The sequence below is a fragment of the Coregonus lavaretus genome (assembly GCF_964263955.1).
Source record: "Coregonus lavaretus genome assembly, contig: HAP1_SCAFFOLD_2724, whole genome shotgun sequence".
Taxonomy (NCBI): Eukaryota; Metazoa; Chordata; class Actinopteri; order Salmoniformes; family Salmonidae; genus Coregonus; species Coregonus lavaretus.
In genome coordinates, this window is record NW_028157883.1 from 84 (window position 1) to 71,187 (window position 71,104).

The 71,104-nt window shown below is 43.7% G+C and overlaps 5 protein-coding genes across 5 annotated transcripts in view; 1 reads left to right on the top strand and 4 right to left on the bottom strand.

The window, feature by feature from the left end:
* Positions 1–14,491: 14,491 nt before the first annotated feature.
* LOC311124673 (zinc finger C3HC-type protein 1-like) lies at positions 14,492–21,729 on the bottom strand. The gene is made up of 10 exons (XM_084198779.1): positions 21,558–21,729; positions 18,791–18,893; positions 18,383–18,533; positions 18,124–18,207; positions 17,777–17,904; positions 17,390–17,538; positions 16,808–17,069; positions 16,393–16,608; positions 15,870–16,085; positions 14,492–15,544 (listed from the first exon to the last, which is right to left on the bottom strand). Exons 1-10 carry the CDS (start codon positions 21,692–21,694, stop codon positions 15,473–15,475), a joined length of 1,518 nt encoding a protein of 505 aa, XP_084054905.1. The 5' UTR covers positions 21,695–21,729; the 3' UTR covers positions 14,492–15,472.
* Positions 21,730–24,591: 2,862 nt separating this feature from the next.
* Positions 24,592–37,700, top strand: LOC311124678 (kelch domain-containing protein 10-like). The gene is made up of 9 exons (XM_084198783.1): positions 24,592–24,815; positions 28,184–28,405; positions 29,687–29,841; positions 32,927–33,075; positions 33,319–33,403; positions 33,856–33,922; positions 34,017–34,064; positions 34,334–34,473; positions 35,414–37,700. The coding sequence occupies exons 1-9, from the start codon at positions 24,731–24,733 to the stop codon at positions 35,621–35,623; spliced, it is 1,161 nt and encodes a 386-aa protein (XP_084054909.1). The 5' UTR covers positions 24,592–24,730; the 3' UTR covers positions 35,624–37,700.
* Positions 37,701–38,330: 630 nt separating this feature from the next.
* Positions 38,331–50,059, bottom strand: LOC311124676 (uncharacterized protein). Its single transcript, XM_084198781.1, has 20 exons — positions 49,902–50,059; positions 48,112–48,258; positions 47,701–47,816; positions 47,437–47,542; positions 46,981–47,097; positions 46,810–46,871; positions 46,003–46,155; positions 45,473–45,658; positions 45,167–45,266; positions 44,485–44,626; positions 43,868–44,051; positions 41,606–41,705; positions 41,356–41,474; positions 40,973–41,010; positions 40,704–40,870; positions 40,404–40,543; positions 39,947–40,041; positions 39,261–39,339; positions 38,990–39,098; positions 38,331–38,885 (listed from the first exon to the last, which is right to left on the bottom strand). The coding sequence occupies exons 1-20, from the start codon at positions 49,969–49,971 to the stop codon at positions 38,812–38,814; spliced, it is 2,304 nt and encodes a 767-aa protein (XP_084054907.1). The 5' UTR covers positions 49,972–50,059; the 3' UTR covers positions 38,331–38,811.
* Positions 50,060–55,240: 5,181 nt separating this feature from the next.
* Positions 55,241–65,156, bottom strand: LOC311124674 (protein smoothened-like). Its single transcript, XM_084198780.1, has 12 exons — positions 64,493–65,156; positions 62,681–62,889; positions 61,509–61,718; positions 60,840–61,012; positions 60,210–60,429; positions 59,740–59,863; positions 59,540–59,632; positions 59,051–59,159; positions 58,145–58,330; positions 57,453–57,601; positions 56,723–56,860; positions 55,241–56,387 (listed from the first exon to the last, which is right to left on the bottom strand). Exons 1-12 carry the CDS (start codon positions 64,755–64,757, stop codon positions 55,771–55,773), a joined length of 2,493 nt encoding a protein of 830 aa, XP_084054906.1. The 5' UTR covers positions 64,758–65,156; the 3' UTR covers positions 55,241–55,770.
* Positions 65,157–68,084: 2,928 nt separating this feature from the next.
* Positions 68,085–71,104, bottom strand: part of LOC311124677 (tetraspanin-33-like) — a 6,856-nt gene continuing 3,836 nt past the window's right edge. Inside the window, exons 5-6 of the mRNA XM_084198782.1 lie at positions 70,904–71,065; positions 68,085–70,378 (exon numbers count right to left, since the gene is read on the bottom strand). Of these exons, the coding sequence (XP_084054908.1) occupies positions 70,277–70,378; positions 70,904–71,065 (264 nt within the window). The 3' untranslated portion in view covers positions 68,085–70,276. The remainder of the gene's footprint in view (positions 70,379–70,903; positions 71,066–71,104) is intronic.

Genomic DNA, 71,104 nt, shown 5'->3' on the forward strand with positions numbered 1-71,104 from the left:
AAACAGAGCGAGAGCGACACAAACAGAGCAAGAGAGAGCGAGAGCGATACAAACAGAGCGAGAGAGAGCGATACAAACAGAGCGAGAGAGAGAGCGATACAAACAGAGCGAGAGAGAGAGCGATACAAACAGAGCGGAAGAGAGAGAGCGATACAAACAGAGCGAGAGAGAGAGCGATACAAACAGAGCGAGAGAGAGAGCGATACAAACAGAGCGAGAGAGAGAGAGCGATACAAACAGAGCGAGAGAGAGAGAGCGATACAAACAGAGCGAGAGAGAGAGAGCGATACAAACAGAGCGAGAGAGAGAGAGCGATACAAACAGAGCGAGAGAGAGAGAGAGCGATACAAACAGAGCGAGAGAGAGAGAGCGATACAAACAGAGCGAGAGAGAGAGAGCGATACAAACAGAGCGAGCGATACAAACAGAGAGAGCGATACAAACAGAGAGAGCGATACAAACAGAGAGAGAGAGAGAGAGAGAGAGATCCAAACAGAGAGAGAGAGAGAGATCCAAACAGAGAGAGAGAGAGAGATACAAACAGAGAGAGAGAGAGAGATACAAACAGAGAGAGGAGAGAGATACAAACAGAGAGAGAGAGAGAGAGATACAAACAGAGAGAGAGAGATAAACAGAGAGAGAGAGAGAGATACAAACAGAGAGAGAGATACAAACAGAGAGAGAGAGAGAGAGATACAAACAGAGAGAGAGATACAAAGAGAGAGAGATACAAACAGAGAGAGAGAGATACAAACAGAGAGAGAGAGATACAAACAGAGAGAGCGATACAAACAGAGAGAGAGAGAGAGAGAGATCCAAACAGAGAGAGAGAGAGAGATCCAAACAGAGAGAGAGAGAGAGATACAAACAGAGAGAGAGAGAGAGAGATACAAACAGAGAGAGAGAGAGAGAGAGAGATACAAACAGAGAGAGAGAGAGAGATACAAACAGAGAGAGAGAGATACAAACAGAGAGAGAGAGAGATACAAACAGAGAGAGAGAGAGATACAAACAGAGAGAGAGAGAGAGAGATACAAACAGAGAGAGAGATACAAACAGAGAGAGAGAGAGAGATACAAACAGAGAGAGAGATACAAAGAGAGAGAGATACAAACAGAGAGAGAGAGATACAAACAGAGAGAGAGAGAGATACAAACAGAGAGAGAGAGAGAGATACAAACAGAGAGAGAGAGAGAGATACAAACAGAGAGAGAGAGAGAGATACAAACAGAGAGAGAGAGAGATACAAACAGAGAGAGAGAGAGATACAAACAGAGAGAGAGAGAGATACAAACAGAGAGAGAGAGAGATACAAACAGAGAGAGAGAGATACAAACAGAGAGAGAGAGATACAAACAGAGAGAGAGAGATACAAACAGAGAGAGAGAGAGAGAGAGAGAGCGATACAAACAGAGCAAGAGAGAGAGCGATACAAACAGAGAGAGATACAAACAGAGCGAGAGCGACACAAACAGAGCAAGAGAGAGAGAGTGATACAAACAGAGCGAGAGAGCGATACAAACAGAGCGAGAGCGATACAAACAGAGCGAGAGAGAGAGCGATACAAACAGAGCGAGAGAGAGAGCGATACAAACAGAGCGAGAGAGAGAGCGATACAAACAGAGCGAGAGAGAGAGCGATACAAACAGAGCGAGAGAGAGAGAGCGATACAAACAGAGCGAGAGAGAGAGAGCGATACAAACAGAGCGAGAGAGAGAGAGAGCGATACAAACAGAGCGAGAGAGAGAGAGCGATACAAACAGAGCGAGAGAGAGAGAGCGATACAAACAGAGCGAGAGAGAGCGCGATACAAACAGAGAGAGCGATACAAACAGAGAGAGCGATACAAACAGAGAGAGAGAGAGAGAGAGAGATACAAACAGAGAGAGAGAGAGATACAAACAGAGAGAGAGAGAGAGATACAAACAGAGAGAGAGAGAGAGATACAAACAGAGAGAGAGAGAGAGATACAAACACAGAGAGAGAGAGAGATACAAACAGAGAGAGAGAGAGATACAAACAGAGAGAGAGAGAGATACAAACAGAGAGAGAGAGAGATACAAACAGAGAGAGAGAGATACAAACAGAGAGAGAGAGATACAAACAGAGAGAGAGAGAGAGAGAGAGAGCGATACAAACAGAGCAAGAGAGAGAGCGATACAAACAGAGAGAGAGAGATACAAACAGAGAGAGAGAGAGCGATACAAACAGAGCAAGAGAGAGAGCGATACAAACAGAGCGAGAGCGATCATGTTCTGACACAGCAGCAGCTGGCTCTGGAGCCTGACTGGGTATCCCATTAGTGGAGTAGTGACCGACCCCCAAAGGGTTAAATCAAATTGAAAATTATTTTAAGCTCTGCAGAACATGCAAGGGCAGATTGAGTGAGTCCCCAGCTTGCTTCACCCAGGAAGTGTGCGTTCAGTCTATTGCTCTCAGAAAATGAAGTATTGTAGTGTGTTGGGTAGTACTTATCCCTTAACGAGGACACAATGTACAGACTTATGAGTACCCACTATTGACAACAAACCCTTCATGTACCTGTCTATATGAGTCAATTCAAGACAAGGGATCAAAATGGTTGTTCTATCAAAATGGTTAGGCCTACTCTTTGGCTTCATCTCTGTGTTTATCCAGCCTTCATGTAAGGGGAAACTACCAGCAGGGAATTACTAGTGTGTTTACTAGGGGACAAATGTTCCCCTTGAGGATCGGGAAGGGATGTGTTGGAGGGTAGGGAAGAGAAGGGGGGTTAGGGTTATTAATGGGGTTAAGTCAGCAGTCTCCCCACAGACTGACACTGGCCATGTTGAGCACAGCCACTAAACAGGTTACAGGCCTACATCTCCAACAGAGCAGAGCAGAGCAGGCCTGCCAACACTAGACCTGCCTATGCTCAATGACACATGGGAGCACTTTTGGCAGAGGACATCCTGATTTTTCTTTCACATTGTCTTGTCACACACACACACATAATTAAACATAGACAGACACACACACACACACACACACACACACACACACACACGACAGCAAGACATGAACACAAAACACACACAAGAAACCTGCATGCACACAAACAAAAAATACATTCTCAAAGCAAAAAACACACTCTCCCTCTCCACTTCCACACCCGGTGGCCTGTGAAGCGAACCTTCTCCTGAGGAGAACATCCAGGAGATGTTTCTCCAAAAACATCTCCTGATCAAACTCCATCCAACATAAACAGACAAAAGAAAGATGGCCGTCCCATTCCATGTCTCATTATCTCAAGAGCGTCTCAGGCCCACTTCCAAATCCTTGCTGAGCCAAGATATTTAAAAAAGAGAGAGAAAGAGAGGGGGAATAGAACACAAAGACAGGAGAAACAAGAATGCTGAAAGAAAAACCTAGTGAGCGCTGAAACAAGATAAGCTGAAATACTAATTCAGAAAAGAGAAAGTAAAAGAGATGGAGGGAGCACTACACAGATGTAGCAAAGAGAAGGAGAGACGACAGAGACACAGAGGGAGAGAGAGAGAGCTCAGCCTGGTGAATGTTGACCTAGCCTCACGGCAGATCTGGTGATCATAACAAATCCAAATGACCTCATCACAGCAGATTGCAGGGCCGATGGCTACAGTGATGTCACTGTGTGTGAGTGAGAAGATGATGATGAACCATAAAGGTGCTGAGAGAGCAGAGCAGAGCATACTCCTCCCTCTATTATCGCTGGGGGTCCAGTAGGGCTCTGGTGAAAAGTAGTGCACTATGTAGGGAATAGGGTGCCATTTGGAACACAACCACTGTACACCGGCCTTGTGCTGCAGAACAAATATTTACCAAATACCAATGCCATGGTCAGCTCATTAATTACCCCCCGATTACCTGCATTATTTGTGCTTGATTGAGCTTGCCTGGCTTAAAGGACCAAGAGAATAGACCCAAAACTGCAAACCATTCCCATCTTGCACTCCAGGCAGGCTAGAGCAAATTAGTATTTGAAAAGGGTGAAAGTTGTTCACCAACTTTCACTGGTGAATTGTGCTTCTGAACACAGGCACGTTCACACACCCTCTCACTCTGGGCCCCATGTGCAATCAAAGGCCTTGCAGATGAAAGTCAGGAAATAAAGTAGTCCTTAAGGGTGAGGAAGACCGAGAACTAGAGTAGAGGCAAGTTCAAAAAGCACTGCTGATATTAGGACACATGGTGCTGAACTCCACAAAAATAAGCCAGCAACAATGCTGTCCTTTCTCACTGTCTCACATGATGGGCCCACTCTCTGACATAGGGCATTATAGAGAGAAAGAGAAATGGGACTGTTGCTATGTGCCAATGCCAAGCAGGATTACTGTGAGTGACCTCACTACACTGAGTCTGGGAAAACAAAACAGGCTGCCAGTGTAGCACGGCAACAGTCCTCGGCCGAGGCCATGGCAACAGGAGGAAAGGTAGGGCCGCTCCGAGCCTCAGAGCGTGATTAGATCTGCTCGCCGCCGAGCAAACACTCCCCAGAGTACGCCGCCAGGAAACCCCACTGACCTGCTCCTCTCGCTCTACCGCAGCCTCTCTTCATCCCCCTTATTGCTCAATAACTCCTTATTGAATCACGGACACGACTGCAGAGGTTAGCTGGAGAGTTAGCCTAGCATTAGCCTGCACTGACAGAGCTGGGTTCAAAGAGCTAGCATATAGCTAGCAGCCTCTGGAGTATATAGGCCTTGTGCCTTCAAGGGTGGTAGCATTGCCAAACTCCTGAGGTTAGTCATTTTATTTTCATCAATATTTAGAGATGGGCTGTCTTGAATGAATCGCAAAAAACGTGAAAGATGAAGACCACTTACTGAGACAGGCTATTAGGCTTTTGCTTTAAGAGTAGCAAAGCAATTAGCCTAAACAATGTCAATTTAACGAACTTGGAAATCAGGCTAAGGTGAAAAGGCCATATCATTGAAGGGTTGGGTGTTGTTGTCCTCCCTCCTCTACTCCTTCTGAGAGCCCTGGTCTGCAGTGATAAGTGAATGCAGGTGGGGCTCCACGGTAGGAGGGAGTGGGACTGCTGCAGCCTTCCACCAGCTGTTCTCACTTCCCTTTCCTGCCTTCGCCTCAGGGAAGGGTTTGTGTCGACTTTTACTCACTGTCCCAACACTCCTCCAACACTGCTCTGGGGCTTCTCAACTGAAGCCTTAGCCCTGTTGAACAGGACAACTACAGTCTCTCAAACTAGAGCTGCATCCCATGGGGCTCTGGTCAAATGTAGTGCACTATGTAGGGAATAGGGTGCGATTTGGGACGCAGACTAGGGCTTCCACCACCCCTTCTGTAACCCCAAGCCTAAATTGTAACAGATGATCCTATAGCTTTAGGCCAGAATAAACCAAGTTGCCACATTGTTTTTCTCCATTTCCTCCCAATTCAGTATTGAACAGGAGCAGCACTATCTAATCCAAAAGGACCTATAGAAGTCAACAATTTAAAGGTCAACAACATTTTAGGGAATGATTTCCCTACTTCCACTGGTCCTTCCATCTCAAAAGAACTGCATATCACAGAGCTCATCTTTAAGACACTGGGACAGAGATACAATATAATATGGTCTATTTAATTCTGTGCCCTGAGGTGTACAATACACAGACAATCTAGCCTCAGGCATTCCAATTCTATTTCAATCTCATCTATAACCAACTGCTTTTCCCCACTGAGGCTTGGGGAGTGGAGTACAAGCAGTAGAATGCTGCCATGCTACATGCTGGAGATGTACTGGTCACAGACTGTACTATGCTACATGCTAGAGATGTACTGGTCACAGACTGTACTACGCTACATGCTGGAGATGTACTGGTCACAGACTGTACTACGCTACATGCTGGAGATGTACTGGTCACAGACTGTACTATGCTACATGCTAGAGATGTACTGGTCACAGACTGTACTACGCTACATGCTGGAGATGTACTGGTCACAGACTGTACTACGCTACATGCTGGAGATGTACTGGTCACAGACTGTACTACGCTACATGCTGGAGATGTACTGGTCACAGACTGTACTACGCTACATGCTGGAGATGTACTGGTCACAGACTGTACTACGCTACATGCTGGAGATGTACTGGTCACAGACTGTACTACGCTACATGCTGGAGATGTACTGGTCACAGACTGTACTACGCTACATGCTGGAGATGTACTGGTCACAGACTGTACTATGCTACATGGTCACAGAACGGTACTTTGGACGGGTCACACATCTGGATTTGGTTAACAAAACAACATGGAGGAATTAAGGAGAAGTGGATCCCCTTACTTTTGCTCCAGAGGCCCAATTGGCAACATGTTTTCAGCAATATAAGTTTTTTTTTAATCAAAAATCTCAAACTTCTTTCGTGTCCCTCTGCAGCAGACATAGCCTACTATGGTAAAACATGTGTTTGGAACATCAAATCACAATAAAATTACAGTATTGATTCGTAATATAGAATCGTGATGCATCAGATTTTATTGGATCAAATTACATAGCCTATATGATTTGCGACTGCTAGACTAATTGATCCACCCTTTCCCAGGCTCTCTCTAGCAGCCAGGCCCAGAGAGACACACCCTGCCTGGGGGTAGAGGCCTTGTTAGTACCTCCCTGTCCCTGGTGCTACCGTCTACCCCTTGGGGTGGGGCTGCCTGTGACAGAGCTACGTTACAAAACCAAAGTCTAAACCTATGTGACCCAGAAACAACACTGACTAACAGAACATTCCTGGGGCACGCACAACGTTGTGGAACATTCAGATAGAAATATGTTATGTAGAACAAACTGACATGTAGAATAAGGAATCATGTCTGCAACAATCTACTAGTATTTTTCTTTGGATTACCTGCCATTTAGGGGCCTACCTTCTGTAACAATCTAAAATGTTTACCACCTGAATGTGACCCTGCTAGTTTAAAAAGCCTTTATGAACATGGCATTCACAGCTAACCCAGCAGCACAGAGTTCTGTCTGTTCCCAGAGAGAGCTAGCTAGATCAGTGAGCTACACTACAGTACTGGTGGTTTCCAGGGCCTAGCTTTCTCCCTCTCGGTCTCCTCTCTGGTGTGAAATCCCACCCACCGCAATAATAATGACTCCCTCCCTGAGTGAGCACCCCTCTCCTCTCTCCTCCACACTAGCTCAACAATCTATTTACAGAGCATTGTGCCACGTACGATCAAACCACCAAACCAGGCATCCATCCATTAGCAGGCAGGCTTGTGATTGCATTACTTTGAATGGGGAGGACTGAGGAAAACAAAATGCTAGGCAATTGCTTAATGACTGCTGCTCACTGTAGCTAAGAATAAAGAAGATGTGGAAAGAGACAGGACGTCATTGGCAGCTTGTTGTGGGTTGGGGTGGGGGCACGGCTGTACCTAGCAGCAGCCTTTGTCAGAGTGCTGGTAAGTGAGTGAAATTAATCATTGCACACAAACGACAGGGGCTGCTTTTAGTGAGCTGATCCAGGGAGAGCCACAGAGAGAGAGAGAGACCCATCACCAGATACAGTCCAGGGAAGTGGGGTGTGGATAGGACTGATCACTGTACACATTCACTTCACTCTCATTTGCCTTGTATTTAACTAGCTGATCGGCTATGGCGCAGGCTGTAATATGGTTATAATAAGGTAACATTGCTACTCCAGAGTATGATCAACATGTAACCTAGTGTTTCAAACCGTTGGACAGGACAAGCCAGGAACACACAGGCGGCAGCAGCAACAGCCCCAACATGACGGGAGACAAAGACAGGAACTTGGAGTCCTTCTGTTTTTCTGAGACAACTCAGCCATGCATGTAGGAAGCCCTTACTGTTAGTACTGTGGGATTACAGAGGGCCTCAAATCTCCCACTGTCAGAGAAGCCCTGATCCAAGACCCTGGAAAACAAAGCCTGTCACTCAAGTCTGGGCCCCTGCTATAGAACACTGAACGAGATTTACGAATCGTAACACACAACTAAAACCACTGGCTCCTTCCCTACAGTGTGCCAGCAATCTAGTTAGTGCAGCCCTGTAACAAAGGGGCCGGTGCAGTGAAGGACCTGTTCAGTGTGACATCACATGGACTGACACAGCAGCAGAGGGAGGGGGGTCACACGGTTCTTGTAAGGGCAGACAAAGGCGTGCTGATGCGGGCCGGATGGCAGACGAGAGAGCACAATGGGGCCGAACCCAGGACAGATAAAGCCCAGGATTGGTATTCCACTCAGTGACTGCCTGATTGACTCATTGCTTGGGATGTGTGTGTGTGTGGTGGAATGGGGGGGGGGGGGACGCAGTCTAATAAGAAAGGAAGCGTTCCTGCCAGCCACTCCCCCCCCACCGTTCCTGCCAGCCCAACCCTTCACTCCCTTACTTCTGGGGTTGAGTGAGTGACGGACCTTGAGGCAGGCGACTCCTGGAATGATGATGGATAACTCAGCCCAGCAAAGCATGTGAAAACACAGGCCCCCCCGTCTCCCATAGCACAGCCTCCCTGAAGATTCACTGGCTGTCTGACATGCTTCAGAGAACCGCTATCCAATCACTTGTTATGGGGCTTTCACTTGGGGATTCAGGCCCTAACCAGCCCGAGAGAGGTTTAACCGTACAAAACAATGTCTGGATATTAATATCCATAATAATAATAATAATAAGTATCCATATCCTGATTAACTCTCAAGTAATGAAAGTGATGGCCATTCATTGGACACTTCTCAGTACAACACAAAATGTGCAACATCAACAAAATGACATAAGCAAGAAGCTGACTACATTGACGTTCCCTACATGTTTAAGGGCACCTTCAGAGGCCTTGGGAAAAGTCATCTTCCCTTGATGCGACTGCGAGTACAACTTCTCAGTGCTTAGGGTTAAGCCTACTGTACCTTTGGAATACTAGGCTAAGTGTAGGATACACCTACTCTCAATACTAAGTGTATACTTTCAAATACAAACATGTTCAATCTTCTAACAGCTGAAATAGCCAACAATGGCTCACATATTTTTTTAACCATGTGTTTAAGAACAAGAGGAATTTTTGTTCCACTCTCTCCCAGTCTTTTAAACCCTAGTATATAGTCGTTCCGTATAGCGATAGTGCTACAGATAATAGCCCATTGTACTCAGTTGGTTGTGAAGTCCCGGGGGCTTCCAGTTCAATAGCCAGGGTAAATGACAGAATAATGAGGCTCTCTCAGGTCTTCACGAGCACCGCTTCATACACAAGTGCACCTTCACAGATGAATGCAAAGCCTACATGATGTTGTTGAAAAGACGCCTATCCAGTGAAGTACTGCCCAGGCAGGTGAAGGAGTGAGGACACAGGGTTAGGCTTATTCCCACCAGACCAGATGCTGAGAATAAAAAAATACAGTACAATATGTCACCAATGAACTGGAAATATTCAAGCACAGTCAATGTAATTTAGCTATAACAGTCCAATATAAACAGCAGATAAAAGTGGATTAATATAGTAGATTATAGGTATTTCATATTGGGATTACTGATGGAAGATCCACTGCCGCTCAGACTGCAAGCTTTTGATGTGGTGTGAGTGATCAAGAGAGAGACAGAAAGAGGGAAAGGAGGGAGAGAGAGAGAGACGAGAGAGACAGAAGAGAGGGAGAGAGCCTACAGTAGCCTGAAGTGTAACAAGACATTCCATACCTCTACCGGGCCTATTTCATTAAATCTGGCGGACAGATCTGACCTATTACATGTTATCGAGGTATGTGCCGACGTCAATGGCAGGTCACCATGTTGTTTGCTGGCTTAGGAAGAGCTTAAGCCCCTATGCTACATTACCAGGTCATTCTGACATTAATTTCTGACATGAATTCCCTATCGAGCCTGCTCCAGATTTTTCAGCTCTCTTGTGCCGCAGGAAATTAAGCGTATGGTTCGTTCTGAGCGTCAGTCAGCCCATAAGAAGTCCCTCTCCAAAGCTGGTGTTAGTTTCAGGTTTTGGTTACATGGGGGAGGCTGTGGTGATCTGGAGCACAGAGAGATGACTGTGCTGCGCTGTCCACCGCAGGGACACACTCCACACAAAACAGCTGCCCAGTTTCCCCGACCCCAGCCCCCCTAATACACAAGCAAGGACAACAAGCTTAGATGAGGTCCGCACAAGCGTGCCATGCATGCACACAACAAATGTAATGATTTTTTTGAACATATGCCCCACACAAAGGTCCTTGTATGTGACTGCGCAGGTGGCTTCCAGTAAGAGTAAACCTGTTCTGACCCGTCACAGTGAGATCTTCAGAGGCCAGTGGGGGTTCACGGCACAGCGCTACACTGTTGCACGCTCTCAATACACCGCCATGGCTGCCATGCAGGCTACAGACAAGAGCCGAAAACTAGCTGAAGCAAATCCTGTCACTAGCAAGGAGCACTTATACAAAAGCCTTAGGGAGGACGGCACAATAAATAAGCCAGTGAGTAGCAGGCTGGAGAATACCGCATGTCTCAAACTTGTGGAAGTCAATATGAGGATTTGGTTTGAAAACGGTAAAGTAGGCCTAATGACAGTAGTGACTGCTATCCACATTTTACTCCTGTAACTACACCCAAGGAGAAAATAAAATGGCACAAGTAGGCTAATAGCTTAAACTAGAGTTCAACGGTTCAGCAGCAAGTATTGATTAAGAAGTCTTCACCCTACTCAAAACAACTGCCTTTGTTCAACAACTTTTTCCTTGTGGCACTTGCTTTTGAGACTCTCAGTGGAGTTAGGGCTTAATCTTGTTTGTGGATTCCTCCAACCCCCTCCTCCTACCCCATATTTGACCAAGAACTGAGGTCACTCCATCAGCTGTTCCTAGTCCCACCCTCTAGTGGTTTCCGGGTAGTAACAGACCTACCCAATCATTAAACTCGGTTCCACTGCAGGGCACACTGGGGACAAAAACAAAACAGCTTGTTCTTTTTTCCCCCCCACTCCTGCAAGTAACTTCAATAGGCCTAGAATACTTCTCAATAACTTTGCACTGTATTTTGTATACGCTAAAGAAAATAAACTTCAAAAATAATTTTGTAAATGGGAGTCCTGTTGCTTTTATACATCTACAAAGAAAAGAACAAAGGCAGAAAAGGACCTATAACAAAATGGAAACTCGAGCTGTTGGTGAATGCAAAAGTACAGAATTCCACAGCGCACAGCAGATTCATGAAGCCCCACAAACCCAGATGGTTCATCCGTAGTTCTCTAGCCAATGGTTCTTTAGTGGTTATCGAAATATGAGAATTGGCTAGGCTTAATAGAATAACGTCCACTCCACACAATGTTACTATGCAAACTATTCTATAGCGAATTTTTTTTATAGATACAAACCCAATATTTCTGCCTACCTAGCAAAGCATACTTGTCAGCTAATCAAAAACACATTTGTATTTTCGTGATTGACAACAAAACTATTCATATTTTGAAAAGGAAAATTACAAAATAGCTAGCTATATTTCGAAGAGAACCAAATCTCAGATAGGCCGAATGTTAATGTTAATTTTATCGTCGAGACACAATGATAGTCGAAATAAACAAGTTTTATGGCGTAGCGTTATGTAAACAAACGTGATAAGTCAACATGACCGCAGGCTTGGACTTGTCTTAATCGATGATCGTCATTTCGGTTCATAATATATACACGTGATATAAAATTCGTGATGTTTAATTTGCATTTTCCATAACTAGTTAAGTTAGCTAGCTACGTTAAGTCACCTCGAGCAAAACAGGATGTCTGTTTGTGTAACGTTAGCTAGCCAGCCAACATTTTTTTATGGGCTAGCTAGCTACTGTACCACGTCAAGAATAGACTGAGCTTTGTTTATACACCTGGCTGGTTTGAAAAAAGACGAAACAAACTAATTATACTCCTTGTTCCAACATTTTAAAATGGGTTTTACAAAACAAGATAGATAGCTAAAGCTAACTATCAAGCATTAGCAACAAACTTGGCAACAACACATTATATCAGTCTCTGTGCCTGGTCTGGTTAATTAGCTAGGTTGGCTAGGCAGCCTAGCTAACTGTGGCATGCAATTCATCAAGGTAACGTTAGCTAGCTACCTACGCCAAGTTATCCACTGTAGCTAGATAGCATTAGAAATACACTTTTGCTATGGACATAGCTATTGTCATTAAACGTGAGCAATAATCAATACTATTAATTGATTATACATATACAAACTATGCATTTCAAGCAGCTGTCATTACTAGCCATCTTTAGCAAGATGAAAAACCACAGAAACATTTTTGCTAACTGGTGTAAAACGTTAGCAACTAGCTAGAATTATTATCTCTGTTATGTTCTGAAAGGATACAGTTTCACCACGTCAGTATCCATTCGCCTTTTACCCGGACTTGGAGACGACATTTTTATATTCCACTGTAGAATACCAAGCCGTAAACTGATGGCAGCTCGAACGTCTAGATGTAGTATCCCAAAGTTTACATTTGCTTTCGTCGCAAATGCGTACAACGAAATATTTCCACGTCCCCAACTCTATCTGCAGCAATTTATAGCCCGTCTCTCGCTGCCTGCCTAGCTCTCACTGTCCTGAAGCTTCTGCTATCCCTCCGCCGATCGCGTCATATACACGAGACAAAAAACGTCAACATAAATGGCAAAGTTGTGTTAGTAGTCTTTACAGATTTATCAACGTAAAAATGTTTGATTGAGAAGCTGCCACATAGCTAAGCTATTATGCTGCCTATGCCTTTATTTTGACTATAGACTGAGATCTTTTAATATGAAAATAGTATGATTACTTTAAAAAGCATACAATTGGATTTTAAAATGTGGTAATGGCACTTCTTGGGGCTCATGTCTCTCTGAGCACCGTTCTCTCACCGGACTATTCCATTACGTAGCGGCAGACAGCAGGATATATTTCCTATTTATCCCCAGCCCTGCTCAGGCCAGCGCAAGTTGCACACCGTGTAGTCCACCCAACAACCCCAATCCAGCCACACACACACAGCCAACTCATCAATCGCAAGGTCAAAGACGCTGCTAAAGCAAAATAAAATACACAAACAGAGCAGAGGGCCTCATTAATCACTGTGCTGCTCCAGTTTTCAGTGTCGGGGGGCGGGCGATATTGTGTGTAATTGACCAATAAAGTGATCTTAATTAATCTTTATCTTAATTAAATGGATGTTTGAACATAAAAGCTTGCATTAATCCTTGATACAAAAATCTAAAAGGCATGCTTGTCAGATTCCTCCTCCAACAACAAAGCATGAATAACTTATGTATTTTGGTTCCGAGATCGGAAATATTTTATTATTTTCATGGACACGTCCTTCTCCGTGGGATTGCTTCCAGTTCCGACAGATTCACCCCCTACATGTGGCATATTTGCTTGACTCCCCTTCTCTCCCCCAGGGGTGAATGCACAGATGTTGGGTGGCAACTGGCTAGGCAGACCCCAGATGGCTAACATTGACAGTCCATAGGACACAGCCTCTCTCTTCGAAATACAATTACCAGAATGGACATCCCCATTCAAGTCAATGTTCCTTGATAGGATCATTCTATTTCTATGGCCTCTCTCCCCCATAGCAACACTAGAAGGGGAAGCCAGGCCACACAACGGCATCGCTGCCAGGTTTGTTTTAGCTGCACACTTAATACCTTTCCAGAATCCCTTAACATGTATTTGAATTAAAGGATTTCTACCCTCTTTAGCACAGTTGAATTGCCTCATCAAAACAGAAACAGTGCGCTATAACTTGAAACTGGTGCAACAACATAGGATACAGATGGGACCGAATCAAGGAAGTCATTTCTGAGCAAGACCAAGGCTATAAATGCAACGATGTATCTGCTGCTCTCATAACAGCCATGTTTTTCTTCTCTACTAACTTTTTCTAATATATTACCATTGGTTGTGTAAGTCAGACTAATAGGCTACATCATTTATTATGCCTCAACCTGAGTAGCATTACTAGTACTAAACTTGGCTGATTGCTGATTCTGAGAGGTGAAGGAAAACACTGCACATGTTGTATGGTTTTAAATGAGAGCAGACAAAATGGCCACCACGGAGGACCCTGAAATGCAACTCTTCACTGCCACTGTAATTAACAAATGGCCTGACCTTGGGTACCTCAGAGTGTGGAACCACAGGACAGCCCGGGAAGAGTTAGGGCTATTGTGTAGGTCATAGACGCTGCTGTGAGAAAACTAAGGGCCACTCAAAACCAGGGCCTGTATCCACAAAGCATCTCAGAGTAGGAGTGCTGATCTAAGATCAGCTTTGCTTTTTAGATCATATTTGACAAGATTATATGGACAGATCCTAGATCAGCACTCTGAGATGCTATGTGGATACAGGCCCAGATCCAAGCTTTGTTCCCCAAACTACTTATTAAGACCCCATTTATTGGAACAGTGCCAGCGACATGTTCTCTTTTGAAGCCATTCGTTTATCCTTCCAAAACAAATTGGATATGCCGTGTGAACATAGGAAAATAAAATGCAGAGTAAAAATAAACATGTGCAGAAAGAATAACATTTTATTAAATCCTCTTGGGAGAGTTAAAGAGCATGCACAGTAGAAGGGACTGCATTGGCTAAATAGAATGAAAGACTAAATCAATGTTATCCCCAAACATTCTCTGATTTCTATGGCACATCATTTGTTCTACCTGGTTTAACATCTACTATTAAAAGATTTCCCCCGCTCCCTCCCTTTAGCACTTCAGACTTGCAAACAAGCAAAACAAAAAAGCTTTTTCAGAGTTTCAAAAAATATTTGTGTAACAAAATTGCTTTGCAACACAATTTAGTATGTGTAAGGTTTCGTAATCCTATATCTACGTCTTTGTACTCTGAAAAACACAGCACAGAAAAAATGACTTCCTCACAGCTTTTAGGGTAAAACATTTAGTACATGTTTACACTTCTCCACGACGGAGTATACCCTTCGAAGATAATACACTTCACTTTTTCCCCCCCCAGTGTAAGCCAGTTGGCTCTTTCTCACAGAGTAGATTTCAGATTCCTTGTCCCTCATATATTCCATAGACATGACAGGACGAGTGCACAGGATCCCCATGCGGCCTTCATGGGAGGTAAAACAAATGAGGCAAGGTGCTAGTCTGAGATCAGCCAGTGTCCGTGTGCCGTTGCATTCTGTGGTTCTAAGTTTAGTGTAACGTCAACTCACTTTTAAAAGACTGCATTCAGAACATAATTTCCTGGGTGGGCAATGTCTGTGAAGAACTCATCGCTTTCGAACCACGCGGCCAGGCAACATTCCAAAGTTCATTGGCAAAACCATCCTCATCGGTACTTCAATTCATACCAACCCCACTCCGTTCCAACCCCCCATGATTGTAAACCAGACTTAACGGATGGGAGAAATACACTGATATGAAACCACTGTCAGTATAACTAGTACAGTACGGCATACCACAGGAAAGAATATCAATAGAGAATGTCACGATGATCCTGTCTCTGAGGTGGAGAGGAAGACCTTACTGAGATGGGGAAGATACCTGCCACTGACGGAATATAGCAAACACCCTTTTAGACTTGTCATGTGGACCCTGGAGGAAAGAGAGAATAGAAGTGGTAGAAATGGCAGGTTGCTCATACAGCAGCGGCATGACCAAATGCTGAAACTGTAACAACGCAATATATACATTGCTCCATTGTAGAACATAGCTATGTCAACCCTTCATATTGTCATTATAGTATATGCCGTTTTCACAGACGCTTTTATCCAGAGTGACTTACATCATTGAGCGCATACATTTTCCTTTGGGTGGCCCCAACAGGAATCAAACCTACAATGCTGGAATTGTTAGAGCCATGCTCAACCAAGTGAGCCACAGGACCACCATTTTACCACATCCAAGTTTTGATTCTCACCTGTAGGGGACTGGCTGCCTTGTTTGGGCTGAAGCACTTCTTCATGGGGAGGAGGAGAGTGAGTGCAGCCTTCCAACCCTGCTGATGCCCTCCCTCTTGGCCCAGCAGGGGTATACCACCAGTGGGCTGGGTGTTCTCCTTGCCTACATTCACCCAGGGGCACCAGTCTCTGTGCTGGGCTAGTGGGTCAAACAAAGTCCTATTCAGGGGGCCCTCCTGAAACAACAGAATGGAGAATGTCAACAGGTGATTGTAGCATATGTTGTGGCATGCACCGGAGTAGGGTGAAGTTAGATGCTGCTCTTGGGTCAGCTTAGCAGTTTAACTTCACCTTGAAGTGCATTCCCCTCCCCCATGCACCCAGTGACCAAGATCAATTTGATCAAGGCAGACATTTATAGGAAAGGGTGGTGTTAAAACAGATTGTAGATTTGTCTGTATTATATCTGCTACAGAGTATGTACACACATCCCAGGTCTGGACAATCCAGACAAACCTGGTGTGAAAACCTGTAAAGGCTTACAGGGCTACTGGCTGATGAGAGGCACATGCGTTTGGGGTTGCGTTGGGGGCTAGAGCCCCCCGAAGCAGTCCCCTCACTCCCTGTCCCCTCCCCCTGGACTCGGCCTCCAGTCATGGGCCTCTTCCCCCTGGGCAGAGGGCCGGGCTGCTCCTCGCTGGGGCTGGTAGAGTCCCTGCTGCGGGTGCGGACCACCATGGGGGACAGACTCCCCACAGGCTGCAAAGACACAATCAACAGAGACCAACTTTAACAAACAGATCCACGATTAGAGGTATGAGAGTCCATGTTAGAACATTCTAAAAGCTACAAAGAACAGAGAAATTGGAGAAACAGGTTTGCTAGAGCTTCCGACTCATCCAAGTTCCACCTTAACCTATCCGTCCAGTTCAAGTGGCCTGCCTTGCCTGAGACCTACCTGCTCTGAACCTCTGGTCTTGTCCTGGCTCCGCAGCCCCCTGCGGTAGGGAGTAGGAGAAGGGGAGGTGGGGGTCTTCCTGTCCCCCTGGGCCTCGGGTGCAGGCAGGGGTGTAGATGATGTTGGGGTGGTGGGGGACTTCGGGGCGTCTCCCTCTCCATCTTTTCCTGTTCCCTCCATCTGGTGGAAGTTCCACAGGCCCACTTTGCGCATGCAGAACGAGCAGGTGAGGAGGGGTAGGCTCATGGCGTGCAGAGCTGGGCTGCAAAAACAGCAAGAGGAGAACATGGAAACAAACCTATTAATAGAACATGAATACAGAGGGGGTTAAAATAGTTGAGTTAATATGGTAAGGTGCTTTTTGCTTTCCCAGGCTATAATACAAAAATTAAAAGATAAGGCAAGCAAATCGGCTACTGCCAGACCTTTTAATTTTCCTACATGGAGATGCCAATTCAATAAAGGCTTTTAAGTGCCACAATCTGGTAAGAGTGACTTGGTATTTTTTGAATGTTACAATGTTTCGCCTCCACATTTTGTGTCAATAAAAATGAGATTGAGAGACTTGTTCTCATATCTAACCTTCCAGCCCAGCCACAGAGGGCCACGATGCAGGCAGCCACCTGGACAGCCAGAGCCTCAGAGGTGGACTTCAGAGGGGACCTGCCCTGCTTCTTCTGTTCATCCTCAATCAACTGCAGTAGAACGCTGATCACATCCTCAGTCAAAGACTGCAGGGAAACAAAGTGGTGAGATGGGAGAGATTCTCTTTGTGCAAAGGATAATGGATCGTAGTGCAAGAAGCCATGTGGGAAAAAGCTAAACTGCAATCTCGAACTAAGGGTTCATAGATAGACCTCCTTTAGTCCACTAGGGGAATGGGCTAGAGGAAGGGGCTGGTATCTGGACGGAGCCCATCTTTCTATATGTGATTCACTGTTGTGTAGGAACATGGCTCCCCTCCCTCACCATGGTTTTAAGCAGTTCTGGCTTCATGGCAGGTAGCTGCTGCTCCAGGAGACAGGTGGTGTGAAAGCGCTCCAGGAAGGCACTGAGCAGCACTGATGGCTCGTTTGCCGGGACCAACCAGAACCGGTCTAAAACGACAATACAACATCCCGGTCATGTTCAGTAAGGCACACAACAGAAATAAAAATTACTGTTTCTTATTGGACAAGTCCAGGTAGTCCCTCCCTGTTTCAGTACATCAATACAATCTCTTCCTTTTGTTGCCCAATGAACGCAGCCAAATGTACCCACCTCCATTCAACAAGAGGATGAATTCCCAAATATGAGTGTAAAAAGTTGTGCATTACCCGGGCATGGAAAGTCTGGCCATGGACAAAACTTCTCATGCTGTGTCTGTAGTTGTCTAGTTATCTCTGCTATCCGGGATTCATCTATGGAGCGGAAACAAGTAGGGGCAAACATAGATTAAACCGCTAAAATTATTAGCATATTTAGTGATAAATTAATGACAACATTCTAAGTGTTTTTTTACACAAAAAAAACAAAAAGGCTTTTGTTATAATGGTTGAAAGTTCGGCAGACGTGTCAAACGGTTGCTCTGCTCACATTTCTGGAAGTCCAGGGTTGGTTGGAGTGATGCACAGAGGAAAGCCTGGCAACTTGAACATTTCAACATGTCACACCCCACATTGATCCAGCCATAGCTGGCGCACTTCAGGGGGGAGATAGTCCGGGGCTTTCCTGCCCATCTCAGACAGTGCTCCCGCTAAGGAAACGTTTTACACAGAATGTTGCACACTAGAAATGATCATAAAATAATAAGCATTATTAAATAAATGTGAAAAGTTATGACCTTGATGTAAAATGTGAAAAGGGGAATGTAGACAATGTTATTAGTGTGTAAAAGGCAACGCAAAGGAGTGCTGGACAACTAAAGTACTACTCAAAATGTTATTCACACAAAACTTTGGCAGTATAACATGTAATGTTGTGGCTTGGATGTGGAAAGGATATAGAGTAGGACTCCACTCTTGTGAAAAAGGCTTCTTTGTTAGATGCTTCACAAAGAACTTGACTGTTACCGTTTGGTGCCACCTTATCCAGCTCCCCCTGAACACTGAAATTCACAAGAAAAAACATTTCACAGAAGGAATTTATGTTAGTTATAGTTATAGGGCTAAACGAACATTCATCAAATACAACAATTCGTATAGAGTACTTGAAAAACATTATGTATAATATCCTGTATCGCGCACGCTCATGAGTCATGTACACAGTGTACCAACCATAGAATTAGGAATTAGAATACTTGAATGGACAATAACCTTCTTATGACGGGATAAAGGTCAGCCCTTTTGGTCAGGGAGTTGGTCAACAATGGTTTGCCAGTGCTGTCCAGGGCGGCAGGTAGCTTAGTGGGTAAGAGCGTTGTGCCAGTAACCGAAAGGTCGCTGGTTCTAATCCCCGAGCAGACTAGGTGAAAAATCTGTCGATATGCCCTTAAGCAAGGCACTTAACCCTAATTGCTCATGTAAGTCGCTCTGGATAAGAGCGTCTGCTAAATGACTAAAATGTAAAAATGTAATGTAAATGTCTGTCATAACATATTGTAAATTATACCATGGCATTGTTGAAAACTTGTTTCTGATTGGCTTGAAGGGCATTCTAGAGCATGCATTATTTCACTATAATGCACAGTATATTTGTACGGTAGAATTCAATAGTTAATTTTTACATGTTTTGTTTGAGCAGCTTTTGAAAGCAAAACTCGAATTGAAAACAGTATTGGTATTGTTGAATTAGATTTTCATAATAGCAAGCTAGGACTGATGGTTTGGTTAGCTAAACTAGCGTGTCTGTTTGTTTGGTTACCACGGTAACTACTGTAGCTATCTAGTAAACTTGCTAGCTACTTCAGTGGATGTTGAACACATTTCTACCAGCAAATGAACACATTTCCAGTGGCGAATGTGTTAAATTATAGCCATGGTATAAAAGGGACAATCAACACGGGGCTGTATGCGTTCTCTGGAAAATAATGCAACTCTGTGAAACTCGGCTAGTGCATCGTGGAACACACCTTCCACGTTGTTTATTATTTTCCATAGAACGCATAGCCCCTTGTTGATCATCCCTTACATAATACATTTATCTGCACTGTATATTTGTTAGCTAGCTAGCCAGCCAGTTTTAGAGGAATGATTCCATAAATTGTTTTAATTAACTGCCAACATTCCATTCAAACAATGCAGTCAATCCACAGCCATACACTGGCTGAAATCATTTGATGATAGGACTTAGACAAGTTGTAAATGCAACAAGTACAGAGGGTAGTGCGTACGGCCCAGTACATCACTGGGGCCAAGCTTCCTGCCATCCAGGACCTCTATACCAGGCGGTGTCAGAGGAAGGCCCTCAAAATTGTCAAAGACTCCAGCCACCCTAGTCATAGACTGTTCTCTCTGCTACCGCACGGCAAGCGGTACCGGAGCGCCAAGCCTAGGTCCAAAAGGCTTCTCAACAGCTTCTACCCCCAAGCCATAAGACTCCTGAACAGCTAATCACGGCTACCCGGACTATTTGCACTGCCCCCCCCCCACCCACCCCCCCCCCCCTTTACGCTGCTGCTACTCTGTTAATTATTTATGCACAGTCACTTTAACTCTACCCACATGTACATATTACCTCAACTAGCCGGTGCCCCAGCACATGGACTCTGCACCGGTACCCCCCTGTATATAGCCTCCCTACTGTTATTTTATTTCTGCTCTTTTTCTCTCAACACTCTTTTGTTGTTGTTGTTTTATTTTACTTTTTTATAATAAAAAAAAATGCATTGTTGGTTAAGGGCTGTAAGTAAGCATTTCACGGTAATGTCTACACCTATTGTATTCGGAGCATGTGGCAAATAAAATGTTACTTGTATCAAATCAATTTTTATTGGCCACATGCATATAATAGCACTCACAGCTTTCCAAGAAAACAAAAACATTTATATATTTATGATGGTCTGTTTACATATAGTTTAGAGGATATTTATACAGAACATTAGTATAAAACCTGTATTTATAATTATCTGACAATATTTTTAGATTGAGAATAACTCTATTACACAATTTCTGATATAACACGCTTTACTTTTATTTTCATGCGTAAGTAAAATCAGGATTTTGCCTCTACTGCCGTTCATTCCAATTAGACTGGTTTAGATTCCTCCCTGACCAATATGCAATTTTTACCTCATTCTGGAACTTCGAGGGTTATGACATAGCCTCTCTAGTAATTTAATAGGTACAAATCCTAATTTATGCAAACACATGTGGACCCATGTGAGCCATCAAACATGGTGAAAACATATAACCAAGTTCACACTCGAAGACATTGCATGTTACCACAGTGGTGCATGCAGCAGCGACTATGAAATCAATAGTGCAAATAAATGTCTTGATTATTTGTGATCATTCTTTACATTGCATATCTGGTTGACCGTTTACGTAACATGCATGTGCGACGCAGTCTTTATAGCCAGCTATAATGGCTAGACAGTATTGTAAATAACAAAACAGACAAACACAAATTAGCTGTAGAGTAAGAAAGACATCAAGAAAAACAACTGACTCGATAAAGTTTGCAACTTGCTTGCTAATGTAATGCAACATGTGGAAATTAGATCCATAACTAGGTAGCTAGCTAGATAGCGAGCCAGCCAAAGTAAGCTAGCTAGCTAGCTAACTAGTTAGGTCCCTAAAAAATTGCATTCATTCATTCTCCAAAAACTTACCCAGTTGATCTGTTTTCATCCGATAACACACCTGCGTTGAGAAGTTCACGGACTTTCTCTGGAGATGCAAAACCAGATTTTAATTGTCTGTTAGGAGAATTGTCAAGACGACTTCCACGACTGCCAAGAGCCGCCATGATCGGTCGGTGCTAGATGCTAAATCTTCCCCCCTGAAAGAGGAACGCTATAAGTTCCGCTTGGGATAATACCATGCCTACGTTTCAACCCACGTGGCCAATGTTTACAAGTCCATATAAAATCTATTTCATTCGTCTAAATGCACCTTGGCTGTAGGCTACTGTCAAAATCCATACACTGTAATCGTTATACTGTTACAGTGCTATTTTTCAAAGAAATTATACAACTATTTCCTTGTGAAATCCTTTGCCTTGGTGGTTAAATTATGAAATTCTTAAAGGGAAAATCCACTAAAAAAACTATATATATATATATTTTAAATTCATTACTCCACGGTTGATACAGTTCCAAAATGTTTTGTATGTCAGCAGTCAGGTTTTCAAGATATATCTGAAGAGATAGCATTGAATTGTACACAGCATTTCCTCTCCGTCTATCTTGGTTCCTGCAGGTGACTGGGTCCTCCTCCTCAGACCAATTGGCGTTGTTCTGGGAACCAAAAGCATTATCTCAGTTTCAAGGTCCCAGCTTTGAGAGAAAAAGCCTTGTGAGGTGTCAGTCAGTCACGCGCATGAACCAACGTTAATTATGAATAATGAATCATGTAAATCATGCTTATATGACTTGTTTGTGTAGCAGTAGATGACTGAAAGGGAACGCCCTCTTCAGAGTTTTCATCTTGGATTGAGTTTGTGAACCTCTCCGGGCCGTTATAATAAAGATTGATTCGTTTACATTGAGTTTGAGTCCTTAGGGGTGAATTTCCACGACAGACTTTCAAGAAGCAAATTGTCACCGGCCACATCAACATGATGCAAAATGCATCATTAGAAGGATCAGATAGGCCCTCGGGCACACTCCCTGAGAAGGGCCTTGCATTCATAGACTTATATTGCTAGCACTGAAACCGTTTTAAAGTTGCACTATGCAGAAAGCGCTTCGCCATTTCTGGGTTGCTGAAACTCTAATAGTTCGCATTTCAGTTTATGTGACAAAATAAGCTAGTATAGTGTAGAGAATCATTGTACCATATAACCGCTGTGACATATATTTTCCATAACCAAAAATATTGTATTTTCAGCTGTTTGATGCTGGTGTACAAAAAAACCGAAAGTAAAAGATGCAAAAACAAAACTTAAGAACGGGAAGCATAGAAGTAGTGCACATAGAACAGATCTATCGCTTCTTAGACTTGCTCTATAACTCATATTTATATGTTAATTTGGTTGGGTCGCCCAAAAAGTTACATATTGTCACTTTAAGCTTGCATCAAATCAAGGCTAGTGGAATCAGCTGGTTGTGCACAGTACACAGAGTTTTGACATCATCACCACACACCAGATGTTACAACCTGTGACAAGGCTGCACATCTGGCCAGTGTTTAAAAAAATAAAATAAATCATGTCCAGAGTGGACATACATTCTCCTTACCCACACAGGCAGGGGAATCGTATATCCGCAAGGCCACCCTCAGGTACCAGAGGCCAGTGGTTGACATGATCAACCAGGCTCTTTGCACTGCAGCAGGGGTGAAATCTACCATGAAGAAGTCAAAAAAAATAAAACTCTATCTTGAGGTGGAGGTCACCTACACAGTGACCATCAACCGCCTGGATGAGAGCACTGGTTCCATGGTGAAGTCTTCCCTTCTATGTCTGCCACGACCAAAATTGCGACCAGGGATATCTCTTGCATAATCCATCCATAGATTTGTGGAGAAACTTGAGCAGAGAACGAACCCATCAATTTCCCTTGCACTAAAGGATGTGAGATCACAATTGTTTTAAACCCTTATTTTACCAGGTAAGTTGACTGAGAACACATTCTCATTTACAGCAACAACCTGGGGAATAGTTACAGAGGAGAGGAAGGGGGATGAATGAGCCAATTGGAAGCAGTTCAGTTGTGTGCAGAAAAACAAAATATTTTGTCAAGAGCTGGAGTTCAATTCTAAGTTTGTCTGATACCCTAGTCTTGTCTTCTCTGTTTGCAGTCTGTTGTGGATGTAACCCTGGCAATAAGCACAGCCATCCAGGACAGGGAGGATAAGGAAGTCATTATTATCCAATCAGGTCAGTTACCTTGAGAAAGTGCACTGACAGATGCTTTTTGTCTTCATATATTTTCATATCGTGGAATTGAAATGATCAACAGGCCAATGTTTATAACGTAAATGCTTCCTTCAATAAATAAAATGTATTTCCCTGTTGGTCATTTTCTGCTCGATGTTGTTCGGAAATTCAAGAGGGAATGTCCAACACTTCTTATAGGATTTTATGACTATGGCAATGATGTGCTTTTGCTTCATGAAGTGATAGTGTGAATAAAGTGTTTTTGTTCCTGGTGAAAAGATTTTCAACCTCAACAATTTCATGTGGCCTAGGTATGAATAAATACATTTTCATTTGACTTTAAGCCTTTTTCTATTAGCCAAGTCACAGTGACACAGTATTAGTAATTGGTAATTCATGCTAAATCCATCATTATGCAACATATGCCAAACTTTTTGCATCAAATCCAAAGTATTTTATGGACAATTAGACGAGCTATGAACTATGCAAAGCGCTCAATTATGCACCGTAGGTTGAAAATAACATTTTATTTTCAACATAGTATGCACCTTGCCCCGCCAATAATTAGGTCGTCACTAGTTATCACAGCCACAAAGTCATAAACCCCGCCTATTACTTAAATGAATCTTCTCAAAATGTGATTTTAAACCTAACTCTAACCTTAACCACACTGCTAACCTTATGTCTAACCTTAGCCTTAAATTAAGACCAAAAAGCAAATGTTTGTTTTCATGAATATTTACGATGGCTGTGGTAACTAGTGGAAACTCAATAACTTTCCTGCGTGATGCACATCAATAACAGGCTCTCTGATTGGTCAGGGATACATGACCCGGTGTGCATTTGTGGCTTTCCTTGGGAATAATGTAATGTTTTATGATTTGTAATGTATTATCAGCACCTTAAAGCATTTTGTCTCAATTTTGAGTGACATTTTGTTGATCGTCTTGGATCTGGGAAACGATGTCGGCCGCAGAAGGCGATCGCAGTTCGGAACAACTGAATAAATTCGAGCAACTGACAGTGAGGCCTCCACTCAGAGTAGCAGGTCAGTCAAAAACAACATACTGTAGCATATCCAGCTAGCTAGCGTAGCCATATTATTAGAGACCTGTCCGCTGGTAACGTTACTGTAATGAAACAAATTCAATGAATATGATTGACATAGTTTGGTAATCTTGATTGCAGAGATAAACGGGGATTTTGTGGTAATGACATTGAAAGGCAAGATGCTTAACCAAATGTAAAAATAGCGGCTAACTAGTTAGCCTCTGTCTGAACCACTAACTAGCTACCTAGCTAGGTGAGTTAGCTGATGAAGATTATCTCATAGAACAATACGTATAAGATCTCCTAAGCCTGTGTTTACCACAGACCTTATTTTCAGTGTTTATCAACAACAACAACAAAAAATCCCCATAGGCTTTGGCCAATGAGCCATGGCGGAGTTAGTGCCTACAAAAATATGCCATTACTATTGCTCTCTATAGGTCTAGTTGTGCGTGGCCTACTATTTAGCTGCTGTGGAATATCTAGGCAATGCCTTGTTTCTTATCAAATTATGTAGAGTGTGTGCGAGCGAGTGAGCGAGCGAAGGGCATGTGCTAAAGATAATGCATACTGTAGAAAGAGGATAGGCTACATGCATGCCTTTGTACATACAATCTTCTCTGTAACCCATGGCCCTACATGATCACTGGACAGAAGTAATCCTAGGCTGGTTTTCAGCGGCTGGTGGAATGTGCTACTGTACTGTACAGAGACACTTATAGATCTTATCTCCAGATAAGCTTATGTATGATTTTCTCTGAGTGGACATTGGGTGACACTGAAAAAAGCCACCTAGCAACAGAGAGGACATGAGTGCCTGGGCAATATAAAGCCAGGCTGTCAGACCAGCTCAAAAAGTTTAAGGAGAACAGAATGAATTGGGATGTTTAGGGCCTGGGAGAACAGCATGCATGGGGATGTTTATGGCCTGGGATAACAACAGTGTGACAGGAACTGGGCCAATGGACAGTGACAGTGGGATTTGGTAGCAGAACTTGGGTGCGAGCCGGCCTCTTGAGCTTGGCACTGTCTACTGGTGGACAAAACACAGGCCTGGTCCATTTTATATTGCAATATACAAGGACATCACCACTTGGTTCATGCTATGTGAAAGTGGCATTGAAGGGTGGAATTTTCTCAAACCTAGAATAGATGGGTTGGGTTACATGTGGAAGACGTATGGGTTGAATGCATTCAGTTGTGTGACTGACTAGGTATCCCCTTTCCCTTAACCAAAGGTAGTCTAGGTCCTATACTTCACCCCAAGTATAGCATTTTTGGTTTCTAGTAGAGTGGGTATGGTTAGCGCTGCCCTACATTGAGAGTGAAGATGAAGAATGACCTGTGCTCAACCCATGTCTTATCTCGTCTTTTAGCTTGTTAGTTGAGTGTCGTTTTGGCGTGGTAAAGCTTTATCTTGGTCTCAAGCCTGGCGCTGAGAGTATCAGTGGTTCACATATGGTATGGTGTGAATGGACAGTTAACTGCCAAAATAAACCAAACACTTGAGTAAATGAGGGATATAGAGTATATTGAAGGCAGGTGATTCCACACAGGTGTGGTTCCTGAGTTAATTAAGGAATTAACATCCCATCATGCTTAGGGTCAGGTATAAAAATGCCCATTATTTTGGCTAACATGCATTGCTAGAAGAAGAGATCTCTGTAACTTTGAAAGAGGGGTCTCAAAGGAGCATAGGGGGTTTAAAGTGTGTGTGTGTGTGTGTGTGTGTGTGTGTGTGTGTGTGTGTGTGTGTGTGTGTGTGTCTGTCAGATCTCAACCCAATTGAACACTTTCTGGAGCAGTGCTTGAGATGGCATTTTCCACCACCATCAACAAAACACCAAATTATGGAATTTCTTGTGGAAGAATGGTGTCGCATCCCTCCAATAGAGTTCCAGACACTTGTAGAATCTATGCCCAGGTGCATTGAGGCTGTTCTGGCGGCTTGTGGTGGCCCAATGGCCTATTATCAACATGGAATGAACGTTTTGTTTCTCTTGTACACAGTATGCTGCAGAAACTGGTTATTCTGCTTTGCACGGAATCTCGCTATGCTGTTGGACATAGGATAAATGTTTTGGATGGCTTGTGCTTTGTAGTTTTCACTGCAACCCCACTGTCTCTGAAAAATGACTACCTTGTAAACAATGTCCTTGGGTTCTGTTAGCCTAACCTAGGATCTGCATCTAATCACAAGATTATCATCATGGTAATCACCCCTTGCTCTGTTTAAGAAACAAGTGGTTGGCGTGTGTGTGTTGCTGACCGACTGACGGCTCTGATTGTGGTGACAGGCCCTAAAAAAATGAGTGGGGCTTCTAGGTTGGGTGTGTGTGTATGTGTGTCATTGGGTGAGTTAGTTTTGCATGGCCGAGTGCCCTGGATGGGCGGACCATTCCATTGGTCCTTCCATGTTAGACCATTCAATTGGTCATTAAGTGAAATCTCCACCCACCCAGGTTACCGGGCCATGCAAAACAAACTCGCCCAATGACACACTTATGTTAGTGTGTTTTTGTCACCTTCCAGCACCCACCCATCTTGTTGATTCTCTCTGACTGTCAGTATCAGTGTGTTCCCTAAGCGCCAGTCAAATAACTGACTACTAGACTTAACCCTTATGTGGCTGGCTACTTAATTGATGCAACCAAATTAGATTTTTTCTGTAGGGCTAGAATTAGATTTTCGGGAACACACTGGTATCAGCTGCAATGTTGCGGGTTGTGGACCAAATGCCCAGCCTAGGAATTAGGCTATTGGCGGTGAGCTCTGGGTTTTTACAGCTCTGCAGATGGACTGTGGAGAGGAAAGTCATGCAGCTGAAAGGTGGAGGTGGGAGGGCTCTTGTGATCTCTCTTGGTGGACAGTCACTGTGGAAAAGAGCGCCCCATCGGTGTGACCTTTTGAAAGTTGTGTTCCTAAGTCTGAGTCGTTTGTTTTCAGTGGAAACCTCCAGAATCCCAGATGGCAACTTGGAAGGACCTTGCTCAGACAGCATAGGGTAGTCCTCAACTAGTACGGTTGCAAAATTCCATAAATCCTGGTTTGAGAACTCCAGATTTCCTGCTTATTCCATTCTGATTCCGGTAGTCTTCCAACTAATATTTTTTGGTAAGGTTACTGGAATCTTGCAACTCTATCAACTAGTCAAACTGTCCTGTTTACATCATTTAGTTAGGACTGTTTTTTTTTTTTAATCAACTTTTATTATCATGGCAGCATGATGTGAACCCACAGGACTGATGAAGGATGGCCAACTAGGCTGTGTGGGGTTCCTGTAGTTGTAGCTTACCATCTCTTGCCAGCTTGTCCCTTACTCTCATCCTCCTCCTAATACCTCTGCCACTCTGTACCACCCCACAGGTCTCCATATGCCCCCAGCTCGGAGCGGGCATCGCTGCGTGGCAGACAACACCAACCTGTACGTGTTCGGGGGGTACAACCCGGACTACGATGAGTCGGGTGGCCAGGAGAACGAAGACTACCCACTGTTCAGGGAGCTGTGGAGGTACCACTTTGCCACGGGCACCTGGCAGCAGATCCGCACAGAGGGCTACATGCCCACCGAACTGGCCTCCATGTCAGGTAAGGGAGCCAGTAGGATTGTTTTTTTCAGGTATGGAATTTAAAGGGACACTACAGTGAAAATGATCTATTAGCCTATGGGTGTCCCTTGATGTATTATCTTCAGGTACCGAAGGGTATTAACTTCAGGTACCGAAGGGTATTAACTTCAGGTACCGAAGGGTATTATCTTCAGGTACCGAAGGGTATTAACTTCAGGTACCGAAGGGTATTATCTTCAGGTACCGAAGGGTATTATCTTCAGGTACCGAAGGGTATTAACTTCAGGGGTACCGAAGGGTATTATCTTCAGGTACCGAAGGGTATTATCTTCAGGAGTCCCGTGTGGCTCAGTTTGTAGAACATGATGCTTGCAACTCCAGGGTTGTGGGTTTGATTCCCACAGGGGACCAGTACGAAATATGTATATACTCTCTTCTGTAAGTCGCTCTGGATAAGAGCGTCTTCTAAATTACAAAAATGTAAATGGATATTATCTTGGGTATAAATTAAGCTCATTGAGCATACTAAGTGCAGATTGAACTATTTGACAGTCATTCAGTACAACTAAAATACCAGGGCAATCTATTGTAGGAATTTACCCTGGACATTTATGAATGGAAAACTCATGTTGCTTTAGTTAGTTACTTTTTAATTTCCAATTTATGTAATCCAACAATAACAACTTGTCTTAATTAATGCAGTATGGTCACTTCTTATCAAGAGGGGAAATGTGTGATTGTATGAAAGAACGCTTGAATGAAAGAGCGCTGCCAATGAGATGCTGGTGGGTGTCAAACTGATTTAGAACCCAGTCACTAGTGACGCGTTTTAGTTAGTAAAATATGATTTCTCTAACTCATTGATGTATTAAATCACGAAAGCGCATTTCTACACAAACATCAAATGGACTGTTTTGATAAATAATTGGGCTGTGGATGATTTCTCGGTTTTACCTCGTCATCCCCTGATATTATGACCTCAGAAGAGAATGGATTATCAGGTTTAGTGATTTGGTGAAAAGCCTCCACATGGACAGTCCCACCTGCTTTCAGACAGCTGGGCATAGTGTCTGGTAGGCATGACAATGGGAGGTACTAGCTGTACTTCAAATCAAATTTTATTGGCCGCATACACATATTTAGCAGATGTTGTAGCGAAATGCTTGTAAAATAAGTCCAAAAATGTGTCCAATAAGAAACACTTGTTTTTGTTTTCCGTTGCAAAATGTTTTGCTACTGTGTGCCCTAATGAACACGACCCAGCTTAAACCCTCAGGATTGTGTCCCATGTGTCCCTCAGCTGTTTTACATGGGAACAATCTGCTGGTGTTCGGTGGCACCGGCATTCCCTTTGGGGAAAACAACGGGAATGACGTGCACGTCTGCAATGTCAAGTACAAGCGGTGGTCGCTGCTCAACTGCCGAGGGAAGAAGCCCAACCGAATCTACGGACAGGTAGACCAATCAAATCCCGCATCACTGGCTCATATCTGGTCATCTTCTCTACTGGTTCTGTCTGCCACTGCCTCCTTGGCTTGCTCTGGACTCTTCTGGGGTTTAGGCCTACACGCCGTATCCTGTTAAAGGGCACTCCGCCACTTTTCATCATCTCCAGTACCATACCAGTGGCTACATACAGTGCCTTCGGAAAGTATTCAGACCCCTTGACTTTTTCCACATTTTCTTACCTGGGGCTCCCCCACCATACATTACACTACAAGTACTGTAGAGAAGTGATCCATGGACCTTACTGGGCTACTCAACCCATGAGTAGATTCGTAACCATAGGTGGTCCTCTGTAGCTCAGCTGGTAGAGCACGGCGCTTGTAACGCCAAGGTAGTGGGTTCGATCCCCGGGACCACCCATACACAAAAATGTATGCACGCATGACTGTAAGTCGCTTTTATCCAAATTATTATTATTATTGTTATGTTACAGCCTTATTCTAAATTATTCAATGTTTTTTCCCCCTCATCAATGGCATATTATTATTATTATTATTATTGTCTGCTAAATGGCATATTATTATTATTATTATTATTATTGTTATGTTACAGCCTTATTCTAAATTATTCAATGTTTTTTCCCCCTCGTCAATCTACACACAATACCCCATAATGACAAAGAAAAAATTGGTTTTTAGAAATATCAAATGTGCATAAGTATTCAGACCCTTTACTCAATACTTTGTTGAAGCACCTTTGGTAGCGATTATAGCCTTGAGTCTTCTTGGGTATGAAGCTACAAGCTTGGCACACCTGTACCTCCCGAGTAGTGCAGTGGTCCACTAGAGATCCTGGTTCGAATCCAGGCTCTGTCGTAGCCGGCCGCGACTGGGAGACCAAGGTGGCGGCACACAATTGGCCCACCGTCGTCCAGGATAGGGGAGGGAAGGGCCGGCAGGGATGTAGCTCAATTGGTAGAGCTACATTTTATTTATTTATTTATTTTATTTTTGGTCATTTAGCAGACGCTCTTATCCAGAGCGACTTACAGGAGCAATTAGGGTTAAGTGCCTTGCTCAAGGGCACATCGACAGATTTTTCACCTAGTCGGCTCGGGGATTAGAACCAGCGACCTTTCGGTTACTGGCACAACGCTCTTACCCACTAAGCTACCTGCTGCCCTACTCCCTGCGTGGGTTCGATTCCCACTGGGGGCCAGTATGAAAAAAGAAAAAAAGAATGTATGCACTAACTGTAAGTCGCTCCGGATAAGAGCATCTGCTAAATGACTAAAATGTAAATGTATTTGGGGAGTTTATCCCATTCTTCTCTGCAGATCCTCTCAAGCTCTGTCAGGTTGGATGGGGAGCGTCGCTGCACAGCTATTTTCAGGTCTCTCCAGAGATGTTAGATCGGGTTCAAGTCCGGGCTCTGGCTGGGCCACTCAAGGACATTCAGAGACTTGTCCCGAAGCCACTCCTGCGTTGTCTTGGCTGTGTGCTTAGGGTTGTTGTCCTATTGGAAGGTGAACCTTCACCCCAGTCTGAGTCCTGAGCGTTCTGGAGCAGGTTTTCATCAAGGATCTCTATGTACTTTGCTCCGTTCATCTTTCCCTCAATCCTGACTAGTCTCCCAGTCCCTGCCACCACCATGCTTCACCATAGGGATGGTGCCAGGTTTCCTCCAGACGTGACATTTGGCATTCAGGCCAAAGAGTTCAATCTTGTTTTCATCAGACCAGAGAATCTTGTTAATAATGGTCTGAGAGTCTTTAGGTGCCTTTTACTGATGAGTGGCTTCTGTCTGGCCACTCTACCATGAAGGCCTACTTGGTGGAGGGCTGCAGAGAGGGTTGTCCTTCTCGAAGGTTCTCCCATCTCCACAGAGGAACTCTAGAGCTCTGTCAGTGTGACCATCGGGTTCTTGGTCATCTCCCTGACCAAGGCCCTTCTCCCCCGATTGCTCAGTTTGGCCTGGCGGGCCAGCTCTAGGAAGAGTCTTGGTGCTTCCAAACTTCTTCCATTTAAGAATGATGGAGGCCACTGTGTTCTTGGGGACCTTCAATGCTGCAGAAATGTTTTGGTACCCTTCCCCAGATCTGTGCCTCGACACAATCCTGTCTCAGAGCTCTACGGACAATTCCTTCGACCTCATGGCTTGGTTTTTGCTCTGACATACACTGTCAACTGCGGGACCTTATATAGACAGATGTGTGCCTTTCCAAATCATGTCCAATCAATTGAATTTACCACAGGTGGACTCCAATCAAGTTGTATAAACATCTCAAGGATGATCAATGGAAACATGATGCACCTGAGCTCAATTACGAGTCTCATAGCAAAGGGTCTGAATACTTATGTAAATAAGGAATTTCTGTTTTTTTTCAATTGTTTTATTTAATCCATTTTAGAATAAGGCTGTAACGAAACAAAATGTGGAAAAAGTAAAGGGGTTGTGAAGGAAATGTTATTGTGTGAAGAAAGAGCCTTGAAAATGTACATCTTGCCTTTGGTGTCGTTAAACAATCCTTGGTTCCTGCCTGTGCTTGGTAAAGATATGAGGGGGGGCTGTCATGACACCCTCCTTAGGACCATCTGGCAGAACGCCCAGAATATGTTCTTTAAGTTAAGCTAGGAGACGGAGCCAGTCACATGTAGGAACCAATCCAATCAATCATGTTTATGTAGGTTTTAAGTAGCCGTTTCTTGCTCCCCACGTCACCGCAAATCTCATAGTGTTTGAAAATCACTGTTTTTAAAATGTTTTACCTTTTGATGATGTCATAGGATTGAACTTCATCTTTTTTTCTACGCCGTTTTTGCATGTAGACACTGGTATTGAGCTGGAGGTATGAAAATTAGGTTAAAAAGCGCTTTGTGACAAATGCATTTGTAAAATTTGAATAAAAATCTGATTGACGTAGCTAGAATTCATGGTAGCCAAATGTCCACAAGGATAGGTAGAGGCATTAAAGGTTCCCAGGGAACATATTATGTAGCAAAAATAGGAGATAGGGAATCCTTGTAAATAAATATATTTATTGTTGTTGATTTCCATTTGTAGTTTGATTTGGTTTTGTTTCTCTGTCCCCAAGGCGATGGCCATCATTAACAGCTTCCTATATGTGTTTGGGGGAACGACGGGCTACATATACAGCACAGATCTGCACAGACTGGACCTGACCACCAGAGAGTGGATCCACCTCAAACCCAACAACCCACCAGACGACCTGCCTGAGGAACGGTGAGCGTCACGCCTTAATCGGACCCACCGGATCATGTCATTGTCATTCCACATTAGGGAAGATCTATGGACCAGTTCAGGTAGTCCCTCCATGTTTCGGTCCAATTTCTTCTGTTTTGTGTCTAGTGAATACACCCCAGGAATGTCACTGGGTAGCATGAGTGATGACCTGACCTTTTCCTTTCAGCTCCTAGAGGAGCAGAGGGCCTCATAAGTGATGAGTCATGTCTGTTTGTGTCACAGGTACAGGCATGAAATAGCACATGACCGTCAGAGGATATACATCCTGGGAGGAGGAACCTCCTGGACCTCCTACCCGCTGGACAAGGTAGCACACCAACCTGTCATCAACATAAACCTGTGGTAGTTAGTGGCCCTGTTCCAATACTGTGGAAATGTGTCCTTCCTTCCTTCCTTGTTTCATTGAGGTGAGCACAGATTTATAAGTAATTGGATAGGTTACCACCATGTCACTTTCACCAATCCATCCAATTCAGATCTGTGATAACTTCAAGGACGATCGGAAGACTGATCGTAAACCTGTGATGGTAGTGAGTCTGACTAGGCAAACAGACAGCTAATCTGGGGAATTTGGTCACTTGATGGTTTTCAGGCTATCTTTAGTACAGTAAAGCCATATGGATGGAGGAAGCAGCAGCTTCTGTCACTGAGTGTGGGTGGGTTCTGTGGGTGGGTTCTGTGGGTGGGTTCTGTGGGTGGGTTCTGGGTTATTTTTTGTTTGTGGTGAACTCATTTATTATTATTTAATTTTTTTACCAGATACATGCGTACAACCTGGAGACAAATTCCTGGGAAGAGATCTCAACCAAGCCTCACGATAAAATAGGTTTGTGTTTGATGTTTTAATTGAAAACTAATGTGCTGTCTATGGGTATTATTTCCCATATTTCTACTCATCCAATTGCTTTGGGTTTTGACAGGGTACCCTGCTCCCAGGAGATGTCACAGCTGTGTGCAGATACGGAACGGTGAGATAAATCTATTTTTTAACATGTTTATTCAATAGCAGTAGAATCAAAAATCATCATTTGTCCAGGAGGTGTAGTGGTATTGCTGCCCTGACCACATATCCCCCTAGCGGTGGTGGTTTGATCAAAGCCATTGCTTACTTTCATATGTCTGCTTCTGTCTGTCTCCGCCTCACATTCAACAGTTTCTTTCAATAAAGAGGTGATTTCAGTCGTCCCATCAATACATTCTAACTGGTCTCGGTCTAACCCATAATGTTTTCTCTCAGATGTGTTTCTATGTGGAGGTTACAACGGGGAAGTCATAGTGGCTGATCTGTGGAAGATCAACCTGCAGACGTTCCAGTGGACCAAGCTCCCAGCAGTGATGCCTGAGCCAGCCTATTTCCACTGTGCTGCCGTGACCCCGGTCAGTAGGGCACTGTGCTGCTGTGACCCCGGTCAGTAGGGCACTGTGCTGCTGTGACCCCGGTCAGTAGGGCACTGTGCTGCTGTGACCCCGGTCAGTAGGGCACTGTGCTGCTGTGACCCCGGTCAGTAGGGCACTGTGCTGCTGTGACCCCGGTCAGTAGGGCACTGTGCTGCTGTGACCCCGGTCAGTAGGGCACTGTGCTGCTGTGACCCCGGTCAGTAGGGCACTGTGCTGCTGTGACCCCGGTCAGTAGGGCACTGTGCTGCTGTGACCCCGGTCAGTAGGGCACTGTGCTGCTGTGACCCCGGTCAGTAGGGCACTGTGCTGCTGTGACCCCGGTCAGTAGGGCACTGTGCTGCTGTGACCCCGGTCAGTAGGGCACTGTGCTGCTGTGACCCCGGTCAGTAGGGCACTGTGCTAGAGGAAACCCCAGCTGTTTATAGTGTCCCATTCACAGTTTATTTGCATTTCACTGGTTTCAAGATCTAGCATAGTAGACTTAAAGGGAAACGCCACTGAAAAACAATCTTTTGGTATTTTTTTAATTTATTAGTCCACTGTTGATACGGTCCCAAAATGTTTTGCATGTCAGCAGTCAAGATATTAGACTTTCAAGAATCAAAGTGTCACTTGCCACATCATCATGATGATTTTCCTCTAATAAGGTGCTGTGTCTCCTTCCCTCTCTCTAGTACCTCATTTCATAACTCATTTGTAAGTCCCTTCAATCTCTCTGGCCTAAGCCCATTTCTGTGTCCAATCCAGTTAGCTTCATTGGAACGATAAGTCAGTATATTCTTACACTGCCAAAACAAGGACACAGGATCATCCTAAATCAATAACAACAATTCAATATCCCGCTCATATTTCACTCACTCTCTCTGTGTGACCATTTGTTGCATGGCGATAAAGCTTTCTAATTCTTCTCTCCGGTCAGGCTGGCTGCATGTACGTCCACGGCGGCGTGGTGAACATCCACGAGAACAAGCGGACTGGTTCCCTGTTTAAGATCTGGCTGGTGGTGCCCAGCCTGCTGGAGCTGTGCTGGGAGCGGCTGCTCAAGGCCCACCCCCAGCTGGCTCAGTTGCCCACCATGCAGCTCTTCCACCTGGGCCTCACACAGGAACTCATCGAGCGCTTGAAATAAAGGAGGGAGGATGGATGGAATGATAGATAGATGGACGGATGGATGGGAGGAGATGTCGGACGGAGAGCACAGGATTTATTTTGAAGGGGGTCGCCTTTAAGGAGTTGATGGTCCCTCTGCCTACGTAGCCCCGCCTTAAAACCAAAAACAATGGGATTCTTTTTTTCATTGCGTTTGGACTTCTGATGATTTTAAAGGGAATCCAAGTGGAATGTTTCATGCCCCCGCCCCGTCCCATGCCCCGCCCCCATTCCCCCATCTTGCCTTTGTGTTAAGCAAGGTCGCCGCCCCAGCACACACACACGCCTCCAGCCTCTCAATCTGCCTGCCTGCAGACCCAGAAATCATTTACAGATTCACGACAACCCCCTCACTACTTTCTCATTTTATATTGGCCTTCATGACTTTAATAAGAATGTCATTTCAAAGGAAAGGGTGCATGATTATTATTTATTCTGGATTTCTCTCTACGTGCAATTAGGAAAGTTAGACAGACTTGGAGTCAGGTGACAGTTGGCATGTTTTGTGTTACAAGGGGTAGGTAGTATTGGTACCACCCTCATGCCAGACTGGTATGACAGACAGACGCAGGTTGTTGTCAGCACTTTTCCCTATTCAAGGCTTATTATGAAGGGATAATGTCTGATTTTAATTGTTGATTATTTGTGTGAAGAGCAGACGGATGCTACTGTAGTTGGGTCTCTAGTAGAGCACTTCCCTTTCACCTCATCTCACAGCACACTCCTTATAATACCCATTTAACACTCTGATAGTTATCAGATATACATACAGTTATCTCTGATATACAGGTATCTCTGACAGTTATCTCTGATATACAGGTATATCTGACAGTTATCTCTGATATACAGGTATCTCTGATATAGTTATCTGTGTGTGTCCCAAATGGCACCCAATTCCCTATATAGTGCACTACCCTTCTTATCTCCACCATAGTAGAACACATAAGCATAAGAGTCAAAACACCTGGTCTCCATTCATTCTGAACCGTATCAGTCACTTTAGTTCTTCAGTATACTTGCGGTAGTCCATTTGTAAACTACATCATCTGATCACTGTGAATATGGTGCTACTTAAATTACTTTAAAATGTTTTTATTTTTAAAAAATATTTAATTTCTGTTCCAACATTTTGCTGAATTTTTTTTTTTGGGGGGTCCATTTTAAGTAGAATACTAACATTGATCTGATTTATTCAGTGCCTTTCCCAAAGTTTAAATGATATTGAAGTACCACAAGCTAGAAAGAAGGAAATGTGATGAGTAATGGTTTAGTTTGATCCAAACATACTGACTGTTTAGAAATGACTCTCTGTTTCTGATTGTTCTTCCTTTTCTATCATTCCCCTCACACCGAAGAGAACATATGCACCACTTGGGTAGACAGTGCATTGGTCAATCTTTTAACTCTGCCCTTTCCAAACACATTCAACTGCTCCATTGTCAAGCGATCACTGGACAAATAGTTAAAGAAAGCAGCAATAATGTGAGCAGAGTAATATTGAATTATGCTGCTGTATTTATGAATGAATTACAGTTTGTATGTTGTTGTACTTGTGGGCCGAATCCAAAAAGTAGTAAGTATTCTGCTGTTAAATAAAAATAAATGTATGCAGAGTGCCAGGGTAAAATAATCAACACAGTTCAGATTATATGCTGAGATGGGGACGTGTTTTAACGCCAAATATTATTGCACCTTGAATTCAATGCCATTAAAATCTGCCTTGTGGGACAAAATAGTATTTATTGATCGTTGCCATGGGGATAGTTTAAAATGTCAATGACTACCCATGATTCCCTGCGCCACATCAAGGAAATGCCTAAATCTGTGCCTGTCCTCATTCTATTCCCCCTCTTCTTCTCCTCTGCGTGACGACAACATAGGCTCCCAGTATGCATGATGTCATGACAGTCACCTTTTATGTTGGAAAACAAGTTGTCTCCCCTGGACTTTAATCCTTGCTGTGCAGCAAATGGTTAAGGCGACCACTGAATTGATAATTGTATTTGTGAATTTTTTGTTTCGATTGTTGACGAGTCAATAAAAATGTACTGTAAATAGCTTTGTATCACCTTTGTTTGCTTAGCCTGGTCCCAGATCTGTTTGTGCGGTCTTGCAAACGCCGATTGTCACGAGTTGAAGCAAGACAGAACAAACAGATCTGGGATCATGCTATGGTTTGCTTGCTTCAACATAGTGTTATGTAACTGGCATGGAATGAACCCTTTAGATTAGATCAGTCAACCTTGCCCTTGTAGTGCACACGTTACCAAGTATCTTGGTTTGCCTAACAGTCCAGATTTAGTTACCTTGATTTAACCACCATAACATCCTCTGTATGTGCAACAAGCACATTGAAATTGGCATGCCGTTGCTTATGACAGATCATTCTTTTCCAAAGAGGGCTGTGTGGAATGATTTCATGTTTACCTGCCTGCTCAGGTGCAACACCTTGTATTGTGTTGAACTAGCCCTGGCTGCAGCATATCCAATGCAACACCTTGCAACAAAGCAAATCACAAGAATGGGAAGGTACTGAACAGAAATGTCCAGAATATGACCATGACAATTTGTCCTTTTTCCATACAGAGCCTAGCGTTACACCTTGTGTAGGTTTCTTGGTCCATATGAACCGAGCTTAATACCCAAACCCCAATTAATGCGAAGCACAAATGTGACCACTTTATACATTGATATTAGCATACTCTACAAACCCTGCTTTAACAACATCTGCATTTTAATCTGCCAAAATCCTACTGGAAAAAAAACATTGGGACAATACATTTTCTTTGTTACAAAATATCTTCAGTCTTCTACATTGTTTACATACACCTCAGGATGTGCAATGTTTAAATAAAATAAAAGGTAAGTTCATTTAGAAATCATAATGCAAATAATTCCAAAGGTAAAGGGCCCTTGATGCCCAGAACTGGGTCATGTTCATTAGCCACAAATGGAAGAAAACAGATTGAAATGGAGGGACAACATGGACTGCAAAGCATTCCAAACCTTTTCCACTGCGAGCACTTATGAATACTACTGAAAGACAGACAAAGAGACAATATAAATCGACATGGCAATGAAATAATAGTTTGAACACAAACAAAGCAGCTACTGGAAATAGTGACTCAAAGGACTCTGGGAGTTGAAGTTTCTTCTTTGCGGAAAAGCTCAACAGGCGGGGGGTGATGGGGCGAAAAAGTACAATGCCAGTAGAATGAGGTAAACCACCACCAAAGCAGTGCCTGCAGAGGAAACAGAGGGGTTTGGAATTCAGTCTAATCCGTGATATCTGGATCTTTACTACAACCAAGCGCCATAGCAATGTGAACCAAGCACAACAACTTACCCTGAAAGTAGTCCGACTTGCCATCCATGAAAATATAGTTGACCACAATCACACTAAAGATGCTGGCCCAAAGATGCAAGTCACTGAACAGGAGCACGAACCCCACATCCTGGAAAAGAGATGGAGTCACGTTTGGAGGGATCTTTTCACCTCTGACCGCTACAGTCTACTCTCAAAACCTGAGGCTTTATGTACAAGAACAAGTGAGATACTGAAAATTATTACATCTGATGCAATTAATCACAATGTAGATCGACTTAAAACGACTTACATAGAAAGTGTTGAACAAGATGAGTAAAGGAATCTGAATCATGCAGACTTGCACTGCTATACAGTTTCCCACCTCCAAGCTGTACAGACAAACAAATCAATGTCAGGTTACACAGTCTCGGAAATCCCAGACCCAGGGGGCAACAGCACTTGTTCTGGGAATCATGTCAGATTTTCTTGGCCAATTCGATAAGGGTGCTCTTCAGACAACTCTCCCAACAAATTAAGAGTTTTGGTATGTGGGGCTTAAAACAATCCCCTGGGAAACATGACAGAGGCAGACACACAAGAACCATGACAGAGGTGGACACACAATGCGGACACAGATAGCTAGGCTAATTGTAGCCACAGCCAGTCAGTGGTTGTTGTAAGCTTGTAATGCTTACGTCATGGCTCATGCAAACTACTCACTTGAGAAATACACTAATTGAAAATATCCTCTGCGAGCTCCATCTAGCTAGCTACCTACCAGACATGTCTACGGCAGGGTTCTGGACATTTTCCCCGGCGCTCAACTCCGCCCTTTCCTCTCTGCCAAACTGACGTTGGTTTACGTACAGTGTATGCTTGAACATTGCTACATTGTGGGAGGCAACCGGTCTGTCTAGAGAGACTAGGTTTTGCATTACGAGACAAGATCCATCAGTAGAGTGAAAACGCAGTATCAAGAGCGTGATAGTGGCTTACCTGAGACTGATGTTATTCTGCAGGGCAAACTGTATTCCGTTGAAGATCTCGGGAATTTCCGGCACCATCGCCAACACTGTCACGCCGATAAAATACTGCAGAACCGAATGACAGACAGTGAGACATTGCACTATCCTTTTACACAGTCAGGACAGAACACATTTTAAAGTTGTTTGACAGGTCGCAGCAGGTCGCATCATGAGTGTAAAATTCAGTTGTTATAAAATTACAGTGTCCTTCAATAATGAGCTTTCCAGAGTGATTTTCTACCCAATTACACTAATCACATTATATTCCCCTGGTTATGGGAATGAAAGGGAAGGACGCAGTTTAAAATGGAGTGAAACGGGGAGGTACTACCTGAACCTATCCAATAAGAAACGCAAATGTTTATTTTCCATTGCACAACATTTTGCTATGCTGAGGCCTAATGAACATGGCTCAGGTGTGGGCGTACCTGGGAGATGGCGGAGTGGTCGAGGATGGGTTTGATGTGCTCCGTGGTGAGGTCGGCACAGGCGGCCATTAGCAGTGTGGCCATGATCAGTACAGACAGAGCCCTCAACCTGGACCAGTGGACGACCGTGCCGTGACCGCCTACACACACACACACACACACACACACAATAGAAACCAACATGATGAAGTATGTCACACATTCCAGCTCCTCTCTACAATATGACTACAACACCACAAAAGTTTACAACTTATGGGATAAGCTTGCGGGGGGGGGGGGGGGGGGGGGGGGGGGGCTCACCGCTGGCACCGGCCGTGTTGGCACCCCCCGGTGGGCGCTGACCCTGGTGGTGGTCATGCCCGTCACTGACTTGGATGTCGTAGATGTGGGAGTGGGTCTTCAGTGTGAAGATGAGGCCGATCAGGTAGGCGGCAGGTAGCAACACAGAGATGGTGTACACCAGAGGCCTGGAAAACAAGCCATACAGCAAGTAACTACACTGTAGCAGGCCTACTGGCTGGTAACACCAACAAACCATGGGACAGAATGGGTATTTTATTGGTACTTACTCAATGTGTCTGAGATACAAGGGCTCGTTACTTCCACTCTGTTGAGAAAGAGAGTATGGCTTTAGTTTAATACATGCTGAAGCATTTGGGGTTACCCACAACCACCCCTCATGACCTCATCATAACACACTTCCACATGAGTCACTACACTACAGACGTGGGTTCAAATCATACTTGTTTTCAATGAAATACTTGAATGAAGCCTGTCTGGAGTGTCAGATGGATGGGTTAGGGTTAAGCCTTTTGGCCACTAGGTCTTTGGTTCCATTGGTCCAGGTAAGCTCAATCAAGTGCAGTTTAAGTATTATTTGCTCCCAGCAGCACAGTCAATGTAATGCTTTAGATGATGATGCAGCAGGCGAGTAGGAGATGTAGGTACCAACCATGTCATAGTGGCAGTCGTTACAGGTAAAGGGCCCACTAATGTTGGCTGGAGAGCTGGTACAGCCTGCACACACCAGGCTACCGTAGGCCTTGGAGAACAGGGTTGGGGCAAATACGCCTGCAGGACAGGACAGTGTGTGAACGTGTTTGTAGATGAGTGTGTGTGTGTGTGTTCAGATGTGCGTGTGTGCTTACGTATGTGTGTGTGCATCTGTGTTTATATTTATGTGTGTGTGTGCACTCTCTTACCTCCTACTGATATGAAGAGCAGAGCTGAGCTGACCCCTGCAGAGCGGCTGTTGAACCTCTGCTCCCTGTGTTTAAAGCCCCCGATGATCATGCTGATACCCTGAGTAGACAGGAGACAATGACTGTCAACATAGTTTGGTAATCATATATGCCCATTGGGTGTGTCAGTGTTAATTTTGGCACTCTTCTTTTAGATTTAGTCTAGTCATTTTGACTAAAATATAATTACATCTTAGTCACATTGTCATTTGAAATCACTGACTTCTATGTGCACAAAGATGCATAACCAACAGATTGTTCTGCATAACATCCTATTCTCTTCCCAACAGCAGAAATATGACAAACATATATAACAATTATCTGGCCATGTAAATTCCTAATTCAGCCTACATAGATATTTCACATTACATACAAAACAGACAGACAGAGACACAGAGCGAGAGAGTGGCACAGAGCGAGAGAGAGGCACAGAGCGAGAGAGTGGCACAGAGCGAGAGAGAGGCACAGAGAGAGAGAGAGGCACAGAGAGAGAGAGAGGCACAGAGCGAGAGAGAGGCACAGAGAGAGAGAGAGAGGCACAGAGCGAGAGAGTGGCACAGAGCAAGAGAGAGGCACAGAGCGAGAGAGAGGCACAGAGCGAGAGAGAGGGGCACAGAGCGAGAGAGAGGGGCACAGAGCGAGAGAGAGGGGCACAGAGCGAGAGAGAGGGGCACAGAGCGAGAGAGAGGGGCACAGAGCGAGAGAGAGGGGCACAGAGAGAGAGAGAGGGGCACAGAGAGAGAGAGAGGGGCACAGAGAGAGAGAGAGAGGCACAGAAGCAAAATCACCAGATGCCACAAAGTATTGGCAAAGTAGTATGGGTTCCACCTCCATCCCTCGGTCGTGTCATTGCCAATGTTCTCAACGTTCCAGACGCTGCAGCCACATTGATGTCCAGAAGTAGTACAGGAGCTAATGACTGTTTCACCCAGTGATGTAGTCAAGTCACTAAACCTCCAGTCCCAATCGAGTCCCAAGTCCCCTGTGTTCGAGGCCGAGTGAAAGTCAGAATCACCTATGGTTGAAATACGACTCCCCGTGCTCGAGTCCTGGTCCAAGTGCTGGGTCCACATTAAGTCAAAATAAAGTTATTTACCCAGTCAGATATAGTGTAGTGACAAGAGGGATTTAGTCAATAAATTGCTTGCTATCCATTTTCCTTTTTGTGCCACCAAATGTTTGCATATAGGCTACTGGTAATGTTACCATGGCCACGTTCAGTTGAAAAACATTGCAGATAAAAATACCATGAATAGAGCCGACGTTATTCCTTATTCAACATGTCAGAGAGGCATGTTTGTTCTACATAGCATATTTCTATCTGAACGTTGCATCCTGCTGAACGCGCCCCAGATGCTTGGCTTTAGCTAGCTAATGAAGTAACATGACTGAACAAGGTGTAGCCTAAACAAATGGTTAACAGTCCGGTCTGTAAGTAGCCTAGTTTTAGAACAGCCCGCGATATGCTTTATAAATGTAAAAATGTGTCTTGCCAATGCACAATAGAAAGAAAAGAACGGAGTGTCGGTATGGGTCATATCTTTTCAAAGGTAAGGGCTAGCCTGAAGACGTTTTCTCTCAGGAAAAGAGGGAGAAGTGGCTAATATGTTGGCTACAGAACCGGGCTGTGAAATGCAGTGGGGGAAGTGCAAGGGTTGAGTGAGTCTTCAAATTCAAAAACGTTTCTATACTCAAGGGAGAGAGGAAAAACATAGCTAGACTGTTGTTCTACTATTCAACTTAAAGCTGCTATTTCTATTTATTTTGTGAAGCATCTTGTGTTTCTTAACCAGGCAAAGGGTATCTAACTAGAAGGCTGGTGGTGACTGGTTAGCTACGGGGAAGCAAGGGAGTCTCCTTAGCGATGTGTATAATCGGAGGCAGAGCCGGAGCGAAGCCTGTCTGGCCACACACATCGCTTGCTCCCCCGCAGCTCACCAGCTGATGTAGGCTAGGCTGTATATGCCGGGTGTGGCACTTCCTTACCACTGCAGAACAGAACATTTTCCTTTAGTTCTAGTTTTCTGGGTCTATTTAGTCAGTTATAGTCTTGTCAACTGCCACTGAAAAGTTGGTGTTTGACTAATATTTTAGTCACAATTTTTGTTGAGGAAATTAACACTGGTGTTTGTGTGTCAGTCTTGGAGAGTAATGTTTCTGTGTATGTCAGTGAGATGCCTGTGTGTGTGTGTGTGTGTGTGCGTGTGTCTAGTTGCCACTCACTGGGATAAAGAGAATACAGCCCAGCAGGGTTCCAGTGAGAGCGGCCTTGACGATCTCCTCATAGCACTTGGAGCCGGCCTGGTGACCCCTCAGCAGGGCAGTGATGTAGAAGGTCATCTCTGTGATGGAGCCAAACGTAGCGTTTACCACCGCTCCCACCGCAAAGTTACTCTGAGCTGAAATACTGCAGAGACAGACAGCGTGTTACTCTGAGCTGAGATACTGCAGAGAGACAGACAGCATGTTACTCTGAGCTGAGATACTGCAGCGAGATGCACCATTTTAACTACTAATACTGAAGTTTACCACCACCGAATTCAGTTCGACATAACTATAAACCAGCCTCCGGAGTGATTCTATTCAGAGGGCCTTGTCGGAGCACAAGCACATCATTATATCCCCACAAACATTCAGACTCATCAACCACTGTCACTTTTGGTTAACTACCATAACACAACAGGACAAAAATGTAAATCATTTAAACTCTACGTGTGGCTTAACCGCCATATGTGGACTTAACATCTGTTCAAAACAATGAGAATAATTTGTCTCCAAGCTAGCCTCTTATTGTGGTTCTGATATTGTTTCCATGTTGGCAGAGCAGCCTGGGGGATTACCTGGCGATGCCCATGCCAATGTAATAGGACAGTGGGATGATGGAGCTGACGGCAGTGGTGAACTTGGCCTCCGAGCTGACAAACTGGTTCTCTGTGTCCACATAGCCGACCACCAGGGTCGTGATGACCAGGGGCAGCAGGTCTGGGTAGGCACACTGCTTTAAGGATCACCAGTGGTTCAATTGGTGTGGAAAGTCTACAACGCTGTGTTGGATATCAACTACATTGCAGAAGCACGGATCTATAAATAGCTACTCATTGTGTGAATAAAATTAACAATTGTGCACCACGCCTTGCTTAAACTGATCCCTTCAAACCTACTGATTGTTTGCTTTTCTCAAGCAGTTTGACTTCGTGTGATTCTCCTACAGAACCTACAAACTGGTGAAGCACTGTAAAAGAGCCACTGAGCAGAAATGCTGACTCCTGCTGGACAGGGTAAAACGTGCAACTGGCAGGACATTCCGTTAGCTCCTTGTTGGCGTTCCAGGTCATCTTTTTTGTAGTCAGGCTGCCCAGCTCAGAATATCTCTGTAGCAAATTAATGTGGTTCCTAGGACATGAAACCCTTCTCCAGATCTGATCATCTGAGCCGTGTGACTGCAAAAAAAAAACGACCTGGAACGCCACCACCAGTCAGGTGATAGAGCAATCACAACCATAATGGTCTGTTAAAGGATACTGACAGCAAAGACATTGATTCCGTCCATGGTGTATTTGTAGTAATACCAGTTGAAGGCGTGGTAGCAACAGAGAAGCACTTGGCTCTCACACCCTTGGGGCTGCAAAAGAGACAGAAACACATAGCAAAGCAATCGTCAAATTACACATTTTCAAATCTAGGAAAAGGATTCCTCTAATAACCTTCTGGCATGATTTGAAATCCACAGGGCCAAGTTAATGGATTGGATTAAAGTGGTAACTAGTTCCGAGGCTGTGATAATGTCAACACTACATGGAAAGGGAAGACCTTGATGAGCGCTTCCACCTTTTTCAGCCGGCAGATGTGGACGTCCTCGGGAGGCATGAGGAGTATGACGGCCAGGGTGCGGGCATTCATCTTGGCCACGGGGATGGTGAAGACCAGGATCCAGGAGAGGAAGCAGGCCAGGCCGTGGATCAGCCCCAGGAGAGGGTAGCCTAGCAACAGCCACACGTAGGTACTGACACGACACTGCACCCAGCAGGGCACAGCATAGGAGACCAGGCAGGCAAGCAAGCAGGCACAGACGCACATGCAAACACAGCGGGGAAAGAGACGTGACAAGTACTGGTTATGAAAAGGTCTTGGCAAAATCTTGAAAACAGAGCAGCCAATCGGGCTCTCAAATTGAGTTTAGAGATTGTTCAGACTAACCAGTCATCAAACCAAACCAAACACATGCCATCGCAATCCACATAAGGAAAACATATGCTTATAAGGACATAACTTTAGACATAAATATTACTTGAGAAAATATTAGCCCACACAGGGGTCAGTCACACTGGTCAGGCGATAGGCAAGGGGACAAGCCTCACCCAGTAACGCGTCCGTTGTGGGGGGACCTCGATGGGGACAGAAGGGGGCATGAGCAGGGGCGTGGACTCCTTCACCTCCTTTGAGTCAGCTTCCTCTGGGATGGCCTCGCAGTGAGGGAACTTCACACAGCATCGCCTGACCAGGCTGATGGGCTAAACATCCAGGTGAAAGAAGGAGAGAGCGGGATGAGGGAGTGAAGGAGAGAGCGGGATAGAGGGAAGGAGTGAAGGAGAGAGCAGGATGGAGGGAGTGAAGGAGAGAGCGGGATGGAGGGAGTGAAGGAGAGAGCAGGATGGAGGGCGTGAAGGAGAGAGCGGGAGGGAGGGAGTGAAGGAGAGAGCGGGAGGGAGGGAGGGAGGGAGTGAAGGAGAGAATTTGTGAAAGACCAAGGGAGACAGATGGAAGTAAAAACAACATCTGTATTGTCTGCGTAGACCTAACATAAATAAAAGCCTTAATAATGCATTACTAAACCTTATTAATACAATCCAGCACTAAGCAATAGTATCAGGAGCATCAGTTCGACTACAGCACCGTTAAAATGGGGCCCAGAGAGTGTGAGTATTGGAGGTGACAATTGCACACACTTATAACAAGACCATGAATATACCTGGGTGTTCAAGTCTTTAGTTATTTATTGTTGAGTTTTTGGACCTAGTTGTTGTAATGGTGTATGAGGAGCAAGGAGAATGATGAACACAGCAAATCAGGCTGGTTCCACCATCTAAACGTCACCCTGAATAGGCAATAATCAATGGAGATTGAGCAAAGACAATAGCATAATCAATCACTGCCATAACTCTTACCTTTAGTATGGACTTCCCAAATGGCCACAGAAAGTAGCATGATAACTTCCAACACAGCTTCCCTGAAAGAAGATTCAAAACCTTCAAATGTTAGAGTCGAAATTCGGACTCACGTCATCCCGATGTAAAGTAATCCAGATTTTATTTAAAATTAAATGAAAGGATTCATACCATAAGGAACTCCAATGATGGTCAGAAACATTAAAGGACAGGCCAAGAGGTAGGCTAAAGAGATCCACCATCCAAATAAAATCAAGTACGCTATGTTTCCACAAGTGATCAAAGAACCTGAAATCAAAAGGGGAGATGTAAAAAAAAGATGAATGACATAAATAGTGTCTTCTATTCAACAACATAGTGTCCACTCTATAGCTATAGAACGCTACAATCTTGAGTATTTTTTCTCCAAACATTTCCAAAATGATTCACATCAAGCCATGGTCATGTTCATTAGGGCACAAAAACCAACGTCTCTTATTGGACATTCAGATAGCTGCCCCCGAAACGGGGAGATACTTTCTTCCATTTGGTGGCTACTGAACACGACCCTGACCTTTTTCTAATGACCATCATATTAGTGGTTCTGCAGGGGGGAAGTGAATTAGGAGCAGGAGGACAGACACTAACCTTGGGGTCTGACAAAGTTCAGCTCTGAGTAGAGCTCCCTCACAATGTCCGACCTGTCCTCGATGGGCCTCTCAGTCACGTGACTCTTCCACTTTCTGAAGCCAAACTGAACATGTGCACACACACAACCAGATACCATCACACACGTCATCAATTCCAAGTGGAAGGGATCTTTTGTAAATCATTCAAATTACAACTGTTTTACATGGAAGACAAAACAGGCTTTTTTTTTCTTCTCTCGGTTGTGTCCAACACTCCACCCACCCTGTAGTTGTTGGCCAGTTTGTTTGCCTCTACTTCATTTTCCGCTCGGATGGTGGTCTTCAAGCTCGAGCCATCCTGCCAGACCTCTTCCCCATAGTGAAAAGGAGTGGTGCTTCCTGAGGGAATAGACACCAAGGTGCCAAACAAATTGATGAAATGGTACGGACAAGATCAGGAAACAAATAATAAACTAAAATATGGATGAGAGGTCTTCCATGAAGTATCACAAACAAACGGACATTTAAAAATGATTTTCATGAATCTTGTTTCTCCTAAGAGTGTAGAGCTTAGCCAACCCAGAAAACTGAATTACACCAATGCTATCGGTTGTACAGAGCATCATGGGTACTTTTGCAAACAGTCAGTGTTGGTTGTGACAGTATGTGCTGCCAGGACAGGCTGTAGCCTCACCTTTGTTTGCAGAGAGCAATTTGGGGGTGTATTGGTGGGAGACGTCTGGGGAGGTGGCCTCGGCCACATGGCTGCCAATGTCCACACACAGTCTGTCACACTGGGATGTACGGCGGTAGACCCGGGGGTCATGGTCCCATTGGGTATCTGAGGAGAAACAAACACTGATAACTTACCCTTCAATGTCTCCATTATTATACTATTGAAGTGTTTCTTCATTTATCCATCAACATACAACTTGTGTAGGGTAACAAAAAGAAGATGCAGGTAAACTTGCATAAAGTGCATTCGTTCTCTGGGTAGGTATCCCCCAGAGAACTAAACTCAACATTGCTAGACAAACCGAATCCATATGGCATAACTAGGGCCAGGAGTTTCTCCTCATCAGGAACAACTCTGGGTCCCAGTTGGTCAGGTCATGTGAAACCTGTGTGGACCAATGCGCTAAACCCGTCGAGTCAGTGTGTGACTAACGGAATGCTCCGGACAGTCACATGCAGTGACACCCAAATCTTAGATTGGTGTGACCGATGACATTCTATGGATATCAAAAGTCAGTGGACCTACCAAACACTATGATGATGCACGGAAATGTTGCCTCTTTAATGCCTCTGTGTTGTCAGCCAATGAGGTTTACCACTTTGAGAGGTGAGCAAGATAATCTTACAACTTCATGTCTTTTAAAAAGGACAAGCAGTATTTTCTAAGTTCAATTCAGAGAATTTGAAATGGTCACACATGGAAAATCACGAGAGCAACAATTACTTGTAAATCAAGCATGCACTCTCCTGACCTGACATTCCCTAGGTTTACACATCTCCACAGGATTTAAGATGAGCATCACTGTCCCAAGAAGTCTCAAGACTCCTAACCGAACAAAGGGAAGGGATTCTTTACCGACATGTGACATCGTCTTCATGCAACTTCAATTATGAGAGGGGCCAGTCAATCAATGGACTCACAGTTCTCATAATCTGAGGGAAAGCAGATTGATCATCTTTTCAATTAAATCAAAATTTAGCGAAAGCGTTCCTCCTCATGTTGACATGTTGTCTTAAAATGGAGCTTTCCTCCTCATGTTGTCGTAATTTTACCACTACTGTAGCTTTCAGGGTCTCCCAAACTCGGTCCTGCCCCCCCCCCAAAAAAAAATAACATGCACCCAGGTAGGCCCCAGGACAGAGTTTGGGAAACCCTGGCTTAAGTTATAGTCCAGTATAATTTACAATGTCTCTGGTAATAAGAGTCCATAAACTATTTTCAGAATCTGGTTCCAATATCTGTGAACTGAAATAAATATTGGGTCTGAGTAAATTAACAAGCAGTTTTCAGATGGACATCACAGGAAATGTGCGTTTTTCATACCTAATAGTAAACAGGTTTGTGAGGCCTGGTTATCCTACATTTACATTTACATTTTAGTCATTTAGCAGACGCTCTTATCCAGAGCGACTTACAGTTAATTCTACATTAAGTGTTTAAAATTATTTAGGGGCTCCTCCGCACAAATTCAATTATGTGGGAATCTAAGGAAAGCAGCCTACCCATACACAACACAGGTGATTATTATCAAAGGTAACTACTGAACACTAACTGACAAGGCACAAATATAGGCTTTTCAAACTGTCGTTGAACCTTCTAGGAAAATTACAAAACAAATGTCGAAGTGTATCTAAAGGGCTGTGTCTATGTACGATACTACATTTGTTACAATGTTGCAAACGCACGAATGCTGCGTGGTAAACAACCCGCGGGGATTGATAGAAGGAAAGTTTACGATTTGTTATTACCTGAACTTTCAGCCGTGGACCTCCGCCTACGCCTCTCCGTATCAGCGATAGGAGCTTTAATGTGGGACATTATTGTTGATAATAATACTTTCCATAGAGCTAATACCACGCCGGTTTGATCAACTCAATCCCCTTCCTCATAGTGTCTCTGTGCGCTTCCTAACCATTGCTGACATACATGGATCTATTCGAAAAACCCGTGGGAATTGTAGATCATCCTCATATCTTTTCCCTCTCCATCGACTGCATTCTGGGATGTGTAGTGACTCTGTGTCATGTGCTGTGGCCACATTCTAAATATAAAACAACTTTGTTTGAAAATCCAATTCATAGCTTACGCTGTTTATGATCAAATATTTTCTCTTGAAAAATATGTTTATTCTGTCATGCTGTGTAGACCTATTTCAGGGATGGGCAACTTTGATGGGGGTGGGGGCAGTTTTTTGCAGTTTTTAATATGATATCTGAGTGAGACAGACTAACAAAATCAATGTGGGATCAAGCTTGTAATTCAACCATCATCCCAAATTGGGTCAGCTGGCCTCTAAACTAATTTAGCAATCTAAAAAATGTTAGCTGACATGGTGCGCTAATTGAATGACTATCAGTGACTGTAATAACATTAGAAAAATTGCTGATGCACAACCACATTTCGAAATAGCACCTTTTGTATTCTACAATTCTAATTTGCAGCAGTAAATTGAGACCCCCACTGAGTTCTTAAAACAATGATGTTTTTTGTTGCTGTATTTTTTGGGGGAAATTGAACCAAGGGCTTTCAAAAGGGGACCGGCCGTGTGCTGTCAGTTGCCCATCCCTGGCCTATTTACTTTACCTAGGAAAATTACATTTCATACTGAGTAGAGACCTTAAAAACTATATGTGGGAAAAAAACATTATTCCAACAAATGTTGGACAACAGAACTAAGGACCATCACAACTTAAAGCAATGTTTGGTGACCAATAACCTGCCTAAATATGATGTAATCTATGTTTTATTCACAAATCTCAATCAATAAATCAAAAAGCAACAGCACCAGAACTCTAGCTTTTCTTTCATTTACATAATTATACAAAAATACAGCTTCACGATCAAAGTGATAAAATTCTGTGTTCAAGATATGAGTGAAGAGAGAAACAGCAATAAGCTACATAGACAATAGGGAAATGGATTTAGCCAATATAAAGAACCCACAAAGAGATGGAATGAATTTAACTATCTTTGACAGCAAAACTAAACTCTGAGAATGTTCACAATGCCTCAAAAACTATAGCAGGGTCAATTTCCCCTTGAATAGACTGGCTGGTCAGTATCCAACATGAGACATTACAGTTCATGTCATATACAGTGAGGGAAAAAAGTATTTGATCCCCTGCTGATTTTGTAAGTTTGCCCACTGACAAAGAAATGATCAGTCTATAATGTTAATGGTAGGTTTATTTGAACAGTGAGAGACAGAATAACAACAAAAAAATCCAGAAAAACGCATGTCAAAAATGTTATAAATTGATTTGCATTTTAATGAGGGAAATAAGTATTTGACCCCTTCTCAATCAGAAAGATTTCTGGCTCCCAGGTATATTTTATACAGGTAACGAGCTGAGATTAGGAGCACACTCTTAAAGGGAGTGCTCCTAATCTCAGCTTGTTACCTGTATAAAAGACACCTGTCCACAGAAGCAATCAATCAATCAATCAGATTCCAAACTCTCCACCATGGCCAAGACCAAAGAGCTCTCCAAGGATGTCAGGGACAAGATTGTAGACCTACACAAGGCTGGAATGGGCTACAAGACCATCGCCAAGCATCTTGGTGAGAAGGTGACAATTATTCGCAAATGGAAGAAACACAAAATAACTGTCAATCTCCCTCGGCCTTGGGCTCCATGCAACATCTCACCTCGTGGAGTTGCAATGATCATGAGAACGGTGAGGAATCAGCCCAGAACTACACGGAAGGATCTTGTCAATGATCTCAAGGCAGCTGGGACCATAGTCACCAAGAAAACAATTGGTAACACACTACGCCGTGAAGGACTGAAATCCTGCAGCGCCCGCAAGTACCCCCTGCTCAAGAAAGCACATATACAGGCCCGTCTGAAGTTTGCCAATGAACATCTGAATGATTCAGAGGAGAACTGGGTGAAAGTGTTGTGTTCAGATGAGACCAAAATCGAGCTCTTTGGCATCAACTAAACTCGCCGTGTTTGGAGGAGGAGGAATGCTGCCTATGACCCCAAGAACACCATCCCCACCGTCAAACATGGAGGTGGAAACATTATGCTTTGGGGGTGTTTTTCTGCTAAGGGGACAGGACAACTTCACTGCATCAAAGGGACGATGGACGGCGCCATGTACCGTCAAATCTTGGGTGAGAACCTCCTTCCCTCAGCCAGGGCATTGAAAATGGGTCGTGGATGGGTATTCCAGCATGACAATGACCCAAAACACACAGCCAATGCAACAAAGGAGTGGCTCAAGAAGAAGCACATTAAGGTCCTGGAGTGGCCTAGCCAGTCTCCAGACCTTAATCCCCTTGAAAATCTGTGGAGGGAGCTGAAGGTTCGAGTTGCCAAACGTCAGCCTCGAAACCTTAATGACTTGGAGAAGATCTGCAAAGAGGAGTGGGACAAAATCCCTCCTGAGATGTGTGCAAACCTGGTGGCCAACTACAAGAAACGTCTGACCTCTGTGATTGCCAACAAGGGTTTTGCCACCAAGTAGTAAGTCATGTTTTGCAGAGGGGTCAAATACTTATTTCCCTCATTAAAATGCAAATCAATTGATAACATTTTTGACATGCCTTTTTTTGGATTTTTTTGTTGTTATTCTGTCTCTCACTGTTCGAATAAACCTACCATTAAAATTATAGACTGATCATGTCTTTGTCAGTGGGCAAACGTACAAAATCAGCAGGGGATCAAATACGTTTTTCCCTCACTGTACACTTGATAGATCCCTTATGTCTTTTCACAAAACATATTTTTGAGCGGAAATTACATTCATTTGCACTGATGGTGCAAGAAATGTCCAAATGTATGAAACAAATGTTACAGTGTTATTTTCATTGCAGTGCTTTACAGCTTGCTTAATTTATCTTCCAGACATGGACATTTTATAAATACACTTCTCTGATACACATAGCACATTAGCTAATAGGACTATCATAATACTGATGTAGGATCTTAATTTGAGCCAGTTTGCTACAGCAGGAACATAATCCTGCAACAACAGGAAATGTGGATTATAATTAAGGGACATTTTTGTAGGGGTTGATACATTTTTCATAAGCGAAAATCAAGTCTGAAATTTCTAAGTGGAAATTGCAAACTTCAAAAGCCTTTTTAAATCTCAAATGCACTACAAGTTTAAAAATGTCCTGCATTGCAGGGAAGTTCTCCTGCAACAGGGTGATCAAATTAAGATCCTACATCTGTAGTTCGGCACCATCTTTATTCTGTTGTGAGTGTGACGCAAAGACACTAATACTAAATTACTTTGGTTACAGCATAGGTACAACTACATCACAAGCTTCAGTGACTTTTCCCTTTTGCTGAGCAAATCTGTAATGTACCTCAACACGGAAAATCAACCAAACATACAGTATAACAACAGAGTTGTAGAAGTATGCTGCGTCTTAGCACAGGAGGTTGTTGGCACCTTAATTGGGGAGGACAGGCTCGTGGTAATGGCTGGAGCGGAATTAGTGGAAAAGTATCAAATACATCAAACACATCCATGTATTTGATGCCATTCCATTTGCTCCGTTCCAGCCATTATTATGAGCCGTCCTCCCCTCAACAACCTCCACTATGTCCTAGGTCACAATAAATGAATAGGTGCACTGCACATAGAGAGAGAAGCACAAGATGCGTGCATTTAGAAATTGTAGCAGATAATTACAAGTAAAGATAATAAACATGTTTTTCTCCCCTCTAGGACAACATGATGCAATATATAGCACTATCCTTTACAGTAAAAACATAGAAAACTCAACAAAGTATAGCCAAGATTGTCTATACGTATGCTTAACTTGGCAGGAGCTCACCGGAGCTGAGTACCGGCACCTAAAATGTTCTACCGCTTGAGCTCCTGTTCCTCTTATAGAATATTAGCTCAAAAGTATTGTGGAGCTCCTGCACCTAAATATAAACAGTACCAGCACGCAAAATGAGTACCGGCACCTATTTCAGTCCAAGTCAAGCACTGCTGTACAATAGAGTAAAACATTATGTGGAAATACTACATACTACAGTAAAAAAATAACCCTTTTTAATACAAAAAACTTAGCTAACTGATGTAGCTAACATGTGCAAGAACACTTTCAAGAAATGAAATGATTGATTCCCACTGATATAAAATCCATTCTCTTTCTCCTCAGGTGAAAAAAAGCTCACTTTTGTGTGATTGCACCAGGCAATATAAAAACAGTTATATATTTTTGCTACAAAAGTACAGACTACTAGTTGACGATGGTATACAAAGTCATGGAACTTCCAGAGAGCCTGATAGTTTGAGGCTACAGCTGCATCTCAAATCGTCTAAAGTGGCTTCCTCTCCATCTTTACAGATCTAGTAATATTTTGTTTATTAACACAGGCTAGTTGATAGCAATATGGAGAATGCCTACATATAATTAGTTTTTTCACCTGTCCAGTTCTAAAGTCAGCGATGACGTGGAAGAGACACAGGTAAAGGGAGCCACTTTACACTACTTATATAAAATGACTCAGGGAAGGACAAGATCTCTGGAAGAGTCTTGGAAGTCATATGATGAATGAATGGCTATGAGTCTGAAATCAACAAGAGTGATATCTGATCCAAGAGAAAGTGACCCGGGATCATGTCAGTGATGGTGATCCTGATCCAAGTCGGTCAGAGTTGAGCTGCCTCCTCTGTGCCGTCATTCAATTAAATGTTTCTGACAACAGAAGTTAGTTGTTGCAACGTGGGTGGTCATGTCTGTTTTCTGACCAATGCCACAAGTGGAATTATTTTAGGTAACTCTGAAAAATCACACACAGCATTGACTAGCCTGGGCGGCGTTTCCTAAAAGCTTTGTAGCTAACGAGGTACTTCATTTCTCTTCACAACCTATAGACCCAGACCACTTGTTGAACAGCAAAGTGCTTTATTCAATTAATTTTGCTCATTTAGACAGGCAGACCAATTCTGATATTTTTGTCACTAATTGGTCTTTTGACCAATCAGATCAGCTCTGAAAAAGATGTGATGTGAAAAGATTTGATGTGATTGGTCAAAAGACCAATTAGTGGTAAGAAGATCAGAATTGCGCTGCCTGTCTAAATGCAGCCATATAATTTTTTTTATTTTTATTGAGAACATACTACAGACATTATCATTGTTACTCTGTCACTGCTGTGGGTTGCTAAGAGAAATTCAGAGCCACCCCACTGGGCACAGAAGTCAGTTCAACGTCTAGTTTTGAATTACATTTGGTTGAGTTGTCAACAAACGTGTATTCAATGTGAAATCAACAAAAAAATTCACCATGTCATTGGATTTAGGTTAAATGCCCTTACGTTGATGACTTTTTTCAAATCCAATCAGTTTTCCACGTTGATTTGGGGGGGTTGAAATGATGTGGAAACAACGTTGATTCAACCAGTTTGTGCCCAGTGGGACATAAGTCAAGAAGCTTTCATGAAACTCACCCTTGGCCTGATCAGTTCTCCTTTAGCCCTTCCCTTTTAATGAGACAGATCTGACCAATTAACTTGACTTGAGTCCTGTTTCATCTTGACTGTTGGGCAGTGACAAGGGAGCACCATAAGTGTAAGTATCCAGCACTTCTAGCTTACAGTCTGTAAAAAAAACACAAAACCCCACAACCATACATGGTCGCTCTCAGAAGTCAGAGTCAGCGTCCATAAGCTCTGCCTCCATCAGGTTGGTTCTAGAGTGGATCTGCCCCCACTCCGCCCTCCTTTGACCCCCCTGCGACCTCCCCACGTGGGCTGTCCTCCCAGACCCCCCTGCCATAGGCGCCACCTCCCCGGAGTAGCGGAACGCTCCATTGTGCTGCCAGGAGGAGGGGGGTGGTTGTTGGGGGCGGCAGCGGGGCCCCAGGCCAAGGTCCTCAGGCAGGTCGCTGAGGGAGAGGGGGTTGAGGTCAGTGTACCTGCTCCTCTGGCTAGAGGAGGGCCCCAGGGCTCCTCCGTACCTCTCCTGGTAGGGCAGGGGCTGAGAGGGCCTAAACTCAGGGTAAGAGCCTGGTAGGACGTCCTCAGCCTCCTCCTGGTGCTGCCTCAGATTGGCCACCAGGCTCCTGTGGCCGGGCAGCTTGGGTAGCCGTGGCACCGAGCTGGTGCCAAACTCTCGCTGACGGTAGCCCTGGTGTTCGGCCAGCTCCTCCATAGGACGCGCCTCCTTCTTCCTCTTCTTCCTCTTCTTTTTCCTCTTCATCATCTCAGGAGAGATCTCCGCCTCCACCATCCACAGCTTCCTCTCCTCTGGCGGTGGAACTGGGTGAAAGAGCAGGGTGAGATTCAGACTCATAGTGGTAACATGGTAACAGGATTAAATCAGACTGGAGGCTGAACTGACAATTCTGTAGCCTGGTTATATCATACTGAATACTGCCATTGTGAGTGCAGCATTCAGTCTGGCTTAACCAGGCTAGTAACATAGGCCCTGTTTGAATCTATACATGATTGGATAAGTGAAAGCAAAGACCCTCTCCCATTGCTTTAACTAATCCAACTGTCTACGATCTGTTATCATTTCAAGGAAGAATGCAATGAACGCAAGGAAGAGTGCAGATGTCAGACAATGTCAATAAGCAGGTGGCAGTTCTCACCAGGTGTCCCTGTAGGGGTGACAGAGATGTCCTGCGGCAGAATGGCACCTCTCCTGGCCACCATCTTGGTCACATGCTGGGCCCAGGCTGAAGACATCTCATTGGATGGCTCCCCGTTCAGGTCAAAGTTGATTCCAGCTACCAATGAGAAAGAAGAAAAGACAGATCAACCATTACTATCCATTATATAGTAGAAGAGCTCAAACATTACTATCCATTCATTAAAAGCCCCAAAGGTTATTTATATAGTAGAATGCTCCCTGGAGTCCCCTGCAGTGTTCCAATAACTAACAGTTCATATAGTCCCTCCAACATAAGCAAGCATGCTGGCCACAGCCACCTCAGTGCTTACATTATCTGATGACTGTCATTCAGACAGAGTTCTCAATGACATTCACTTCTAGTGTCAGACAGAGTTCTCAATGACATTCACTTTTAGTTGTAACATTGAAACATAGTGGAAACATAGTGGAAACTAATATCAGCCAGGAGTTCCTCAATTATAAAAAAGTATGGCATACCATCCTCATAAAAAAAGAATACTTTGAATGTTAGAGTTTTCAGTTCAGCCCCAAAATGTGCCATTTCATTGAGAGGCAGCCAATTCAGCCTCTTGCTGACTGATGACAAGCAGCCTCTTGCTGACTGATGACAAGCAGCCTCTTGCTGACTGATGACAAGGTTTGTAGTACTTCTCCTAAACCCCCAGGGGGTCGCTTTGGGGACTTACCTACTGGCCCGTCATGGGAGACAGTGTGCATGCTGAAGGACAGCTCCTTCTCCGGGTCTTTGTGGAGCTCCTTGCGCTTGGAGAAGGCCTTGGCTATCATCTTGCTCTTCTTTATCCTCTTGGGCTCATCGTCGCTACGGCCGATAACCCTATGACAGGAACAACAGGTAGATAAATGACAATGTGACAGACAATGTAGACGTATCCCTTGACGTGACAATCGCGGTAAAATTGTGCAGACATTAAAGCTGAAATCCATACTTGGTGAAACTACCACGTTCGTTTGAGATATTACAACAACAAAGAAGTTGCATCAAACAACGAACACTGTATTTTTTCGCTCTGACATCATTGCACGTGCGATAGAACAGCATAGTATGTACTGAAGAAAACAAAATGTATGTCTCCTCTCCTCCATTTCATCAAAAAAACAATAACAAATTCGCTGGGGGCGAACAGTGGCGCTGTTTCACCTTATGCGGATTTCAGCTTTAATACACAGACAATGCCGTGTGAATGCCTCAGAGAGATAATAAAATGTGTAACTCCATACTTGGGTATTGTTGTTAAAGTTCATATACTATTTTCTTGTAGCCTACCTTTTTTCTACAATACAACTTTCTGCTAAAGCACAAAGAGACTGCCGCCCTGTCTAATTTTCTGTGTGTGTTCTAAAGGAAATGGCTGCTTACTTGCACCAGGTGCGTTTCCAGATGAGGATAGTGGCCTTGGTCCACACCCAGGTGCTCATGGCGATGCCCGTGCCGAACATGGAGAACAGATTAATCTTTTCTACTAGTAGACTGGGACGGTTCTTGATGGTACATTCTGGGATCGGCTTGTTGGTCTGATGAGCGATCGTCACGTTGGCCTCGCACCTGTTCAAAACCAACATAGACATCATCAATCAATCGTCAAAGCTCTTTTTGCACAGGCAGTTGCATTTGCTGTGGTAAAATACTCTACATACCCACACCCACTGTAAAGCCATATAAATGGGGCATATTCACATACAGAGCGGTTGACATGAACCAGTTGTTTACTTGTTGAGGCAGGAAAGAGACATTTACATTTCTGAGGTGAAATTAATACCAGTCCACCCAAAGTCAACAGAGTGGAGAAATAAGGCTGCATTCACAGCACCACAACCAGGTAGGGCTATGGTAACCACCTGTCTCATCTGCTGGGAATCTCCCACTACACCATACAACTGGGGCCATGTTCCAATACTCTTAAATCTCCCACTACACCATACAACTGGGGCCATGTTCCAATACTCTTAAATCTCCTATTACACCATATAACTGGGGCCATGTTCCAATACTCTTAAATGCATATTTCCTTCCTCCCTTCCTTGAAGTAATCACTCGTTTGACATATTGGATTAGTGTAAGGAAACTTTCCATTGCAAAGCTTTTACCAATTATGTCATGTCATATATTGGTGATTACTTCCAGGTGTTGAGAAAAGAAGCATACATTTTTAGAGTATTCCAAAAGGGTCCAGAAGTCCTTAGGTCCTAAACACCTGTTTTGAAGTTGCAGCGTTGAAAATAGTTCCGGGTTATTGTAGGCTACATGAGGAGAAAAGGAACTTACAACACATATTCTCTGAAGCTCTTCTCCCACTCAGCCTGGTTGAAGAAGTCGTAAAAGTGGCAGCCAAACGTGATTAAGACAAAGCCAAACGCCAGGAATCCAAATATACCTGATAAAGAGGAATTACACAAATTGTTAGGGATATTTGAAATTCCAGAAAACTCAGGAGTCAAGACACAATATACTTTATATGATGATAAAACCAAAGGGTTATATAACATATATCGTGCAACAGAATCTAAAGTAAATCTACGATGAGGCGATTTAAGTGGCTTTATTAAAGGTTTATGCTAGCATGCTATTGTAGCATTTCGTGGGGGGGGGGGGGGTCGCCTGACCCAAAGGCAGTGGATCTAACCACTGCTCCAGGAAAGCTAGCTCCCTTGTGGAAGCGGTTATCTGTCTTTTCAACACTAACCAGGTTTGTTACACTGTTATGCCAGTGGTTTGGCTCTGGATATTTGGTGATTGACAGCTAAGGGGTCATACCAAGTCTTAGCATTGTTTCGTTGATTTTGCTCGCAGCCTTCTCACTCAGAAGACCCGGGTGGTTACTCTTGATGGAGAACAACGTCATGACTCCTGCAGAAACAAACAGAGGAAATCAGTTAGGGAACGTCTGTTTATTTGGTAGCATTTCAATTCTGAAATATGAAAATGTCTAGTTTTTTGGGTTTGAGAGAACTCACCTCGTATGAGGAAATAGCCACCAATGACAAGCACAACTCCAATGGGAGCCAACACAAAGCCAGCGCGGTAGTGGTAGTTCTTATAGCCAACGAAACAGATCCCACTGACAGAGTCTCCATCCACCTGTGGCAAACAACAGAGACCAGAAATGCATACATGTGTTTGAATGGCATAAAATATAAATAATTTGGAAAACAATAAATTCTGAGTCATTGTCTTTCTATCATGAAAAGCGAATAAATAAACTTGTCTCTAAACTGTAGACACTGTTTGGGATTACACCATTGCAAAATAACCCAGTAACACTTAACTTAAAGCCTGCTGGTACAATGCATTAAGATTAAGTTACAACGCATTGTGAGACTTGTCATAAGCATGTATAATGTGTTATCATCATTAGCATTATAAAACGCAAATCACAGAAGTTACTTTTTTTCAATGGCTAAAACAAATGGTAGGTGTTCCATACCTCAGCGGTGGCTAGAATAGTCACAGTGAGGATGAATGGGACGGACCATGTGACCATGTGGAAGTATGAGGTCTTGCCCGACAGGGGCTGGTGGGTGGTGCCCAGGGCCTTGAAGGACGTGTGCCAGGCATAGGTCAGCATGACGAACCAGATCACCCCAGACATCAGAGAGTAGTAGACGAGGCTGAAGATGATGACACACGACAGAGTCTCGGTAGACCTGGATGGAGAGAGAGAGAAGAAAGTGAATGACTCTATGATTTTGAAAGTGTACACTGCCATTGCATTGGCTGTATGTGTGTTATTAATTGTCTGATAAATTCAATCAATCAATCAGCCAACCAATCAATCAACCAATCAAGTTTGAGAAACAAAGCGATCTTGTGAAAACTAACCTCCTGACTCCTGTACCAGCAAAATACAAGACCTACGAACCTCACCAGAAGATTCAAGAAATACTCCTTTAAATGGCATTTTCCCATCTTATCTCATAATACTCCCACTTTCTTCCAACCCCTTCGGTGTGTGTGTGTATGTACAGTGTATGTGTGTGTCTCAGGGGGTTGGGTCGTAAGCAAAAACTACAAATGATGGACAATAAAATATATAGTATTCTTCTTCTTCACTTACGAGGGCTCCCCTAAACGCATGGTGTTGTCACTCTTGCATACGATCTCTTTGCGAGCTCCGTCCATGAACTGAGCCAGCCAGCCGATACTGCCCATGAAGAAACAGGTATTGATGTAGAAGAGGATGACGGCGGGGTAACGGTTTGAATTCTTCCAGTCCGCCAGAAAGGTGGCCTGTGAAAGGAGAGAGGGAAAGAGAGAGAGGGAGAGAGTGGGGGGGGGGGGGAGATAGAGAGAGAGAGAGAGAGAGAGGGAGAGAGAGGAGACGTGAGACAGGAACATTTGAGAATAAATATAGAAAATCCCTGGTGATTTCTCAGTACAGTCTCAGTCCACAGGTCATGGGTCAAATCACAAAGATTAATAATATTAATGGAAAACACTTTTTGCTGTCCTTAGAAAGGTCAACTCAGTGAAACACATAGTTCTCCACAAATTACTAACAATATCAGCTAATAAAAAGCATTGTTTTGACAACTTCTGTGAAAAGCAGTATGAACACATTATCTGAAAAATAATGGTATGTGTGTTACAATACCTGTATCTTAATTCCATTTATAACCTCAAATGTAAAAGTTAAAAGTCAAGTCAAAAAATTGTTGCTAACAGCTGCAAGTTACACTTGGAATTATGGGTAATGTAGTCCACAACACTGCCGTGTGAGGCTCACCAGAGTGAAAAAGGTGCAGAGCAGGGTGACGGTGCCGAACACAGCGATGTAGGCATGCATGTCCGAGTGCTCCTCGTCAGTGAACAGGGGGTTGTTGCACTGGATTCCGCAGCCCTCCACATCTTTGTACCAGCTGGCCTGAACGTCTGTCTTCACCAGGGGGGCTTCGCAGTATCCCGACGTGTTGAACTTCAGCTTCTGCACCTCGTTCTGTCTCACCATGGACGGAAGACACAGTGAGCTCATAACGTCACTCTGTTTGGTCTATTTTTCATATGAGGCATCCGCCTCAATATTATATAGTATTTTATAAATTGGGTGGTTCGAGCCCTGAATGCTGATTGGCTGACAGCTGTGGTATATCAGACCGTATACCACGGGTATGACAAAATATTTATTTTTACTGCTCTAAATACGTTGGTAACCAGTTTATAATAACAATAAGGCACCTCAGGGGTAACAAAATGTGGAAAAAGTCAAGGGGTCTGAATACTTTCCGAATGCACTGTATATAATATATTATAGTATTATATAGTATAATATTGACAGCCATTTTAGACTGAAAGACAATTAAACTAGCCTCTTGACTAGATGGGTGACTCCATGGAGGGGCCTCCCGCTGGGCACAGACTTCAATTCAACGTCTACTCCACGTTGGTTCAATGTAATTTCATTGACATGACGTGGAAACCACGTTGATTCAACCAGTGTGTGCCCAGTGGGTTGACAGTGCTGAAGCCCCCTTAAGAATTGGCCTAGCACCCCGTCAGCACCCTCAAAACATAATGTATTAGTACACACAAACATGTACACCATGGACTGCAAGCACCCCTTCTCACCCTTCTCACCCCTTCTCACCCCTTCTCACCCTTCTCAATGACCAAGCAACTCCAATGTGTAAGTCGCTCTGGATAAGAGCGTCTGCTAAATGATGTAAATGTAAATGTTAGCTACCCCAGTGAAGAACTTCTGGTGCCACCACTAAATACATGACCAATGAACCTCAGTCTGTGGCCTTGTCCATAAACAACCCATAGCCCTTACCCCCTAGCCACTTGTTCAGATCCGAAAGGATTGTATAGGTTTTTCCGATCTACAAAAACATGGCTAGTAGTTAGGGGCTTGGGGTTGTTTCTGGACACATGCATGCATAGTGAGAGCATCTACCATACCGTGCAGCCCATGGGGTACTTGTCAGTCTCCTCACACTTGAGGAAGTTGGGCCAGCCCCTCTCCTGGTCCACAATGCTGCAGGGGCGACGCGTAGCCTGGCACAGGTGCTGGCTGGGAAGCTCCACCTGCCCGTTGTCACATTTGGGCATGTAGACGGCACACAGCAGGGGCTGGATGACCGCCCAGCACCGAGGGGCGTTCCTCAGACCTGCATGGGCGAGACGGGAGGGGAGGGACAATAATGTACCTTGGGTTGACTTCAGTAGACACCAAATGGATGAGAATGCTCCTAAACTGAGAGAAATGTGAAGGTAGGTACCATAATAAACGCTAATTATCGTTTTCTGTTGTGAAAGATTTTGCTACGGTGTGCCCTAGCGAACACGACCCTGGTGCTCCAGCCTGTTTGTGCCTTAGCAAACTCCTCTCTGGGTTTGTTCGTTCATTGTCATGCCAAACATCTATGTATGGTATGGGTTCGATTCCCACGGGGGGCCAGTATAAAAAAATATAATGTATGCACTCACTAACTGTAAGTCGCTCTGGATAAGAGCGTCTGCTAAATGACGTAAATATAAAATGTAAATGTAAATGTAATGGTATGACAACGATAGTAGTGTTAGCTACAGCATATACAGTATGAGACCAGTCTGAATATAAATTATGCACATTCATCACTTCAGTGTGGTGAGGATGATAATCACTAGGGTCAGGAGATAAGTAATAATAATAATAATAATAATAATAATAATATGCCATTTAGCAGACGCTTTTATCCAAAGCGACTTACAGTCATGCGTGCATACATTTTTGTGTATGGGTGGTCCCGGGGATCGAACCCACTACCTTGGCGTTACAAGCGCCGTGCTCTACCAGCTGAGCTACAGAGCTACAGTAGGATCTGGATGTTGATGATGAAAATGATCACTAGGTCAGGAGATAAGTAGTGCCTGGACGTTGACCCTGACTGGGATTGGTACCTGGGTCCAGTGCCGATCAACGCAACACCTTAGCTGTTACGCCAAGAACTCCAAACCTCTTGATGAGGCTGCTACCGTTACAATATCATACATTTGGAAGGTCACTAGTTGTGTGGTCTCCTCTTTTTTTCCCATGGTGGGGGTGGGGAGTGGGGAAGGGAACCACTCTACAGATGAGCTGAGGATTAGTGTAAAGTGGAAGGAAATGCAGGTTGATGGCTCACTAATGAGTGTTTATGCATGTGCAGAAAATCTCACTGAATATCTAACACCTCAGAGAGTATTTTCTTTTCTGTTCTTTATTTGCTCTTAACCCCCATTTCCTGTAAAAGTCTTATTCCTGTGTATTTGGCAATTACAAAAACGATCCATTTGGAGGGGCCCTCAACATTTAATTGCCTAGTTAACATGCTATATTGTACCAATGAACCTACTGACCTTGTATGTGACTGTAACCAATATCTACCTTAATGTTTAATGGCACAATGTAATACATCTTATTACATAATTATTATATAGTGCTACTGTAAAAAAAAAAAAAACGTATAATAGAACATTATGTTTATGTCAAATGGCAAGGTTAAGACTAAATAATCACAAGTGAAAGTTCAACGAATAAAATAAATATATGTTATTTTACGTTTCCTTTTGCAAATGACATAATATGAACATCTATATTGCATCTGATGCTAATGGGGGGGGGGGGGGTGTCTGCACTTAATAACACAACACAAATGTATAATACATTTTTCAATTTCTTTCATATCAATTACAGTAAATGAACAACATGACCCCTTTTTACCTTTGCTTATTAACCAAATAAAGGCTTACCAGACCACATGGCCAACTTCTCAAACGCTTCGTCTTGGGTACTTGAGTCTTCAGCCAAGACAAGAGACGTGTGCGTGTACGGTAGCGGTGACCCAAGACATGTATTATATTTAAGCACTTCACATGTTGTAGTTTTCTTGCAGAAATCATTGAAAATTGTTTCGTTTCTCTGGACCGTTACCGCATGAGTAACCAGAAAGGAGGCAGCCCAAACGCAAAGCATCCCGAACCCACCAACAATGGAACTCCGGCCATGGGAAGACATCTTGGAGATTCAACGGTGCAACTTTGTATCCAGGGGAAAAAATGGTTATTTGTATTCCAGTAATCTAAAATGTAACCGTTAATAAAAATCGCACGAAGTGCTCTTGTTCATTTGATGCCGAATGTAAAATTATGATACAATGAAACGAAACGTTGTCCCAGTTTTCACGCACTCCCGAACTTTTTCATTTTGCATTTGTCGTACAATCCTTCATTTATCACTGGAATTCCCACAATCCGATCGCCACCAAAAAAATATGCATGCATGATATTCAATTAAAATCAAGTGGAACTATTCCTTACGCTGTTTTTGTTGGATAGGCCTATTAAAAAGAAATCAAATCGACAAAGTAACAGATTCACCCTCCCCCACTTCCCCCAAACTTGCCATGAAAAGTCTGAAACTGTAATATGATCTCTAGTCTACGCGCTACATCCCCCTTGCGCTCCCCCTTTCCCGTCTTTTGCTGCAAAAAACTATTTTCATTTAATCTATGTAGGCCTATCCCAAAAAAGGGCAGTTTTGGGGGGATTTCTATAGAATTCTGCGATGTGTCTGATGGAGTTGGGTCTTTGTTTTTCTCGCTTGCATGTCGTTTCTGCTATTTTTTTCTGCCTCTGGTATGTACATGGTGGGGGAGAGCCAAAATAACAAAAACATCTCACCCCATCCCCCTCTCCAAGGGTAAGACTATGCCTTATAGGTATACCAAAACAATCTCTCTCCTGCCAGGATAGACTCCAGTAGAAATGCCATCTGTGTACCTTTACTTCGTATGTTTATGTTTGTTTGTTTAATCGTCCGTTAATTTAGAACCTTTATTTCTGACATACCACATTCTTCAAATCAATCACAATCAAATCAAAATGTTATGTCACATGCTTCGTAAACAACAGGTGTAGACTAACAGTGAAACGCTTACTTATGGGCCCTTCCCACCAATGCAGAATACATTAAATAAATAAATAACATTAAAAAAATAGTAACACAAGGAATAATTACACAATGAGCAATGATATCCTGCCTATATAGCTGGGGTACCAGTATGACACTCATGTCACTCAATTATTTTTTTTTCTTCCAAAAACAAGTATTTTAAAGATCTCCAAAGACCCATATTTTCCCCCACTACTTACATCTGACCTTACCGCCTACATTTGCACTGCTTGCTATTAAGAATGAATTGACATAGATTTGCAATCATAGACTGATCAGTTATGTTGGTGTGAACAACCATCTTCAGTAGTCTATTGCATTATACTACAGTGCAACGTCCTTCAAATCTGTGAAGAAACTAGAGCCTCACTTTGCCATACAATCTAAATCTTAGTGATTATGCGAGCACAGTAGGCTATATTTCTTTGTCAGCCCACTCCAAAGACTGTTCATTCACCACCACAAAAATGGTAACTGCGAGTTTATCTGCCAGTGGCATGCCAGTAGCCACTCAGGGAAAGTTTGTTGTCTTGGACATAAACAAGTAAATTATCCACTCATTAGGCTACTTTGATTCTAAAAGACCAGACAATATTGTCATTTTCTTTGCTTAAATTGTACAGTTTGTAAATGAGTATGCGGCCTACTGTACGGGTGTTGGCTGGGGAATGGGATGGCCTGGTGGAATTAGAAACAGTGAATAACTTCATGGCATTATGGTTCTGGAAAAACAGTTAGTCTTGTTTATTTCCCATCCAGTCCATATTAAATCTGTTTCCTTGGAGACCCTCATAATGGAAATGTGCATTCTCTCTCCCAGTTAAGGTAGCACTGCTCTTCACACGAATGAAACCTCAAACTGACCAAGAAAACTTTCAGAGGTTGATTATAAGTTAACTGTAAAGCCCTAAGTGACTGACATTGGTCGGATTTAAGATTCTATCTTTATCCACCAATGGGACAGTAGGCAGAACACCATACAGTCTCAAACAATCCTCTTCATGCTTGTGATTGTGATGTTATCAAAGCCTCTCTCTAACCTGACCATTATAGGGCAGTGCATTAGATGTGATGCTCCAACAGGCTGTCTCCTGCTGATTGAAATGACAATGGATGTTTTGTTTTTGACCTGTGCTGTATGAATGAGAGGAGCTCCATGTTCCCCCCCCCCCCCCCCCCTCTCTCTCTCTCTGAGGGAAGCACTGGGTCTCCTTAAAACTCACAGCAACATGGCTGTCTGAGAATGAGGCAGGCCAGGACCACACACAGAGCACGTGGGCCCCTCACTGGAGCGCCCGGCTAAATCTCTCTCACACACACACTCTCTCTTCACACCAGAAGAGAGAAACGGACTCATCTATAGGTCAGTTATTACACCATTATTGCCAATGTGACTTCTCATTTCACAATGGTCTGTATAACAGAATGTCCCCTAGAATACATATTAGTTGTAAATGTAGGGACTGTGCCTAAGTCCTGTGTGTTAATGAACCAGAGACTTCGTACAGAACACACTGTCGCTGATGTCTCTCAATGCCTGTCTCTGAATAACTTCCCCATAACAATGACATTATGCACACCTGGCATGTAGACCTATAATAATATAGTTCATACAATTAGTTAAAACAACTGCAGGGCCATGTGCATAAAGCAGGAAGGTGTATGGAGAAGAAGTGCTTCACATTCAGAACTGTGTCTGCCCAGGCACAGCAGATTTCAGGCCAGGAATGCATCTAAGCTCAGGTTTTCATTCGCCAAACTGGGGTGGAGAGGAAACACTTTGTTGTTTTACGTCTGACTGTTCACAGCTATATTAGACTTCAGTCCCAACTAGCCTGGAATGAACTTGAGTGTTATCAACCAAATCATGAACATTTTAAAATTAAAAACACACGCAACTCACTCATAATTTCCCCTGCATTTCTATTTAAACATGTCGTACTGTGGGCAGTAGCTAGACCATATTACACTTTAGCTAGGTATTGTAACACTGGCTGGTAAAATCAGTGAAACTGCTGATGAGACAATAAAACAAAATACATTTGTTAAACTGATTGACTATAGATCACACATTTAGTCTTTGTGGATAGCGTATACAGCCATGCTTTCAATTGATACTTGCTGCAGTGATAAAACATGGAGCTGTGCCACCTGTTGTCACAATGATCCTATTGGAGCTTATAGACACATTTGGAGAGGTTGGAGTTCGGTAGCCATTTATGCCTATATCCATTTGAGTTGTTTTCTCTCACGCAACCCCAATCCCTATGTCCTCGTCACCCACCCACTGACAGGTCACAACATGCCATCTGGGAGTACAGTACTGGGAAAGAATGTCATGAGACACTGTTCAATATACAGTAGTACTTCATTTTAGAACACCGTTTCCACTGGTATTTACCTGGTGTTTATTAGGACATTAATAAATGGTGTCAATGGGTAGTTTCTGGTACTTAATCACATGAATTCAACACAATTGGTAACCAACTACTTGCTGTGATGATTCCCAAAGAAACAAATAAGGAATTCATAAGCTATTGTGTTTACATAAGAGTCATTACCAATTTACCACATACATTCAAAGTAAATACCCTCTGTACCTAAGGAGAATTGGGAATATCATTTTGACATGTATTATTTATATTTTTAATGTTAATTCATAGAATTTTACATGGGTCAGTTCCTACAATGAATTCCACCCCCGTCTGTACCGTAAAATAAAGTGCTAACCAGTAGTCTAATACTTGACCAGTCACAGTATATTGACCCAAATGATGAGGGGAAAAAAGCAACTGGTATTCCCAGTGGACCTAACCGGGTTGTGTTCATTAGAGACAAAACGGACTAAAACAGGACTTGTCCAATAAGAAGCGCTTAATTTAATTTTCCGTGCGTGATCAAATGAACACAACCCCGGTGAGGGGAAATGCCAACAGGGCTAGGCGACGGCCCAACATGGTTATGTTATGGAGGAGAGCATTAGTGTGAACTCCAGTGTTGCAGCGCTTGCCAATCTAAACACCAGTGCTTGTGTAAAAGGCGTTACGGAAATTAAGACTGTTTATTATAAAATCAGTAGCTCAGTGAGTAAGAAACTACAATTACATTATTGGTCTGTATGGATACCCACAATGCATCATATCCAAAATATATGCTTTATTGAAAGGAATGTATTTAGAGTCCATTTAGCTCGAAATACACACTTAGTGGCCAGTTTATTAGGTACACCACCCCGTTCACGAAAATGGATCGCTCCTACAGACAGTGAGTCACTTGCCAATGGCTTGCTATATAAAGAAGGCAGACAGGCATCAAGGCATTCAGTTACTGTTCGATTGAAAGTTCGAATGGGCAAAACGAGTGACCTAAGTGACTTTGAGCGTGGTATGATAGTCGGTGCCAGGTGTGCCGGTTCCAGTATCTCAGAAACAGACAGTCTCCTGGGCTTGTCTAAGGTTTAACGAGAATGGTGCGACAAACAAAAAACATCCAGTCAGTGGCAGTTCTGTGGGCGAAAACAGCTTGTTGATGAGAGAGGTCGAAGTACAATGGCAAGAATCGTGCAAGCTAACAGGCGCGCCACAAACAAGCAAATATCAGCACAGTACTACAGTGGTGTGCAGAACGGCATCTCGGGAACGCACAACTCGTCGGTCCTATTGCAGCAGACGACCACACCAAGTTTCACTCCTATAAGCTAAAAACAAGAAGAAGTGGCTCTAGTGGGCACGCGATTACCAACACTGGACAACTGAGGAGTCTAACTTGTTATAGCATGCATGTCACACTACAGTTGGGAGCTTTAACATACACACCATTAGCTAATGAGCTTTATTACATTACTTGGGTTTTCTCTTCCATATCTGAGAAGGGCCAACATAGTTGTCTTGTTCTCAACCCTATGAGAGTAGTAGGGGATAACTGGATGGATATCAATAACAGATCAATGTTGTAAATCGGATAGACAAAATCCTAAAGTACCTGGACAGAGTCTACATTATTTTGCAGTGTTTGGACTAAAAAGTCAGCTGCTTTACCCTTTTCAATAAATTACAGATCGTGTCATATTTCAGATGAGTCAAATGATGAATAGGTGTGAATAGAGGAGTTCTCCATTTGCTGTCTGGCTGGAGTACTTCCTGATTAGATGCGTTCCTTTTAGCTCCCCTGTGGCACGGGGTGGGCAGAGTTTAAACATTGACCATTCCATTGGTCACAAAGTGAAAACTCTACCCATCCGGGGTACTGGGTGAGCTAAAACGAAACAAGCACACATTGACACAGGAATGAAGAACGCAGAAAGAGAGCAGATAACCTCGCCATTTTCGACTCTTGTCAAATGGTGGTGGATCATCCAACCAGAATCTTTGACCTCAAAGCCAGTCCTTGCACCATCGAAAGTATCAAGCAGCCTTGAAAATGAAAACCATCTCCATGAAAAGAGGCCTTTGGACACATGTAAGCTTGAGCCCCATCCAGCAGAAGGGGGTAGAATTCCAGACTCCCACACCCCCTGGGTGACCCCGGGGTTGGTGACCTAGTCCTGGTCCAGTCTGATCGGGGAGGACCTGATCATGAGCAGGTCACTGCCAAGGGTCCGTACGGTGCTGCAGGTTGTAGTTCTGAAGCTCAATCTGGTCCTTTATCTGGTTGATCAGAATCTGAGACAAGAGGATCCCCACCAGCTAACGAGAGAGAGAGAGAGAGAGAGAGAGAGAGAGAGAGAGAGAGAGAGAGAGAGAGAGAGAGAGAGAGAGAGAGAGAGAGAGAGAGAGAGCGCAGGAAAACAATAGAGGCTGGGTGAGCAGAGAAGTGAGAGAAGTAACTTAAAGTGGTTCCTGACCCTCTCTAAACGTATAGATGATTTGCCCATAAAGTTACAACGTGAATCTAAATAGACCAGGGCTAGGGTCAATTCAAATTGAAGTCAGTCAATTCAAGAAGTAAACAGAAATTCCAATTCAACAATTGAAAGAACGGCATCTACTTTCAATGATTTCTCAATAAACTGAAAAGGAGAAGCTATTCATTTCAAATGTTTTAAGTTGAAGGAATTGAGTGACATCAATTCGGATTGACCCCAACCCTGTAATGGACTATTCAAGTGTGTGTGTGTGTTGACTCATTTCTCCTTAGTTTCATTGTGGGTCTGAATAGACTATTCAATTGTGTGTGTGTGTGTGTGTGTGTGTGTGTGTGGTGATGTCTACCTGTGGGATGGCCAGACCCAGGGCGATGCCCCCTAGCATGAACAAGTTGCTGTGGATCCAGTTAACCAGCTTGTCGATGCAGCCATTGGTGTGGATGAAGGCACCAGCCCGCAGGAATGATAGCTCCTGCATCCCCTGACCACACATTGTGTTAATGACCAACTGAAGAGAGAGAGGGAGTGAGAGAGGCAGAGAGAGAGA

Coding starts and splice junctions, on each gene's coding strand:
- LOC311124678 (XM_084198783.1), top strand. CDS start 24,731: ATGTCGGCCGCAGAAGGCGATCGCAGTTCGGAACAACTGAATAAATTC. Junction 33,404..33,855: donor CCTCCTACCCGCTGGACAAG/GTAGCACACCAA, acceptor TTTTTTTACCAG/ATACATGCGTACAACCTGGA. Junction 33,923..34,016: donor CAAGCCTCACGATAAAATAG/GTTTGTGTTTGA, acceptor GGGTTTTGACAG/GGTACCCTGCTCCCAGGAGA.
- LOC311124673 (XM_084198779.1), bottom strand. CDS start 21,694: ATGGCGGCTCTTGGCAGTCGTGGAAGTCGTCTTGACAATTCTCCTAAC. Junction 18,534..18,790: donor CAAGAGTGGAGTCCTACTCT/ATATCCTTTCCA, acceptor TAGCGGGAGCAC/TGTCTGAGATGGGCAGGAAA. Junction 18,208..18,382: donor AACCCTGGACTTCCAGAAAT/GTGAGCAGAGCA, acceptor TCCGCTCCATAG/ATGAATCCCGGATAGCAGAG.
- LOC311124674 (XM_084198780.1), bottom strand. CDS start 64,757: ATGTCTTCCCATGGCCGGAGTTCCATTGTTGGTGGGTTCGGGATGCTT. Junction 58,331..59,050: donor AGCTTCAGAGAATATGTGTT/GTAAGTTCCTTT, acceptor GGTTTTGAACAG/GTGCGAGGCCAACGTGACGA. Junction 56,861..57,452: donor CTCCCATGACGGGCCAGTAG/GTAAGTCCCCAA, acceptor TCTCATTGGTAG/CTGGAATCAACTTTGACCTG.
- LOC311124676 (XM_084198781.1), bottom strand. CDS start 49,971: ATGTCCCACATTAAAGCTCCTATCGCTGATACGGAGAGGCGTAGGCGG. Junction 47,098..47,436: donor GAACTTTGTCAGACCCCAAG/GTTAGTGTCTGT, acceptor TTTTGATTTCAG/GTTCTTTGATCACTTGTGGA. Junction 40,544..40,703: donor CAACACGGCCGGTGCCAGCG/GTGAGCCCCCCC, acceptor GTGTGTGTGTAG/GCGGTCACGGCACGGTCGTC.